The following is a 72,089-nucleotide window of genomic DNA, read 5'->3' as shown; positions in this document are numbered from 1 at the left end:
CCTTCTCAGCAGCTTTCAATCTATTGAATGTGACAAGCATTTACTCAAATAACTGAGAAGAGAATGGTTTCACATATGGCATGATAAAAGATCTGAGCTCTGGAAATACTGAGCTACTGGAGATTATTAGAGAAAAATCATCAACAAAGAAAGGGTTCAGTTCTATAAATAAATATGAGGAAAGGGGTTTCTAGATGGAAGGAAAAGTTTGAGAACAAGAAATGTTCAAGAGATGGCAGGGGTCCCAGGGTGACCAGCATATAACTCACATGACACATGATAAGCTTTGAAAGAAAGGGCATGCAATAGGTCAAACTGAGCAGGGTTTTTAATGTCACAGCTTAGAGTTTGGAGTTATCCATGCATTCAGCAGGTAGAAGTAGCAGATTATTTGAAAAATGTAGTCAAGAGGCACTGAGGTTCTAAATTGATGTTCCCATACCACTTCTTGACTCCCTACCTCTTGAAAGAAAGAACTACTTCTTAGTCAGCTCCTTTTATTTTTAATTTCCCTCAGTGTTTATCTATAGTGAATGCATAGACTATTCACTTCGTATATATTGACTGACAGAATAGCCACCCGAATAAATGTGAATAGAAACATGACAATAAACAACAGAAGTACACTGATAACTGCCCCAAATGTAGAGGATTCATGTACAAAATTGGAGGAGAGGAAGTAATAGCAAATGACTGATAGCATGTGCTTATTTAGAGTTAGGACAATACATCACTTGTTCAGCAATGACAGTATGATTAATAGGCCGAGCCCCCAGAAAGTTGCAGAAGGTGGTTCTCCTATTTTTATTTACACTTCCCCCATGGTAGCAAGGACAGGCCTCCAGGCTGGTTTCTGGGGGAGCTGAGCTCTAATCCTGACTCCACTGGTTTTCAGCTGATTGGTCTTAGACAAGCCCTTCCCATTTCTTCATCCAAACACATCAATGTTGACATTTACCTCAACCCAGATTTTAAGATGGCTGTAAAAGCACTTTGAAAAGACTAAACCCCTAAATAATATATAAAGTTCCATTTTAATGGAAAATATGGTCTTCTAGGAGAAAGGGAAAGGAAATAGGAGCAGGAGACTTGTTAAAAGAGGAATGAAATCTAAAGCTTTATTCTCACCAGCCATAGAAGCATACCCAGATACCTGGCCCATCCATGGAACAGGCTTCAAATTCTAGTTGATTCCAATAGGTAGTAGATCCACATCAGCAGTAGAACCAATTCTTTTTTTTAAATTATTGATGTGAGAAAGAAAGAGAAACACATCAATTTGTTTTTCCACTTATGCATTCTTGGGTTGATTCCTGTGTTTATCCTGATTGGGGATCGAACCTACAACCTTGGCATATCTAGATGATGCTCTAACCAACTAATCTACCCGTCCAGGGCTATAAAATCAATTTCTTACCTAAGGCAGGCTTTGCCTTGGGCTTTGCAATTGTGGTTGGCTTCTCTGATTTAGCACCCAGAGGTATTGGCTTGAGCCACATGGAAGAGACTTAATTCAAGAATTAGGTAAACAAAAGAAATGCCTCTCTCTAAATCAAGCCAAAGAGTCATGAAAAGTAAAACAATTAAGCAGAAATAAAGGCACCAATAAAGTATTCAAGCAGAACGAGTTTATACAAAACCATAACAAGGGCTCATCATTACAAATCAAAAGGCCAAGAGGCACAGATGGGGCTCTCTATGGCTACCTTTATAAAGCAACAGTGCAGAGAGGAAAACTGACAATTATTCAGAAACAACAGTATGCCACATCTCAGTCCTGCATTGATAGGCAACATCTCATTTAATCCACAGCAACCTCTCTGGGTATTGAGTTTCACTTTACATTACACGAAGAGATTCGAAGTTTATGCAACTTGCCCAAGTTCATATAATTATGAAGTTACAACCAGAATTCCACCACATGCTGCCTGCCTGGAGACTCAAGTGTTTCCCAGGAGGTGACAATTAAATTCTAAACTAACCTGCACTCATTGGCTGGGTCTTATGGAATGGGAACTTATTTGCTCATTGAAGGGTGAAAACAAACTTTCAATGAGCATCAGCTGTGCTGACAACACTGTGCTAGGTGAATGCTAACGTGGCAGGGAAGAGAGGCACAGAGCTAATCTCCTACACCTCTATTCTTAGGAAAAATGCAAAGGCTTAACGTCTTCTCTCCAGTACAGCAATTTTTAAAATTATGCCTAGACATACTTGGTCTAAGAAATAAAACTACAACCCATTTCCCAGGATGCAAGCTACTAGTCCTGCAAAGATGAACAGGACAGGCTTCTGCTCAGGAGAGATCAAGATACAGATCTGCAAGAAGAACTATATCAAGAACTATATCAAGAACTATATCAAGGCCAACTAGATAACTTCACCTTTGACAACAAATCACCGAAAATTCTTAAAATGTGACCCATAAAATGTAACATCTTAATATTGAAAAATATACCTTTTTAAATGGGTAACTTATAGAGCAGAACTTAAAGATAGAAATGGAGAGGTGGGATAAAGAAGATGGGGAATAAACAAAAGGCAAGGAAGAGCAACAACAGGAAAAAAAACTTATTTTATTTATTAATCATCTGCTCATCAAAAAAAAAATATATATATAACTTACTTTAAGCATCTCTTATAAATAATATTAATACCTAGAATAGAATATACTCTAAAAAGCAACAGATTATCACCAGGCAGAAATTCTATTCCTTGATTAGTAATCACCAAATAAAATAGGTCCTGAACATTTTTTTTTCCCACCATGAGTTACAGAGACCTCGCTCAGCCTTTACAAATTAAAAAGTCAGACTCTTAGTGCCAGAGTTCCCTGCTCCAAGGCCCGGACACTCTTTGGGCAGCCTGCCTATGTTCATGTACTAACTCATTCATAGTCTTTTCCTTTAACCATTGAACTGCCCCAGTCCTTCTCTTTCAGTCCATTGAGAGTACTGTTTGGAACATGGCATGCTGAAGTTTAGAAAATAAAGAGCATTTTTTTAAATAGCACACGAATTATGGATGCTGTTTTTACTGTCTCACATGGACACCATTACTTTCCAAGGGCTGTGTACCTCTCACTTATTAAAGACTCTTTGATTTAGAATACAATAATAAAAAAATATATTTTCTACCTATAGCGTCAATTATGCAAATTGGTTTTTCTCTGGGGAAAAGGTAAGGAGACATCATCAGTATTCCTTGAATTTCTAACTTAATTCACACAGTTACCAGGATAGTGTAACTTGTTATTTGGTACCTGAGGTTGATGAATTCTCCGTAGGCTGTCAGTAATTATTCTCAAGTATCTATTATGAGGACACAGAAAATTGCTATGAAGTGCTGACTCAGTCCTGTGTGTGAACACCCTGCTCCCTCCAGCTCTAAGATTTCACTGTGATATATCTTAGCTGATTCACACAGGAAAGTTCTATTAAATTTGAAATTATCTAATCACACGACTAATGTTATATTGAGATATAAATAAAGGGAAATATAGACATGATTTATTTGTGCATGTCACCCTGAGGAAAGAAAATGCAAAATGAAACCTCAAGATGATATAAATAACCACCACAACAAAAATATTTCAGGCCATCTCTGTGGCTTCCTTGGTTTCATTAGGCCATGATTTCAGGTTTCAGTGGAACGTGAGAGACCCAAGCATAGGACAGTCCTCCCTGGGACCCTGTTGAATCCTGGTCCCTGTGGACACAAGCAAACACAACCTAAGATCTTCTTGACAAAGCAAAAAGGGAGGTGATTGTATTTAATATCTGAGAAGCCCAGGTCTCAGGAACGATAGGAACGTAAGTGATGTTGTTGGATGGCTCTTACACCTTTAAGACCCCTTTCCCCCTGTGTATTGGTCTTGTTCTCACTTATTATGGTGATATTTGTCCTTGAGGCATGAGGAGGAGAGGCCTGGATGACCTCCTGAGGGTGGTCAGCTGAGTTTAGGATCCCACCTCAGGAGTGGGAAGTAGAGAATAAGCCACGCTGTGATTGACAGCCCTGTTAAGATTATACCAAGTGGGAAAGGGGAAACTCCTCAAAGGAAAACAATTTTATTACCAGGAGCTGAGCAGGAAGGAACGTTGGGTGGGCAAGATCAGGAAATGTCAACATGGATTCTAACGCCATAAGCCTGTAGCCTCTCCTCTGGTCAGAGGTATGGAATTCCTATGGGAGTTTGGAGAGGCAAAGGCGGGATCTTAAGCAGACACTGAACTATTGATCAGGTGAGGGCTTACACAATGGTCTTCAATGCAGAGGCGTTGCTCTTTATGTTGCCTCTTCCTCTTCAGTTCCAAAAGGGAAAAGGAAAGAATGGAGGCCTTGGGGTAGTGGAGGGCCTGAGGCTGGAATGCTGGAAACCTGGAGGACCAGCACAGACTCCTTTCAGGAATCATTTCTCCTGTTCTCTAGGTACAAATTAAACAAGCCGCTACCAACACTAACAAACCCAATTTTATTTTAGTTCTTTTAGCCTTTTAATAAAATTTTAAAATCTACTGGGAGCCTATATAGCTGGTGCCGTTGTAATGAACCCGGTTATTAATAACTGGAAAGGAGCAAAGGGAAGGCCAAATATTATGGGCATGCCATTTGTACAGCTTTGCCAGAAAGCTGCAGTTTAGGTGCATGCCCTGTAATGTCTGGGTGAAATGTTAAACTAGATCCAGCTCCACCATGGAATGGAAACTTGGGGTTCTGGCTTTGTGTGTAGCCAGATTCCAAAGTTTTCCCACTACCCACCCCCAGACTGGGAGATGAGGGTGTTATCTTTCTTAATTATTACATTTCAAAGAGATGGATCACAGGTCCTTGAGGGGGAAAAAAAAAAAAAAAGAAGGTGCTGAGTTGTAGAAGATTTACATCTCAGAGGGGCAGAGAAAAAACTTGCAATTACAAATTTCTAAAGTAAATGGTCTAAGAAAAAGAGATAAGGGGCACAAAATTGGGGTGGGGGAGGGGGGGACTTGCTAAAGTTTAGTCAAGCAGAGAGGAACATTAAGGCCATCTTAGTTCCAGAGTGAGAGCTTCTCAATGATGTGCATTGGTTACATGTGTGTCCAGATACTGACCATCTCACTCCCCTAGCACGAGACCATGAACAGCCTTTCCATCCATTTCAGTACACCATAACACGAAAGTTTTTAGGTTTGCTTCTATAGAAGACATTCTAAAGACTATGTGAAGGATAGTTTATAAGGAAACAGAAATGAAGGCAAAGAGAGCAATTGGGGGGCAGGGGGATAGAGAGACTGAAATGGAATTTTCCAAAAACGGTGTTGGAGAAGACAAGAGATTAGAAGCATTTCCAACGTGTCTGAAATAGTCTCAAAAACTGAGATGATTCACCTGGCCTGTGGTGCTGAGTGGTAGAATGGCGACCTATGAGCCAGGAGGTCAGGGTTCGATTCCTGATCTGGGCACATGCCCAGGTTTGGGCTCAGTCCCTAGTAGGGAGCATGCAGGAGGCAGCGTGCAGGATCTGTTCCTAGCCAAATACGGCGCTAGATACTAAGACATACAGCAGTGACTAAACTCCTTGGTCTCATCTAGTTCACCCCCACACAGGTGTCCTCTAGCCTCAGTGAGCATTAGATTCACTAATGTCACCTTCAAACATGACAGAGAGTAGATTTTTTTCAAGACACTCCCCCTACCAATTAAACCAGAATCTCTGAAGTAGGGCCTGGTCATCCTCAGAGAGATTTGCTTTGTAAAACTTCCACTGGCCACACTGCAGCCTCCAAGGTTGGTTTAATTGCTTTGGGGTAGGAGTGGACATAGATAACTTTAAAGTTCCCAAGTGATTCCAAAGTACAGGCAGGATTTTGAACACTGGCCTAGAACTTCTAAGTAGGCAGACTTGATGCGTGAGACTCATGGGTCCCCTTAAAACACTCACACATAAAAGCAGTTGGGAAGGAGCCTTACCCACCCACACCCCCAGCCTGCTCCTGAGGGCCAGAGTGTTTAAGCTTTGGACAGACCTGCAGATCCTCACTCTCACAGCCAGGTTCAAGTCTCACAGCTTCTCACCCTGAGATGCAATTGTCTCAATTATTCCCTTGCTCTATCAGGCGTCTTCAAACTACGGCCCGCGGGCCACATGCGGCCCGCAGAGGAGTCTGATCTGGCCCGCCAGGTTTTTTGGGCAGTGAGCGCAGCCGAGGTGTTACAGTAGGAATTAGTAGTTCATATAGTCCGGCCCTCCAGCTCTCTGAGGGACCGTGATCTGGCCCCCACTTTAAAAAGTTTGAGGACCCCTGCATGGTCACATCTCAGTTAAGACTTTCCCCTCAAAATACAATTTTTAATATGTAGCCTTCTTCAGGGTCTATGCAGAACAGTGATTCTCGGTGTAGCCCTGATCCAGCATCATCCAGGTCACCTGAGAAATTGTTAGAAAGGTACATTTCTAGCCCCATTCTAGGCCTAGAAATCAGGAATGATGAGGATGGTTCCTAGCTGTCTGTGTTTTAACAATCCCTCCAAATGATTTTGAAGCACACTCAAGTTTTGAGGATCAGTGGCATAGAGAAATGAAGAGTACAGTAAATTTTGAACATATCACTAAATCAATTAACAGTTGTTTTTTTTAAAAAAAAAAATTTAACCAAAAGCTTTAGCTGGTTAGGCTCAGTGGATAGAGCATCAGCCTGCCGACTGAAGGGTCCCAGGTCCAATTTTGCTCAAACAATGGACTAAAATTTGGGGAGATAACTTTTTTCACAATTTTAGCTCTTGCTCTCTTAGGACACTCAAATTCTAATTTGAAATATAACAGAGCCAGGATGATGTGGTTCAGTGGCTAAGTGTTGACCCATTAACCAGGAGGTCATGGTTCAATTCCAGGTCAGGGCATATGCCTGGATTTCAAACTCCATCCCCAGTAATGGGCATTCTGGAGGCAGCCCTTTGATGATTCTCTTTCATCAATGATGTTACTATCTCTCTTCCTCTCTCTCCCCCTCCCTTGTGCTCTCTCTGAAATCAATAAAAACATATCTTTAAAAAAAAAAGAAAGATATTGTAATAGAGCTCCTTCAGCCTTAAGGGAGAAGGAAATCCTGCCATTTGTGACAACATGGATAAACCTGGAAAACATTATGCTCAATGTAATAAGCCAGACACAGAAAGACAATCACTGCATGATCTCACTTACCTGTGGAATCTAAAAATGCAGAAGGGTTATTACCAGGGATTGAAGAAAAGGGAACTGAGATGTTGGTCAAAGGGTACACACTTGCAAAGATGTGTAAGTTCTGGAGATCTAATGTATATCATGGTGCCTATAGTTAACAGTACTAAATATCATAAAAGGCCTGTGGTCATGACGCCTTAACAGCTGTTACATAACAAATGAGCAGCAGCTCTCCTGGTGGGCAGGGCCGGGTGCAGGTGGCGCCGTTGAGCATGGGGGGCATCATGCGGTCCAGTCATGGCCCTGCGGTCCAGACATGGCCCAGGGGTACGGGAAGAGTTTGGTGGGGGGGCCGGGGTACGCGTTACACCGGAGTTTGGTGGGGATATGCACTGCACCGTGCTTAGCTGCGCCTAATTCTACATTCTCATGAGTGTGAGAGGTACTCAGCGTTACAAAAATTATAGAAAGGGTACACATATGTCAAAAGTTTGGGAAACACTGAATCCTACATGCACATGATTTAATCATGTGCAGGGCCTCTAGTTGTATTATAATATGCATAGTATTACAGATATAATAAACATAATAATATTCTTAAAATTTACTTAGATTTCAAGTGTTCTCACCACACACACAAAAATGCTAACTATATGAGATGATGAATATGTTATTAGATTGATTTTGATATTTTGCAATGTATACATATATCAAAATATCATGCTGTCCACCTTAAATATATACAATTTTTGTCGATTCCAGGTCAGTAGAGCTGGGTAAAAGAATATATACATACGGAGTTCTTTCAGCCAAAAATTTCAGCTCTTGGGTATATATCTCCTGAATTAGAATAGTCTTTTAAAGTGTATTTTGTAAAACATATGACAAGGATATTTCTGTCATTTCTAGGTCACTGGCATAGAACCTAATTTGAAAGCAGAAGATAGAATAGTCTATTGCTTGCTTGAAAGTTAAAACTCCTGTGAGGAGGTTTAGGGCTGGCGTTTCGAATGGGAGATGAGCTATACCCTCACATGGAACGCGTGGAAGAGGCTGGCCGGTTTGGAGCTGGTAAATGGCCGGATGCCACACTAGCCACTGTAGATTGGGTCTTCTCTACCTGTGGTGTTTGGATATGCTGCTTGCAAAAGCTGTGTTTCCTTTTGTTTTCATTGTCTACCTAGACATACAACTGAAGGCCTAAGAGGCACCTAAGGACATAGGGTCTCCATAACCATTGTCAAAGACAAACGAAGCTGCCCACTAGCTAAGGTGGTAAGGAAAGTTTTAATCAGTGATATACTGTTGCAATAGGAAACATAGTCCAGTGACAACTCAGCTTCAGTCTCTGCAGTGGTGAGTGGGCATTTTAAAGGGAGAAAGTGGGGACAGGAAGGGAGAACATTAGGGGCTTGACAAGAGTCAGGGAAGTAAAAAGTTACAAAAAGTGGGAAAGAGGGATTGGTCCATGTGAAAACCATCTGGGTTAGACTCCTACCCTCCCACCGAGGCTGGGAGACAGAGGTCTATCTCCAGGTGTTGGCTGGAAATAAACAGTCAAAATGAGGTTATCTGTTTGAATACTTATGGGCACACCATTGCTATGGCATACTGTATGTGTGTGCGTGCATGCATGTGTGTGTGTGTGTGTGTGTGTTTAAAGAGCAGTGCTAAAATCTCTCAAGCCCACTGAAGAAATGGTATCAGGGGAAAACGAGCAGAGAATTAACAAGCCTCTCAAAGACATTTTTATCTCAGAGAAAGTGGGGCACCACCCATGGATGCCTCTACCCAGGAGAGAACCTGTTTAGAAAATGCTGATGTACCATGAACCTTAGAAGGAAGGTTCACAGAGACATTTTCTTTTTTAACTTCAGGGAGTGAAACAAAGCGCTAAATATTTCAAACTGCTGCTCTAAATTTGTCAAAGAGACAAAAGAAACAGCAGAAGAGTTACAGGCATGGTCATCTAAACAACAGACAGCGGAAAGCCTGTCTCATGGGGGCCAGGGGATCTTGAAAAATAATCAGGGCACAACAAATATTTTAAGTGGCAAAAGCAAACAGAAAAATACGGGTGGAAAATATATTCCTTGGCTATACCCAAGCTAGAAAAAATAACAAGGTAAATAAGAAACTGTAAAAGACCAGAATATAATTAAAAGGGCAGTGAGAAATAACTGCCATATCACAGAGAAGGTATAGAGCAAAAATGCCCCCAGGGTGCAGAATAAAAGAAATGAAAGAAAAGGGAGAATATATTTCCCAGAGTTTGACCCTCATGCTATTGAGTCTATTAAATTCCTATTGAAATCAATGTTACCCATGTAGGAAAACTTTTAGCCAGCTCAAGAAGATATAACATGAATATATGATAAAATGTATTCTTTATCTAAGAAATTAAATTGAATCAAGATTCCCTCCGGTCTTTTTCCTCCACATGTTCTGTCCAGTGTTATATCTGATCGCCTTCTGTGCTCACAGAAACACACACAGGTAGAAACATGAAGCAGGATCATTGTTCAAGGAGCCACCTACACGGCTCAAGGATGCTGCAAGTTAAAGCCAGTGGTTCCCAGGAGTGAAAACTTCACACAGGTCCTGTGGTGAGCAGGAGCAAAAGGCAACCTCACAATTGCTGCCCAAAGAGTTTTTCTGTCTCAGAGGAGGGGAGTTCCCAGTGGGAGGGAGGTGGAAACTGATCAAAGGAAGAGCTCTGCAAAGCAAAAAGTGAAGATGGAGGTGACCACAGAGTGCTGAGTAGACCCGCGGTTCTCAGTAGTGGTGATCTTGTCCTCCAGGGAACATTTGGCAGTGTCTGGAGACTCTTGTCACACTGGGGGCAGGTGCTCCTGACACCACGAGGGTAGAGGCCCCCAATGCTGCTAAGCATCAGACCATGCACAGGACTGCCTCCTACCCTAAGATTTCTCCAGCCCCAAATGTCTGATGCTGAGATCAAGAAACCATGGTGCCGAAACCTGTTTGGCTCAGTGGTAGAGCGTCGGTCTGCAGACTGGGGGGTCCCAGGTTCAATTCCGGTCAAGGGCATGTGCATTGGTTGCGGGCACATCCCGGTAGGGGGTGTGCAGGAGGCAGCTGATCGATGTTTCTCTCTCATCGACGTTTCTAGCTCTCTATCCCTCTCTCCTCCTCTCTGTAAAAAATCAATAAAATATATGAAAATTTTTTTAAAAAATAAAATAAAATAAATTAAAAAAAAAAAGAAACCATGGTGTAGATTGATAAATAAAATCACTGTTGAAGAGTGAAATGAACTCAGCTTGTGGTAGAAGGGTCGATATTAAGTACTGGGGATGACATGACAGAGAAATGACAAACCAAGTCATGAGCATAGTATGGGAATATTAGTATGGCAGGTATGTTCTGAGAGAAAACAGACAAAGGAATGGGAATAGCTAGAGTAATCCATCATACTCTGTCTTCTATATAATCCTTTCTGGTCCCAAGATTGCATTGGACATTTGAGATTTCTTTGAACGTAAGGTATGCAAGCAGTTTAGAGTGAGGGGTTTGTGTAAATCATATAAGATAGGCTACCAGGGAGAAAAGAGGCTATTTGAATTAAAAATCACCTTAATCAGTCAATACCTGGCAATAAAGATAAAAGGTGCACAGTCCCCCTGTCAATCAGGAACAAAGTTTGGAATTCTTAGATTGAGGGTTTATTGTATGGTTGGAAAAACAGTTGCCTCTATAGAAGAGGGCCAAAATATAAGAATTAACCCAAATGTATAAGTTCACCTAGATGGAGAACTAGAAATTGCAGCATCAGTACCCTATGAGTATCATGTCAAGAGCTTTTTTTCTAGATTCTTCATTTACACATGGCATTTTTGGGGCCTGCCCCATAGTTCTCTGGCAGTTATGTATAGGACAACTGCCCACATCAGATGAAGTGTTTCTTGGAGCTTGGAATTCATTATCTCATGTTGACATGTCCTTATACAGCTAAACCCAACAGCAAATTTAATAAACCCCACAGATTGGGGTATTTAGTTCAAATCTAGTATGTTCCACTAGTGGATTGTGTTTTATTATGCTTTAGGCAGTCTCTCTGGAACTATCTAACTATGCCTTTGTTTTTTTTATATAACAAATTGTGTTCACTGATCCATAGATGTTGTGATACCGTCATAAATCCCTACAGTAATAGGTACACTTTAAGAGATTTTATTTTTGGTTGCTCCTTATATTCTCATATTTTTTATGTGAAGAAAAGCCTTTACACAAATTCCAAAGGGCTAAAGGATTACAATGGCAAAAATGTCAACAATTTTGCACAATGAACTGAAAAATGTTTCTGAAAACTGCTCTCTTTATCAAAAGAGCATCCACATCTAGCTATTCTGAATCTCTGCCAATCTTCTTGCAATGCTATCTTTAAGAGAATTAAAAAGGGGTTTGTTCCTTTATCATGGCTGGAACAACAATAAAATACAGTTGGAAATGACACCTCTATAAATCAATTAAAAATGAAGGGGGTAATTAATAAGGCCAGAGCACATGTAAAGTGCCATCATCTTTCAAAATCTGTTTGCCTGGGTTTCTATTTAGCTTGAACCACCAGAAAATGTCATAATGATCCAGAGATAGCCCCCAAAAAATTACACTAAAATAAAAAATGTACCGCTTCAAAAGTTTATATTAATAATATATTTATTATTGCCATACTGTCTTTTTCAATAACTTTAAAATTGCTATTTTAGAAAGTTTCTTAACTTTCACCAAATGTTCATGAATGCCACTTTTTATAATCATTGACCACACTTTTTAAAAAAAATAAGTTTAAGAAACACACATAGCATGTCTTGAGAACCTTGTTTTTACTTCAGATGACCAGACAAAACCTATTAAATTTTTAAAGCTTCCTGCAAAATAAATTGATTTGAAACAAGAGGAAATTATATCCAAGTTAGGGTATCCTACAGCATAAATTAAATATCAAATATTTAGCATTCTATTTCAAATTTGCATATGATCCAAATAATTAGCATTAAGACAAATAATAATCATCTTAAAGCACTTCAAATCTACCATGCACTTTTCTATAAAACTATTACCATATTATTTAAAAATTAATATTCACACAAATATCTATATATATAAAAAGCCAGCAACCAGAACACTATAACAACTGGAACAACTGGTCGCTATGACACCCACTGCAGCCAGTGAACCAGCCTGATCAGGGGTTAGGGCCAACCTCCCTCGGCCCATCCCCCATCTGATGTGGTTGGCCAGCCAACCTCCTGCAGCCCGTCCCCCCAGCTGGCCCCGCCTCTGATGGGCCCCTACCACCTCAATCAGCCCACAGCCCCTCCCCCAGCCAGCTCCGACCCCAATTGGACCCCCACTTCAATCAAGGGCAGGGCCAGCTGGCCCACTGCCCACAGCCCCTACCCACGACTGGCTCCACTCCCAATCAGGCCCCACCACTCTGATCGGCCCAAGACCCCTCCCCCCAGCCAGCTCCACCCCAATTAACTTCCCCCCCACACCAATCAGGAAAGGGGCTGGCCAGCCAACCTTCCCTGACTGCTAATCCCCAATTGGCCCCACCACTTCCCAATGAGGGGCAAGGCCCACTAATCAATTGCCTGTAGCCCCTTCCCCTAGCTGTCCCACCCCTGATCAGGCCCCAATCAGGTGTGGGCTTGCTGGCCAACCTCCTGCTATCATCTCCTCCCAATAGGCCCAGCCCCTATCCGCCCTGATTGGAGTCGGACCAGCTGGACCCCACCTGTGCACGAATTTGTGCACTGGGCCTCCAGTGTTCATATAAAAACCTCTTAAAGGGAATGTACAGAAGAATTATACTAATCAAGTGTGTGGTAAGAAGAAACTAAATACTTTATACTGACATAATTCTAACAAAAATTCTTTGGAAAGATCTGTAGGCCAATGGATAAAAAGTTAAAATTATGGAAACTAAGAAGAAAATAAACAAATGGGACTACTTCAAAATATGCTTTTGCACAGCAAAAGAAGCCATTAACAAAACAACAAGAAAGCCCACTGCGTGGGAAAACATATTTGCCAATGATATTTCATAAAAGGGATTAATCTCCAAAATTTACAGAGAACTCATTTAACTTAACAAAAGATAAAAAAAAAAAAAAAAAAACAATCAAAAAATGGGCAAAGGACACTTTTGAAAAGAGGACATACAGAAGGCCAAAAGACATATGAAAACATGCTCAAAGTCACTAATCATCCGAGAGATGCAAATCAAAACAACAATGAGGTACAATCTCACACCTATCAAAATGGCTATTATCAACAAATGACAAGTTCTGGCAAGGATGTGGAGAAAAGGGAACCCTCGTGCACCAGCAGGTGGGAATGCAGATTGGTACAGCCACTGTGTAAGACAGTATGGAGTTTCCTCAAAAAGTTAAAAATGGAACTCCCATTTGATCTAGGAATATATTCTAAGAAACCAGAAACACCAGTCAAAAAGGATATAAGCACCCCTATGTTCATAGCAGCACAATTTACAATAGCTAAGATTTGGAAACAGCCAAGTGCCCATCAGCAGATGAATGGATTAAAAACCTGTGGTACATCTACACAATGGAATACTATGCCACTATAAAAAAAGAAGGAACTTTTACCATTTGCAACAGCATGGATGGAACTGGAGAGTATTATGCTAAGTGAACTAAGCCAGTCAGAGAAAGATAAACATTACATGATCTCACTCATATGTGGGATATAATGATCAACATAATTTGATGAACAAGAATAAATTTAGAGACAAATGGCAGGGAAGGGGGGAGGGTTAGAGAGCAACCAAAGAACTTGTATGCATGCATATTAGCATTACCAATGGACACAGACTTTGGGGTGGTGGGGGCTTGCCCAGGGTGGGAATGGGTGAGCAGTTGGTATCAATCTGGGAAAAAGGAGACATATGTATATAAAACTTCAGACAATAAATAAATAATAATAATAAAGTCAAAATTATAAAATGTTAATTTCTGTTTAGTGCTGACCTGGAGTTCTTGATTTTCCAAAGAGCAAGAGGAGAAAAATATAGGAGGGAGAAAAACAATAATATTCTGAAGCACTCACTATTTCCCAGACACTATGATTAATTTCATACAAGTTTCCCCCCAGTGTCATATTTTTTTGACTATCCTTGAATCGCCTAAGGACCTATAAGCAATGACCCTATTTCATTTTATTCATTGCAACATTTTAAAATTAATTTGACCACAGGACATTTTCTTTTCCTACAGATAACTATTTAAGGATCATTATACCTAAGCTACATCAGTCTTTCTGGAATAAGTAGGTTGCACATATTCTTGGAAAATGCAAATGATGCAATTTGTTAAATACACTCAAAACAAGCTCATATGAAGGGATTTTGATCTATGTGTAATGCTACATTTCATCTCTTGGCTTTTTAATATTCCAAGATTCTCAACATGACCCCCCAAAACCCATAACAAACTGTTATGGCTTAATTAGTGACTCTCCTCAGAAATATTTTCACATTATAACAGGGGATGATAAGAATTCCCTCCTTTTACCCAAAGGTAAGATCCAATGGAGGAAGTAGAGGTCAGCATTGGAGTTAGCTAAGCTTTACTAAGGTATCTCATATCTCAGTACATTCAAGATGATCTGCTCAGCATATCTTGGGACTTGAGCACTCAGTTGACACAACTGCATCTGAGTTCCCTTTTTTAAAAAAATCTGAGCAACAAAATGTCACCCTTCACAAATGTACAGAAATACTTAACAGATGAGTGAACTGTTTGTAATGCAATTTGAACTGTCCACACAAAAGCTGTGTAAGAGAAGGAGGCCTAAAAATGTAAGACACTCCCATCTGGTAAAGTCATTGATAAAAGTATAGGTTTACATTTCTAAAATAAAAATAACAGAAACAGAAATCTGCATCTTAGTAAATTCAAAACACTTCCTATGAAAATGACTATTTTGTTAAATCAGGAAGAAACTAAAAGTCTTTGACTATGAGTTTGCTGAGTATGATGCTATTACCATAATATCCCTATTTAAACATTAAATAAAAGCATGATTTTGGTTTTTCAAAGTGAATATCAGAAAACACAAAGGCAATTTAAATTGAGAAAATCTCCTATTTTCTTGTTATTGCATTGTCATCAAAAGGTCAGCAGAATAAGCAAATTTATGTTACAGAATTTCAACTATAATATTACCACAGATTCCATTATTTGTAGGGTGTTTTCTCTGCATTATTTGGTGCAAAATACCGTGTTAAAATGTGCATCTGAAAAATTCAAATCAAAAGTTTTAGAAACTGCAGGCATTTGCAACTCTCCAAGTATTTACTTTTTTGCAGAATTAAAAACATGCTGTTGGTCTAAAATAACATTTACTCTAATATTTGTATCCATAAATAATTCTTAAACAGAAATGTGGCCTAGTCTGTTAAAGACACTGTAGGAACACACACACATAAAGTGTATATAATATGGCTGCTGCCCTTACTGAACTTACAATTCCATTATTAATTAAAATAACAAGAATGATAATGACTGAACATAAACATACAGTGTAGATCCTTGATATGCATGAGAAAGGCACCAGAGAGCTTCATGGATCCGAAATATCAGGTTCTCACTATAGCCTTCTTGTGTTACTGAAATAAGTAATGACCAACAAAGTGAATTTCAGAAGTGAAGCAAGAGAAAACATGATGAAGAATAACTTTATGAATGCCCAAGCCTTAAAATCAATTGTAAAGTTATGTGATACTGATAATAATGCTAATACAATTCAAAAAGTAAGAATATGAAAAATCATGTATTCACAGCAAATATTATTGCATATCTACTGTGTACCTGGCAACTGTTCTCAGCATTGGACTACAGGAGTGAATAAAAAATACACACAAATACCCTCATGAAGCTAACAAACATTCTAGTGGAAGAAGACAAAAAGTAAACGGATAAATATTTAATTTATGAAGTTGTGCTATGAGTGCAAGAGGCATAGGCAATGCTGGAAATGGGAATTGATTGCGATTTATTTGGAATAGTCAGGAAATATTTCTAATACTTCGACATTTGAGTAGAGAACTAAAAACATAAAAGAGAAGAACTCACCCAGCAAAGAGGAAAGCACATGCAGAGGCCCTGAGGTGACAATGATGTTAGCAAATTAGAGGAGCAACAAGAAGGGCAGTGGGGCAGGAAAGAAGTGGGAAGGAAAGAAGTGGGAAATAAGATAGAGAGAGATGTGCATGTGGGACAAGAGCAGCAAAATCCAACTGTGCTGGCCTGAATCAAATATGAGCTGGAGTATTATTAGAAATGTCATGACAGAGGATAGCATTGCATAGATCTTTAAAAAAAAATGAGTTTTATCTCATCTGAAGGAAAATAAATAAACATGCTAGCAAATGTACAGAAATACTTAACAAATATATGGGATATGATAATCAAACATAGTTTTATTCATTCCAACATTTTAAAATTAATTTGACCACAGGACACTTTTAGGCATTTCTAATACTTCTGAGAACAAAGCTTCTACTCAGACTTCTATTCAAATGAATCTTTTATTTCTGGCCATTTTTTTTCTCATCTGAGCATCTTCTTGGATACCACTGAATTCATCTGGACAGTTCACTGGCTTTCTTCATTTTATTCTGAAAATAAAGAGAGAGAGAGAGAAAGTATAACCAAGCTAGTCACATATGGCTCCTTGTGAAAGGAAAACTTCTGAAAAACTATTTAAATGTCTGATTAAATTAAAAAAAAAAAAATCCGTTGTGGCCTCAGTCTGCTACCAGCTTATAATAGCAGAAACTTGAAGAATGCAAAACGGCGAAAGTTCAGACGCCTGTCTGATAAAGGTGTTCAAGCATGGTTTGGGGGAAAAGGTGAGAACTAATCAAGCAAGATGATCTCATCCAAAATATACATTAATTTATGAGGTGTTAACAGCATGGGAATTAACCTATGAAATTATTTTATTAAACAAAAAGAATTAAAATGTGCTACTCTCATTATAACAGAAATTTATGAACTACATCATACCAAAATACAACTAAATAATGACTGAAGTTGGTTTTATAAGGACATGTCTACTAAGTTGTTCAGTCCTTTTCAAGTTCAAGACACTAAGTCAGAAACTAAATTTTTAAAATTACTTATGTAGCCTTCATTGACATATATGGGCAGTTGATGGCTGTTTCTATTCTTCGATTTCCTCAGCTAGTCATTGAGGAAAATTCCCTTACAGTTTTTCCCAAGGGGAATCTTTTGGAATTGTTCATGTCTGCCAATTGCTAAATATTATGGTTAGCTCTACTGTGTCTATAGACCTAAAAACAATTCTTTGCAAATTCAAAGGTACATATCACACACACACACACACACACACACACACACACACACACACTCAATGCATCCTTGTTATATATCCTGAATATCATTTCCTGAGGTCTGGAATTGATCATGGTGTTTTCTGTCCAACTTATGTAAGTGGAAAAAAATCCAAATTGGCAAATTAATTAGAGATGGAAGTTTAAAAATGCTGCTACTTTCCTAAAGCCTTTCTCAGTCAGTTACATAAAAGTGATTTTTCTTTTCTTTGAAGTCCTTTAGCAGTTATGGCCTGCATTACTCATTTGTCGATTTATTTTACACTGCTTTTTGATAGCTCTTCTAGTTTTTGCACTTAAGTGTTATTTTAATAATTTATTGTTACATTTCTCCATGTTTAAGATTTATTTAACTGAATTTTTAAGCATTATGAGATTAAAGACTAAATATTTAATAGCCATTCAATCTCTTTCCCACAATATAGGTTCTTAGGTATCAGTGCCTATATTTGGAATATTGCAGACCCTCCTGAAAACATGATCAGATTTCTTGATTTGGGGTACACTGTTGGATAAAAGTTCACAATTAACTAATAAAAGATACCGATTCCAAGACAACTTAGTCTTCCAAAAAAAATAATCACTCAGGCCTGAATAAATCAATTTATAAAAATAATCACAATTTTCATACAATTGAAGTTACAAAAGCTGTGGATTAAAGAGAATTCTAGGACGATAGCAGGAAGCATCAAGAAGCAGTCTTCATACCTATACAACAATTGCACTGGCGGAATCAATCTAATGTAACTATTAAATTTTGGAGTCTATTGAAGGCTTAAAATTCCCAAGGTAAGGTTTTGATGGAAAATTGTTAATGTTGGTCAGTTTCAGCACTTACCACAGTAGTAGCTACCCATCCCCCAGTCTCTGACAACTGTGAATGTATCCCCAGAGCAGCTTACACACAGTTTGTGGGAGCCAGTAGGCTCAAGAAAGACCCTGCTTTCTAAATATCAAGAATCTGTGCTCTGATGCTGCTCCTGTCATAGAGGACAGATAAAGAGGAGAGCAGATAAATCATGAAGAAACAGAAAATCTGACCCTGCGGACTGAAGGGTCCAGGTTTGATTCCGGTCAAGGGCATGTACCTTGGTTGCGGGCACATCCCCAGTGGTGGGTGTGCAGGAGGCAGCTGATTGATGATTCTCTCTCATTGATATTTCTAACTCTCTATCCCTCTCCCTTTCTCTCTGTAAAAAAAAATCAATAAAATATATTTTAAAAAAACGGAACAGATTAGAAATAGAAGAAAACTACCTCAAAGTAATATGTCATATATGAAAAACCTATAGTGAATGTCATATTCAATGGTGAAATATTAAAAGCTTTCCTCTAAGATCAGGAGCAAAGCAATGATGTTCACTTTCACTACTTATATACAACATAGTATTGGAAGTTCTAGCCAGAACAATTAGATGAGAGATAGACATAGAAGCATTCAAATCGGACAGGAAAAAGTAAAATTATCTCTCTATGCAGATGATATAAGTTTACATGCAGAAAAACCTAAAGATTCCACACACAAAATTAATAGCACTAATTCAGCAAAGTAGCAGAACAAAAAGTCAATGTGCAACAGTCACTTGCATTTCTATACACCAACAATAAAAAATACGAAAAACATTATAAAAGCAGTTTCATTTATAGTGGCATCAGAAAGAATAAAATACTTAGGAATAAACTTAAGGAGGTGGAAGACATACAATGAAAACTACAAAACATTGCTTATATATTAACAAAGACATAAATAACTGGAAGCACATCTCATGTTCATGAATTGGAAGACTCAATATTATTAAGATATCAGTATACCCTAAGATTCAATGCAATCCCTATCAAAATCACAGTGAAATTTTTTGCAGAAATAGAAACACCCATTCTAAAATTCATGTGGAATTTCAAGGAACCCTGAATAGTAGGTAGATAGATAGATAGATAGATAGATAGATAGATAGATAGATTGAACAAAGCTGAAGAATTTATACTTTCTGATTTCAAAATGTATGACAAAGCTATAGTGTGGTGCTGGAATAATGACAGACATATAGACTGGTAAGCTAGAATAGGTATTCCAGGAATAAACCCATGCATTAGTGGTCAAATTATTTTTCAAAAGGATACCAAAACCATTCAATGGGGGAAAGATGGTATTTTCAATAAGTGGTATTGGAAAACTACATATCCACATACATTAGAAGGAAGCTGGACTCTTATCTAATACCAAATACAAAATAAATAACCCAAAATGGATTGAGACTTAAATGTAAGAGCCAAAACTGTAAAAGTGTTAAAATAAGTATGGGACAAAATTTCACAACATTGGATTTGGCAATGACTTCTTAAAAATAATACCAAAGACATAGGCAAGAATAAGAAAAGACAAATTGGACTCTATACAAATTTTAAAACATTGTTCATAAAACAGCGCTATAAGAGTAAAAAGGAAACAAACTGAGTGGGAGAAAATACTTGCAAGTCATATATCTAATAAGGAATTAATATCCAGGTATATAAGAATTCCTAAATCTCAATAGTGGAAAACAAAAACTCAGTTAAATACTGGACAAAAGACTCGAACAGATATTCCTCTAAAGAAGATATACCATTGGCCAATGAGCACATGAAAAGATGCTCAACATCACTAAACATTCAGAAAATGCAAATCAAACCTAGAGTGAGATACCATTTCATAGCTACTAATCAGGATACCATCAGGATAGCTACCAATAAAAACATCAAACAAGAAAATAACGAGTGTTTGGTGAGAATATGGAGAAATTCGAACCCTTATACATGGTTGATTAACATGTAGCATGGAAATTCTTTAAAAAATTAAAAAAATAATTACCATATGATCTAGCAATTACACTTCTGAATGTATGCCCAAAAGAATTTAAAGTAGGCTCTTGAAGAGATATTTGTTCATAGCACCTTTAGTCATAATAGCTAAAATGTGAAAGCAAACCAAGTGTTCAATAGATGAAAGGATAAGCAATGTGGTGCATGCAAACAATGGAATATTATCTATATATGTAAAAGCCTAAGTGACCATATAATCAAACAACCAGAATGACCAGAACGACTGGTCACTGACATCCCTTGACCACCAGAGAACAGATTCTCAGCGTAGGAGCTACCCCCTGGTGGTCAGTGCACTTCCACAGCCAACCTCCCACAAGACCCTCCCCCCAGCAGGAAGGCCCCAGGCTGGGACGGAGAACCAGGGGTGGATGGTGGTGGATGTGGGCCCTTTCCCAGAGGAGCAGAGAGCCAACTCTCTCCTCAGGGCTGGTGGCCAACCTCCTGCAGTCCTTTCCCCATCCCTTCCTCCAGCTGGCAGGCCCTGGTGGCAGTGCGGTGGCCAGGAAAGAAGGAGAAGGGGAGGTGAGGAGCCACGCAGTGGCAGGGCACCAATAGCAGCACTGGCATCCTGCATTCATTCCCTCCACAACTGGCCTGGTGACGGTGGCCTCCTCTCCCATCACCACTGGGGCCTTCCAGCCCTGAACGGCCTGGCCCTGATCACCACCCAGGCCTATAGAGCCCACCTGTGCACACATTTCATGCCCCAGGCCTCTAGTTAGTCTTATAAAAAGAAAGAAAATTCTGACATGAGCTACAACATGGATGAACCTTGAGGACATTGTGCTAACTGAAATAAGCCAGTAACAAAAATACAAACACTATATAATTCCACTGTGTGAGGGACCCAGAGTAGTCAAAATCACAGTAACATAAAGTAGATTGGTAGCTGCCAAGGTCTTGGGTGGGGGAAATGGAGCGCTATTGTTTAATGGACATAGAGTTTCAGTTTTACAAGATAAAAAGAGTTATGGAGATGGATAGTAATGATGGTTGTATAATATTATGAATGCATTTTATGCCACTGAACTGTTTGGTTAAAAAAAGGTTAAATTGGTTTTTTTATAAACTGGATTGAAAGCAGACTTATGTAGAGGGCAAAGCATGTACTTTGATCTCAGAGAAACTTGAGTTCAATTCTCTGGTCCTCAGCTTATTGCTTCTGTGACTTTGTATAAGTTACAAAAGCTCTCTGAGGTTCCATTTCCTCATCCAAAATAAGGAAATGGTAATAGCTTCTTCAAAAATTATTGTGATTATTGAAAGAATATATTAAAACCCTGGATAAGACAGAAGCTCAAGAAGCTATTCATATATATTAGGGCCCTCACTGGACACTAGCTAGTAATGTCTGTCATTAGCCAGATGGACTTAGGACAGAAAAAAATCTTGTAAGTAAGAATATTTTCTGTTTAATTTTTATTTTTAAGGAAACTTGGAGCTTTTAGCCCAATTTTAATAAGTACAAGCTCCACTGCAAGCATTCTGTCTAAATTTATTTTACTCGTCCACCTTTGTTTTACTCTTATTGAGTATAATCTTTTTACTTATGGTTTGTTATTTTATATTGTATATGTTTTGCAGCTGCAAAATTTTTAAGAAGTTATCTAAATACTTGAAAAGGGTAAATCAGCTAAATGTTGAACATTGACAAATTTCCTGAAGGATTATCCAGTTCAGTTATTATTTCTTTAAGTCAATAAGCAAAAGAAGAAACAAAGTTAAAGGCAAAAACATCAATTGACCATGTTTTTCAATTTTCATTTGATTGTCATTAAAAAGAAAACCTGTAGTTCTGGCAGTGGCTTATGAAAGAAAATATTTTCATGCGTTAAATTAAACAGGATCTTGCTGTGGTGTAGGGAGTAATAGCTGCAAAGAATTAAGAAATGGTTATAATTGTTTTCACTAGTCCTCTCTGTGCCACTTATCCTCCATGAATGTCACGATTTTCTCATTTCACTGAGTTTAACAGGAAACCAAAAAAAAAATTGCTGAAAAAGCTGAGATTTTCATCTTAGCCCTATCACTTTATGATTTCTCTCCGTTTGGACCACACAATTTTGTACACATAGGAATACCCACCCCCCAAGTCATAAAGGTTGGAATTTTGACCTACGCCTCTTACTTTGCAGAAGATATCACACTGCACTGGATCTACAAATGAGTGTTTTTAAAGCCCTCACCACCCCTAACTCATTAACTTTTAAAATTGTAACTGAGTCATTTCTTCGAGACCTTTTCAGCAAAGTGCTAACCCTAACAAATTTGCTTTAAAAAATCTGGATATGATTTCTGCAACATTTTGAAGGCAGAATGCCAAATGCTTAGCACTATTAAAGACAGGGTAAACGACCAAGCAGACACACAGCAATTGTTATCAGCTATAAAAGTTGTCAACTGGAAGTTTCACAGTTAACTCTTGCATTTCTTCAGCTATGATCTTAATCTGGATCAGCTTTTATAATAAATCTGATTATCCTTTGATTTTTAAAAAGGAATCGCAATGCTATTTGAATGGAGGAAAGATCAGCACTAACCTTGACATGGTAAAAGAAATCCATGACATTTCAGTCAAGGCATCCCTGCCTCTATGTATGCTCCTCAGGGCTGCTGTTTCCCCACTTAAGTAGTGGGTACATTTTTTGAACATTTATCGAGCCATATAATCATGCTTTCTATGCTTTTCATATGTAAATTCTAAATAAAAAAAAAGCATGTTAAAATTGTTTTTAATAGATGAGATTGATCTGAGGCTCAGCAGTAACTTTATTTCTCCAGCACATTTAGCTTTACAAAGTTCTAACATCATCTAGGTTTTTTCCATCCACATAATTGAAGAGATGTTAAAAATAGGCTAGAGATATAAATGTTTCATGTACAAATCAACCTGAGAGATATATTGAATCCTGTATGTATTGAAATTCGTATCAAATTTATTGCAGGCAATAATGATCTTTTCCCCGTTCACTTAGGCATCTTGCTCCTCTCTCTCTCTCTCTCTCTCTCTCTCTCTCTCTCTCTCTCTCTCTCTCTCTCTCTCTCTCTCTCTCTAAACAATTTGCTACTTAGTATATACTCTTCCAGAGAGTGGAAAGAGAAGAAAAAATGGGATCAAAGTAACCTAATGTTTTGCTGCCATTATGGATACCCTAAAATATCCTATATAATAAAAGGCCAGAGGTGTCATGACCAAAACAACCAGAGACCAGACCATCATGGCCCCTTCTCAGGCTGGCCCTGCTTCCATGCAAGCAACTAGGGGCAATCAGGCAGGCAGGCAGAGTGGTTAGCAGTGGTCAGGTAGGCAGACCAGTGGTTAGCGGTGATCAGGTAGGCAGGCAGAGTGGTTAAGGGAGATCAGATAGGCAGACGGCCCCTTGCTGGGTTGGACCCTCCCCCAAGCAAGTGGGTAGGAACAATCAGGCAGACAGGCAGAATGGTTAGAGGTGATCAGGTAGGCAGGCCAACAGTTAGGGGCAATCAGGTAGGCAGACAGGACTAGCCCCATCCCCCAGCAAAAAAAGAGGGAGGCCCAGGCCAGCCAAGTCATAGCACCCAGCCTGTCTCCTGCAGAGGGAGGCCACCAGTGATTGGGAGGGAAGAGGGAGGAGGAAGGGCAGCACTGCACAGATGGCAAGCAGTGGCAGCAGCAGGGTTATGGCCAGCTGCCCTCAGCCAGAGAAAGGAAAGCCCCAATAGGCCCTGATCTCAGGCCAGGCCTAGGGACCCTACCTGAGGGGTCCCATGTTATGAGAGGGTGCAGGCCAGGCTAAGGGTCCTCCCAAGTGCACAAATTTTCATGCACCAGGCCTCTCTCTAGTCTCATTATAATGGAGGTAAAATGATATTTTCCAAAGGGAAATTTGGTGATTATCAATGGGATTTTATTGGTCCTAGCGATCACTCATTTGGATGAAACTTGAGAAATATTCACCAGTAAAATAATGATATCTACATAGATTTATTAATTATTCTTTCATATTTGGACTATCAGTGACTTTATTCTTTTTTTCCTAACCAGAAGGCTGTAGCAAAGTACTCTCCCTGCTCACCCTCCCCCACCTTACTTGTCCTTCTCTTTTTGCTCTAGAAGATTTATAGCAGAGCTACCCAGTTCTTACCATGATATTTCACTGACTCATTTTTAGCCTTATTTCCCAAATTATACCTCCTGGGACACTTGTTATATGGTCCTACGTGTGTCTCTTGATCATTACGGTTTAAGAAGTCTACTAGGTATCAATTTGAATGACATTATGTAAATATATATACTTTTCTCATCAAGTAAGTCAGTTTGTGTGAAAAGTACTAGTATAGTCTGTTTACAGGAAGTATAGATAAAAATACAACCCGTTGAAAATATGTGTGGGTGCATGTGTTTGTATGAGAAAGAGAGAAAGGCAGAGACAGAAATATAGAGAAAGGACAGAGAGGAAGCAAGCACCAAAATCCTGCTTCTTGGACACTGAGCATTCCACATATTTATTACAACCTTCCGAATTTTCACTCAGATGCTATTGACTTTACAGACCATTTTCAGCAATATCCAATGAAAACAAATTAATACACGTACAGCCTTTTATAGCTATAAAGCAATTTTACATCTATCACCACATTTGATCATTTCAACCACCATTCCATAATGTAGGGCTCTCATTAACCTATCAATTCCATGGAAAGAAGCTTTTTGGTAAGTGCTTACAAAAAAAGTTAACCTGTAGTTAGTCCAAAGTCCAAAACAATGGAAATGTCAAAACTTTTGAAACTGTCCTGAAAACTAAACAAAAATGAGTAAGTTGCAGAAGAGCCTGTATAAATAATTTCATTTTATATTTTACCTGGAATTTTAAACTTAGCAAGTAAAATAGATTAAAAGATTCAAATCAAATTGTTAGTTGGGGTTTTCAGAATGTCTTAGGCATGTTTTTCTCTTCTTTAAGATGTACAATTAAGAACCCATGTTAATGGACAGATAACAAAGTTGACTGAATTCTTTAGACACACCATATTCACAGACTATTCTTCAAAGCAGTAGCAACAAATTCAACTCAATTTTAAACAGACAGTTTTTTAAAAATTGGTGAAAGTTCTATTTTAAAACATGACCCAACTTCTTTTTTCTATCTTCTATAATATTAATTATTACAGAAGTGACATATACTGCATGAAATTTAAATTGTGATGAATTCCTTATGAGATTAGCAGTTTTTGAGTATTAATGAACTCAAAGACCATAACTTTGTCAACACAAAGTGTCTTTCACATATGTGATTAATAACAAAAGAGGGTATTTGGAACTCAAATTTTTTTTACTAACTTCCCAGTGTTAGATTGTGATATCCATATCACAAACATGATAAATATTCTTAATCAGTAGTATAAAAGTTCTCATTAGGTACTCATTAAACTCCTTCCTGAACCTTAGGATAACCTTGAGAAGCACAGTAGACACTAATGAATATGTGCTTTCATTTTATAATTCTTATTAATGTTAGTGGAATTTATATGCATACAGTAAGCAAAGGTAGTATACATAAACTATAATAAAATATAATAGTAATTGGAATTTCATACCTTAATACTAAAACAAAAGATATATTTATTGATTTGTTAAAATAAAACTATCTGTGTAAATGACACATATGAAATAAAAATTAGTTGCAAGAAAAAATATTCAGGCATCTAAAAATACATAAATGTTTGGCAATAGTTAAGATAAAAAATAAATACCTGGATTTTTTTTACAAGACTAATTTTTTAAACAATCATTTCGGATTATGTAAGATGTTACAATCAAGTTCCTTAATGTAGTTAGCAATACAGTTGATGAAGTAATAAATCAATAATCTCCCCTCTGCCTTTTCTGTTTTTATTTATTGTTGTTTTTCTTATTTAAAATATCCCCAGGCTCAAAAATTCCTGGCTAAGGGGGAAGACATTATGTAGGTCAAACTAAATTATATTAGAGGAATTAAAAGCCTGCCTATTTGCTTCCTCTTGATTTTGAACTAGTTAAATTATTTTAATAAAATGACTAATCAGACTTTTGTTCAAGTTCATCTATAATTGAGATTTCCTAAATCTTCAGATGGACCTATTCAAAAATACCATTGTCTTTCAGAAATGGTTTCCCTTGCTACCTAAATTGTCCCAACACACTTAAATTCCATCTCTCCTTGAATCCTTTTTTGGAGATGAGGAGAGCAAGGTCACCATCTTAGAACAGTAGAATTTTATATCTAGAAGAGACTGAAAAGACTATGTACCTACCAAGTAGTAATTCTTCTTGCACATCACTAGTATTGAGAAACTCAGTAACATAAAAGGCAGCCCATTTTCAATTGTTAAAATATTCTTTCTTATAATTAGCTGAAATCTACTCTGTGGGTAATTTCTGCCAGAAAAGCCTAGCTCTGAAAGCTTAATGGAATAATTTTAATTCCCCTTCCACATAACAACCCTTAAATACATGAAGGCTCATTTCTGTGCTGATGTCTCTTTTCCCCACAGAACATCCACAGCACCTTCACCCATTGATTATATAAGATAAGGTTCATTACCCACTGACCTCTCTTCATAGATGTCAGAGAGAGGCTCTCCTGCTTTAGTCAGAACCTAGAATTAATCACAATTCACCTGGTGCTGAATGCAGGGAGCTTATTATCTTCGGTGAACTGGATACCATTCTTCTATTAATGCATCCTAGGATTGCATTAGATCTTTGTCAGCCTTGCCCCCTTGGGTAACCCTCCATATCCATGGATACATTACCAGGAGGGGATTGAGAGGAACTTTTAACAGACTATCTAATCTGACCCCCTGATCCCTTGATCAAATAGTAGTGCTTTAATAGCAAGCTATCTGAAAACCTATACAGCTGGGTCATTATAAACATAGTAGTGTTCGCGCTTCTAAGAAGTGGTGGAGAAGAGATTGTTCAAATATCCCTTCATTCATTTCTGTCTTCACAACATCAGTATTTATTATTGAGCCACAACCATGGGTCTGGTTGGGACAGAGAGATGAAGAACAGACCAATGAATCTCATCTCTAAGGTTTCTCAGATAAGCAAGTGAACAGTAGCATTCTGTGTATAATATGATGACAATAGCGATGTGAAAGCACAGAAGAGGGGCACCCAACTTGGCCTAGGTCAGATGAGTGTCATGGGGTCATCACTGAGAACACCATATTGAGTGGTATCTTAAAATAAAATGGCTCCCTGTCAGTGCCTTGGTACTGAAGAGTCAGCGAATAACAATGGAAAAAAAAAAAAAAAAAAAAAAAAACAAGAAAAGGGAGTAGAGAAGTAGGTAGTGGAAAAAGAATGGGAAGAGAGTGACTAGATATAGAAGAACCAGCTTGTGCTGCTCTTGCAAAAGTCCAGGCAACAAAAAGAAAGAGGAAAGAAAAGAGGGGACAGATTCAAGAGACACTGAGGACCAAATAGATGTCAGAGGTAAGAAATTGAGACCATAGTCCATTTTTCTCTTGCGTGGGCAACTATGAAGATTGCATTTACTGACCTTCAGACCACAGGTTTTAAAAGTGGGGAAGATGACAATCCAGTTTGATTTTGATTTGGGCTAAGTTGATGATGGGATGCTCACAAGAGATTTCTGTGAGGTGCTGGACACCGGACTCAGTCTCCAGTTGGGATGACAGGTCTAAACACAGATATCTGGGTCATCAGAGGGCATAATGGATAGCAGAAGCCCTTAATGTGGATGATATTGTCCAGGAAAAGTGCATAATGTGGAAAGCAAAATGACAAACAAATCCTCAAAAACATAGGTGTCTAAAGGGCTGCCTAAGAAAGGGAAATTCAGAGCTTACTTCTGTAAGATGCAGGGGCTCCATACATTTATTGAGTAACCAAGGCCAGCTGAGCAAACCTTGAAAACAAAGGCAGAACAAAACTATTAATGGATCCAGGCTTCTTGCATTTAGCTATTGTTCTGAAAAGTTCCACCATCTCACAGACTTTAATTGCAAAATGAGAACTTTATTCCAAAGAGTCTGCTTTTCTAAGAAATTAGCACGAAGGGTATTAATTAATAATCATGTTTCCTTTGGCATCTTTCTCATATTCAGGGTTTCCATTTAGCTAACTTCTGGTGCTAAAGATTTCTGCCTAGAACCCTCTGGAAAACTAAGGTAACAAGGACATTGGGTCCAAATACAGGCATTAAAATGGAATTTGAACTTTCTCAGTGAAGTAGGAAGCTGTACACTGTTAGTATTTAGCAGCTCTGGACTGCAGTGTCCAGACTTTACCAGTAGGTGCTGATGTCTAACAAGACACCTTCGTTTAAGACCTCACTTATGCAAAATCCCACTGACATAACTCATTCTGAATAGCTCGATGACCCACCACTTTAAACAACCAACCTGCTTCCCACACCCATTTACATTTTTAAATAAACTTTCCCTAAAACATGTCCGCAAATGTTTTTTAATTTGTTTCTAATCATACTATAGTGAAAAAAAACAGAAAACCCTCATATTCCCACCACCAAATTTATACCAGCCTTGTCATATCTATGTCTATTCTCTGCCTTTCCTCTTTATACCCTGGGTTAAGTGCCTCAGATTGTACCAAAATCTAGTCCTCCTTTGGTGCTCTGAATCCCATCCTCACTCACCTTCACAAAGACTTCACCTGACTATTATCAGAAAGGATCTCATCTCCCCTCTCTCCTCCATACTTACATTCGCCCCCCTACTAGAACTTTCCCTTTAAAATAAAAGTATACCATAAATTTCCCACCTTACAATACCTTGACCAGCGAAGGCCTATGCTCCTCTTTACAGCATGACCTCAAATAGCTGCTATTCCTGGTACCTCTACTTTTCACCTCTCATTCACCACAACTAATGTTGCAATACAATTTCCAATTTTACAGTAGAATTACAATCAGATTTCTTATATTACAATGAGTGGCCCAGTGCACGGATTCATGCACATTGAAAGAAAATGAATTAATTAATTAAATTGCCAGTGCACATCATATGTACTGGACAGTCACTTAGCCTTTTATAGATAGATGATAGATAGATAGATGATAGATAGATAGATAGATAGATAGATAGATAGATAGATAGATAGATAGATAATAGATAGAGTTCTATCAGATTTCTCTTCTCACTATTAACCAACCAAATCAAGGATACAGATGAACCCCATGTTAAAATATCCAGTGATCTCTCTTCAGCTATCATGATTCTGCAAATATGATTGAGTTGGCCAGCCCTCCCTTCTTGGAGCACTCTCTTCTGTTGATTTCTATGACAACACTCTGTAGTTCCCACTCATCTCATCAACTGCCCCTTCTCATCTTCTCTTTATTCATTTCTCCCCCTCCTCCCAGGATCTCCACTTTGATGAGTATTATGAATCTCACACTCAACATAAAAAGCATATTTGTGACTTGCACCTTAAATCTTCTCTCAGTATTCCCCATTTCAGTAAATGGCATCACCAACCATTCACACTGTTGCTCAAGCCAAAAGCCTGTGAATCACCCTTGCTGCCTCCCGCACTTCCCGTCACTCCCCACATGCAACCCACCAGCAAGTCCCATCAGCCTCTGAAATATACATAAAGTCCCCCTTTTCTCTCTACCTCTATTGCATCTTACCTGGCCCCAAGATCACCCCAACCTGCTTGGACTTTCCTAACCACCTGACAAGCCCTCTGCTTGTACTTTTACTTCCCTACAATCCTGATATACCATTTTTAATGTTTTTCAATTTATATCCATTCCCTGAGTAAAACTCTCCAAAGGCTTCCCACTTCGCACAGAATAAAATCCAAACTCCATATCAAGGCCTTGTATCTGGGTGCAGCCTCCTCTTCTACTTCAGCTTTTCCAGAATTTGCTCTACTCACCCTGCATCACTTCAGCCACATTAGTCCTTCTGCTCCTCAGAAGAAGCTCATTCCAACCTCAGGGCCTTTGCATTTACAGATCATCTGGGACACTTCTCCCTCTAGGCTCCTATTCTGCTGAAAGGTATCCACTATTAACAGCCTTCCCTAACCTAGTCTCCTCTCTCCCAGCTACAAGTTGGGTCTCTATCACACTAACCTGTTTCCTTCTCCTTTTTCACTATCTGAGATGAACTTTCTTTTTATTTCCTTTTTACATTGTTATCTGTCTCTCTCCACTGAAATATAAATTCAGTGAAGCCAGGTCTCCTCTCTGTTTGACTCACTCTGGATCTCCCCAGTGCCTGGCATATATAAAATGCTTAATAAATAATAAATCAATGATAAACAGGGGATAAATGCTGTCTGACTTTGATTCTGAGAGTCCTGATAAATCAAAATCACAACTATGGTGATAGCAGTTTTCTCCCTTAAATGTTGAAAACCTTGCAATCTGGCTGGAGTTGCTTAAAAAACCTCTGACTTAGAAGTGTAAGGGTGGACATGAAGCTCAAACAGATTTAGTTTAACAAGAAATCCATACATGGCTGTGTAAAAAATAAAAAAAATTTACATGTGACTTCTCTGAATGACATTAATTTTTTTTTTTTTAGAATTTTAAGCATTCCTGATTATTGTGGTATTCTAAAAATATTTTTATTGGTTTCAGAGAGGAGAGAGGGGGAGAGAAATAGAAGCATCAATGTTGAGAGAGAATCATTGATCGGCTACCTCCTGCATACTCTGCACTGGGGACGGAGCCCACAAGCTTGGCATGTGCCCCAAATGGGAAACAAACCATGACCTCCTGGTTCATGGGTCAACCACTGAGCCATACAGTAAGGCATGATTATTGTTCTATAGTGAAGGGTGCAAAGGAGTTTTTAAAATACTCTAATTTCATTTTTAAACTAGGAAAACAGACTTTGTGGAAACCACACAAAGGAAAACATTCCAGAGAGAGATGGAGACCCTGAAAACTTTTAAACTTGCAATTGCCCACAAGAGAGTAGCGAGCACCTAGCTGGCTGTTAATTGCTGTTTCCTACTGTGACCCCATTCTATCAATATCTCCAGGCCCACAAACTGAGACAATAAAAGACATGTGAATGTAGCCTCTATTGGTAGTTGTCTTCACAGAGAGGTCATCACCATTAGTCTGGCATCCTGACCATTACGGTTCCCAAGCTCAAGAGCTGCCCAGGTTTGTTTGTGAGTCTCTTCCTGGTGATTGGAACTCTTAGGATACAAAGGTCCTACACAGGTCTTAGGGGAGCCCGTTGCAGAGAGCCAGGTGGGGAGCTGACGGGGCTTGTGGGAATGCTTTGAGTTTTATAGAGGAAAGGAACTGTGAGAATTACTAAGGCCCCCAACAAGGAAAAAAAAGGAGCATGGAGATCCAATTTGGGTCTAACAAGCAGTAGAAACTGGATTTGCAATAAAATAAAAAGTCTGTGATTTCTCCAAATTGCTCCATTTGGTGTTATTGGCTGAGTGGAGCCAGAGTGGAGCATGCCCTTTAACATGCTGTTGCCTGCTCCTTGGCCTTGAACTTCAGGGAGTTACTTGACTTTCTCATCTGTAAATAGATGTTCATGGTCACTATTTATTCAAAGGGCTGCTAGAAGAATTAAATAATATTAATAAGCCACAGTAAGAACTTAATAGAAGATAGTTGATATTATCATCACACAAAAGAGCTAAATCCATAGCTTTTATGTCTCCTTGCAATATTTCTTCTGCCTCCACCTTTGTGGTTGGGCCATTATCTCTCACCAAATCTTATTTGGGCAGCTATTTTGTCCCATCAGACTTAATACTGTTTATCTACATAAGGTCTGTGCTTCTTAAAATTGAATATAAATATATGGTCTATAATTTACTCCCTCTCACTTTATACCCTCACAGCCTAGCTTTGGGTCTAAGCTGACTTCTAGTTGACTCCTGATTCAATAAATATTTGTTGAATGTTGTTGATATCTGGTCATCATAGCTACCACCCTAGTGATAAATACAGACATGAGTGAAATTTGAAGCTCAAGTTTATGTTTGGGGCTGTAGTGTATAAACTTTTAAAAATTCTCCAGAGATTTGTTTTCTTGCTTCTGAAAGGCTCAGCAGAAAGACTTTAGAGAAAACGTGACTGAGGGAGGCCATTTACCAACCTCTGTGTCTATGGCCTTAATTAATTCATCTATAAAAAGAAAATGATAATGAACCCACAGGAATGTTATGAAGACTTAGCATTATATTAAAATAATTTTCAAGTTTATGTTTACCTAAGAGTAACCATTTTTAAAGCCAATATGACAGGAAATCCCAAGATACAATGAATCCAGTGGAACTTAAGGGAGTAGGAGACCGTCTGCTTGGTGCTTGGAGTGTCCCCAGAACACCTCATCAAAAGCTAGAGCTCTGTAGAGCACAGTGTCAAATCCACTGTCACAGACTCATGGAGAGTATGATAGACTTGCAGCAGAGAGCATTCTGTCTTTCTTTACTTTTCCTTGTTCCATTGAGCTGAAGTTGCTTGATAAATAAGTTACAGATCCATTGGCAGGCGAGTAGAGGGGTGCTTGACTTCCCTCCAATATGAGATTTCAGTTTTCATTTAGAGACATGCAAAATAAACTAGCATATGTGCTGGCAGTTCTCTAGGTTTTAAATTGTTGAAATTGCATTAAAGCAGAGATTCAAATCATTGAGCACAAACTTCAGACATGAAAGAAAGAGCACTTCTCCAGTCCTGTTTTAAATCTTCTAACATTATGAAGATAAAACTGAGCCCTATCCAGGGATAAAGCAATCAGCATCTTATATAATAAAATGGTAATTTGCAAATTGACCAAACAGCAGAATGACTGGCCACTATGAGGCACACTGACCACCAAGGAGCAGGCGCTCAATACAAGAGCCAGGCTCGCAACTGGCGAGTACAGCAGTGCAGGCAGCAGTGCTAAGGATGTCCATGAGCAGGCCTAAGCCATCAGTCGGATATCCCCCAAGGGTTCCTGGATCCCCTTCTCCACTCCTACCCTTCAGTGCACAAATCTCGTGCACAGGGCCTCTAGTTATTTGATAACATCATGGACATGCAATTGGACTATCCACAGTAAAAGCAAGTAGTAGTAAAAAATATGTTCACAGCTATAATTTGAGGATGAAACAGCTACAAGTTAAGAATGAAATACATAGGTGATAGTCAATTTTCTATTGTTTTTTCATTTCCCCTCAATTGTTAGAGAGAAGGAGAGGGATTAGTTCATGGTGGTTTCCAGGAGTGAACCCTCCTCATGATTGGCATGTTTTCTTCTCTTCCTCCCTAGACACAGTCCCCTCAGCCCTGCCAGGCTCATGGCTCCAGCAGGCCTGCCTGTCACCATCAGTCGGGAATCTCAGTCAGAACATTGGCATCTCCTCCTCTCCTTGTGGGGCCCCATCCACTGACATCCCAGCCCTCACATAAAACAGTTCAGTTGCACATGCACCCAGGGCACCATCTATTAATTTTTGCATTTCTTCATCTTTCAGTTCAGTTGGTGGCCCTTCGTTTATACTTAATGGTGCTTTTCACACTGCCAACATGCATTGCTTTATCTGTTTTTTATACAAAAGGTCAGCCTGTGGACACAGCTTGGTAGGTGAGCTGTACAGCCCAACAAGAATATCAGGATGCCTTTCCCCACCGCCTCAACCCATCAGAACTGCAACTAGCATAGAATTGTCCCCCTTCCCATAGGCAGCGCAGCACTGGAGGACATTTCCTAGGAAAGGAACCAAAACATTCAGTCTGCACAAGAGCTCAAAAAATAACCTGGACCTTGGTTATCATTTTGTATCCAAGCCTGCCCTGTCCCTGTGAGAAGATACCCAAGACTTACAAGCAACAAATTTACATTATCTTTTGAGTTTCCAAGTCTGAGTGGGGAAAAAGTGTCAGCAACACAGGCTTAGCTAAAGCCTAACAATGCTAATCATCCACAAGTTTAATTCTGAGGGAAAAATAACAAGTGGTCATAAATTATTTCCTAAGGTTGCTTTGGACAAAGTACAATAGAATATCATTACTTTAGTCCCTGCCAGCCAAGTACAAACCAGAACAAACCAACCTTTCTCTCAGTAAGGCAGGTCTTAAAGGAATTTGATTGCTGCTTACTGCTCCCCTGTCTGCTTTGATCAGGAAAGCTAAGGAGCTGGCAGGGCCAGCCTCATTCCCAGCAGTCTCCTTAGCCTGTCTGCTGCAGAGAGAAATGCCCCCACGGGGTTAACTTACTGTATAAGAGACAGAGTGAAAATTGTCCAGACAACCAAGAAGGACTCATGGCCTCAATCAGCCTCACAATGTGAGAAGGCCTATTTCACACCAAGGCAGTGCCTAGTGGGCCCTCTTCCAATGCGTTCCCTGTGCCCTAGAAACAATGAACTAACATTGCCTGAGCTTCTTGTTATTCTTACCAAGAACAAAAAAACAGTGTAGGTGTAGTCAGGAAAAAAAGGAAAAGAAACTGAAGGGAGGAATCAGGAAGACATGCCCTGGGTGACAAAGGCAACAGTAGCAAAATGCACCTAGGAATCTGAAGAAAGTAGCTGCTAAGGAGATGGCACTCCCTGAGGTTCAAGGCCAAAGATTATCTTCTGTATACAGTGCTACTGGCCTGGTGCACATAACCATAGGAGTAGCCTCAGGCAGCCTGGGGACTTTATCTCCCCTCTCTGTTAGTGTGTGTAGGACAGGTGATCTAAGGAGAGCAACCAGGTTCTCTCCCAGAGAGTAGGAATTTGGAAACAAGAAAAAAAATGTACATTATATTTGGAGGCCAAGATCTATGGCATGTGGGCTAGTTAACAGCCACTCTGCTCAGGACTTCAAGAGAAGGGCCCTTTAGGTAGGAGCGGGAGCATTTTCCAGTCACCAACTGTAAAAGCAAAGAAAGCAGCTTTGTAGATAAGTTAGCTTGAAGCAAATAGATATACAGGGTCTCAGGTTTCAAATCATTGTCTTGGGAATATCCCCTCCGCCTGAAGGTCAAATATTCCTCCTATTTCACAATCAAGCAGAAATCTGCAGGAAGTCCTCTTTCATTCATTCAACAATATTTGTTGAATCAAGCACTATTCCAGGCACTAGATAAAACTAAACAACAAAATCTGACTTTTGTAGAATTTACATTCTAATGAGAACTGATTAAGAATAAATTGGAGCCCTAGTTGGGTGGCTGTATTGGTTGGAGCCTCATCCCATACAGCAAAAGGTGGCCAGGTTCAATTCCTGGTCAGGGAACATACCTAGGTCATGGGTTTGATCCTCAGTCAAAGCACAAATGGGGGGGGGGGGGGGCAACTGATCAATGTTTCTCTCTCTCTCTTTTCCTCTCTCTCTAAAACAGGGGTTTTCAGCCTGTGGGGCGGGACCCCTTTGGGAGTCAAACGACTCTTTCACAGGAGTCACCTAAGACATCCTGCATATCAGATATTTACATTATAATTCATAACAGTAACAAAATTACAGTTATGAAGTAGCAATGAAAATAATTTTATGGTTGGGGGTCACCATCACATGAGGAACTGTATTAAAGGGTCTAGAAAGGTTGAGAACCACTGCTTAAAACCAATAAAAACATATCCTCGGGTGAGGATTAAAAATTAAATTAAATTAAATTAAAAAATAAATCAGAGAATATAAAAAGTAAATAATATAGCTGGTACCAGTTATGATAAATATAATGTAGGTTCAGAATCAGATGTGTTAGGGCAAGCCTTACAATTTTAAACATTGAAATTTTAAGTTTCAAAGTAGACTTTTCTCAAAGGAGAACAGATTTTAAGGAAGTGCAAGCACTCCAGGGAAATGAAACATCTAGTGTGGAAGCCCTGAGAGAACAAGGAGACCAGTATAGCCGGGCAGATTGAGAGTAGGGAGAGGGATAGGTCAGAAAGGAAGGGGCATTGATTGTATAAGACTTTGTCGGCCATTGTAAGGATATTATCTTTTGCTCTGAAAGAAATCAGGAACTATCAGAGATTCTCTAGGTGAGCAATGTTGTCTGACGTATTCCTTTTTCCACCCCCCCATATGTTTAAGAGAGAGAAAAAGAGAGAAAGAGAGAGAGAGAGAGAGAGAGAGAGAGAGAGAGAGAGAGAGAGAGATCCATGATGAGAGAGAATTGTCTTTGTCCTGCCCACCCCCTACTGAGGATTGAGCCCACACCCAGGGCATGTGCCCTGACCGGAAATCAAGCCATGACATCCTCATTCATGGGTGGATGCTCAACCACCCAGCCACATTGGCAGACTTACATTTCAACAGGTCATTCTCACTGCTCTGTGGAGAACAGTGAAGGGGACCAAAGGTATTAAAAGAAGCAAGAAAATTCTTAGGAAGTAAACCAGGAGAGATGATAGTGGCTTGGATCAGGTAGTAACATGGATGGCAGTGAGAGTTGTTCAGCATTTAAAATATATTTTGAAGGTAGAGACAAAATTATTTCTTGATATTAATTTAGGATTATTTTTACATCATCCTCAATACTCTAATCACTCATTTATTCACTTTACCTTATTGAACCTGACTTTGTATTCAGCCCTGTGTTATGCTTTTTAAGCAATAAAAGATTATTTAAAACAAGAATTCCAAACCCTATGGAATTTACAATCTAGTTCGGAGGGAAGGAAGACAACTGGAGCTTCCTCAAAAAACTGAAAATGGAACTCCCATTTGACCAAGTAATCCCTCTCCTAGGAATATATCCCAAGAAGCTAGAAACACCAATCAGAAAGATACACCCTTATGTTCATAGCAGCTCAATTTACAATAGCTAGGATTTGGAAACAGCCTAGGTGTCCATCAGCAGATGATAGGATCAAAAAACTATGGTATATCTACACAATAGAATATTATGCTGCCATAAAAAAGAAGGAATTCTCATCATTTGCAGCAACCTGGATGGAACTGGAGAACATCATGCTGAGTGAAATAAGCCAGTCAATGAAAGAGAAACACCGCATGACCTCACTCATTTATGGATAATAAAGAACATTATTAACTGATACAAAAGATATAGAGATAGTAAAGCAACAAGCAGATTACAGTGGGGAGGTTAGGGAGATCTGAGGAAGATAAGAGATCAACTGAAGGACTTGTATACATGCATATAATAAACCAATGGACACAAAACTCTGGGGAGGAAGGGCATGTATGGGAGAGGGGGCAATGGTATATGTACAGACAATAATTTAATTAAAAATAATAACAATAATTATAATGGTGGGGAGTGATCACTGTCATAATGAAATGAAGATTAGCATTGTAAGAGTTCCTGCTTTTGAAGGTGCCAGACTTGCCTAAAGGCTGTAGGAGACTCTCAGGTTCACCATGAGCAGCGAGAACCACCTCACAGTATGGTATAATCATCCAGCATTTAAACACAGCTCATTTAAAGAAGCTTATATGCTTCTGTTTTATTTTGTAGTTGAGGAGATTATGGTTTTGTCCTGGAGACTGTTCTGGGAAGCCCAGTGGCCTCTTCAGGAATGTAGGACCTTTTCTGCAAGTTTCTGGGGCTGCTGCTGACAGGTAGTCTCAGGTGTCAGCCCTCTTTGGGAATTGCTTTGGCTCAAGAAAGTAGTTTTGCCAAAAAATGCCTCCTTCTCAGGGTGACCCAGGCTCATTCTTCCAACTCAGGACAACTCTGAAGGGTCTTCTCAGTTTCAGAGCTTCTCATTGCCTGAGGCCTCACTGAGACTACATCACAGTCTGATTTCTCTCTGTGTCCAACCCTAATTCCCTCCCTGCCTTCTATAGATGATAGTCCCAGGAGCACATCCATATGAACTTCCTGCACCCTAACCTCCTTCTTAGAGTCCACTTCTTCAGGAACACAACATGCAGTATGTTTATGTAACTACATTCAGTGAGCCAGATAGATGGATTTCTATACTTGCCCATCGGCATCTAGTTCAAGGTTAAAGTTTGCCTTTGAATGAGCTTCTATGATTTATTTGTCAATAGGAAAAAAACTTATAGCTCCTTTTTGTCTGAAACTGCCAAGAAACAATTGAATTATTCAACCACATGACAGAAATTTAGTCATCAGAAGAACAGAGGGCAACAAATGGAGTTAGGTAGGAGTCATAAACTTGAATGACAATGATTGTCCCCTTTATACACAAAATAAGTAAATGAGGTAAGAAAAGGGTGCATGGCCCTAACCGGTTTGGCTCAGTGGATAGAGTGCCAGCCTGCGGACTCAAGGGTCCAGGGTTCAACTCTGGTCAAGGGCACATCCCCAGTAGGAATTGTGCAGGAGGCAGCTGATCAATGTTTCTTTCCATTGATGTTTCTCTCTATTCCTCTCCCTTCCTCTCTGTTAATAAAAAAATCAATAATATATATATATATATATATATATATATATATATATATATATATTTTATTTTTATTTTATATTTTATTAAAGAAGAAAGAAAAAGGCACATGCTGGGCGCTGGGGTGAATTGGAGAATGAATGATTCATCAAACAGGGCAGCTATCTTTAGGTGCAATCTGTTGTTGGCATTGCATATAAAAACCCAGTGTTCCCAACTCTTTTGATGTTTCATGAGAAGAAAATTCTGAATGTGTGTGAAATCTTCCACTTTTTAAACATTGGCAGCTAATTTTTAAAAAAGTAATGCACTCATCTGGCCAAACTAAACACATTTGTGCCATATTTGGCTTGCCTTCACCAGTTTATAATCTCTGGCATAGAGCATTCTTCTTATGATCCTTCACATTGTCAGTAGTGGGCCTGTCTTCCCACATAATGTTGATGTGAGGGCTCCACCACGTGACCCACCCTGGGACTGCTTCCATTGTTAGGAATACAACAGATTGAGCTGAAGTTTCAGTGGAAGTATAATAGGCTGACATGATTGCTGCATTTCATAACCAATTATCTGGGGGTTAGCAGGGGGACTGGAGTAGAACCCCAAACTCCTTAGTCAGCAATGCTCAAACCCATTGATTGACATTGTCCATCACTAGCTGTGTCACCGTGTGATTTGATTTAGTGACTCCCTTGTGTGCCCTTGAAGTAACAGTATTGCTAAGAAATAAGAATATAAGCTTGAGAAATATCAATACATATTCCAGGTATTTGGAATGCTCTAAGTTTATGTTAAAAAGTAAAGTAAAAAAAGAATACAATTGTCTAAAATACATGTGTCAAACACAAGGCCCGCGGGCCAAATCCGTCCCGCCAGGCCTTGCAATGTGGCCCGCACCGCGCTGTCATCACTGCACTCCGCTGCGTTTCCATCACAATGACAGTTTATGACTGTTCAGTAAACCATTCGGCCCGCGATTTAGGCTGGATTTTAGATTTTGGCCCCTTCTCTGATTGAGTTCGACACCCCTAGTCTAAAATGTATTTTCATTCAGAAAAGGGACTAGAGCTTCTTTTCTTTCTTCATTAAGGGGATATGTCATGAACTCCTTAATGAGATTGCCCAGGTTCAAATCCAGCCAGTGTCACCCATCTCCACTGAATGACCTTCTGGTAAGTTATTGAGCTTGTGCATCAGTTTCTTCATCTCTAATAGGCAGGTTATAGCATCTGCCCTAAAGAGTTGTTGTGAGTTTTAGGTAAGAATTTGATGACCCAAAGGAAATGTTTTATGTGTTATCTGTTATTATTAATAGGTTTACAAGAAAGTGACTGATTAAGAATAATGTAAAAAAGGTAACTAAAAACATGGCCATAAATATTAACTTAAAAGTCTCCTTTTGATAGGGTAAAAACTTACTTCTTACAAGTTCGTGTTACATACAAGAGTTTGTTAAGAATTGAATGATGATATAGCTACCAAAGTCATTATTTTGAAGCAGGTACTTTCTTTATAGATATTCAGAACAAAATAATAAATGGAAGATGATGGAAATAGTTTTAGATACTTAGTGTATTTTTCCAAGCATAAAAAGGTTGATGGAACCATGACTCTCTGTACAGGGGTGACATAAAATATCAATTCAGGAAAAGGATGATAAAAACCTATTTTAAAGCATTCTGTCAGATACCTCCCAGAACTGCTAAATTGCCTTTCTATTCTCAATAACAGAAGTCAAAGGCCTCCAAGCCAGTATAAAAAATGTGGAACAATCCATCCCAGAAGCAGCACCTGATAGGAGAAAACAGGATTTCCAAATCAATTTGTCATGATCCAATATGGATTAAGCAGTTTATGTGTTTTGACATTTCTCATTTGCTAAGTGCCAGCATGCCAAAGTAATATCCCTATGATACATATACAGACCAGAATATTTATCATTATTTATTTAGGGGATTTATAGCCCCCTTTCCTCTGGAGAAGTCATTTGAAAGCAGAAATATTTTGAAATTGGGACTGCAGGTGGTTTCACCTGATAATAGTTTAATCTCATCATTTTGCTCCTACAGTGGAACACCATGCTCTACCACCTCAGACCCGGGAGGAAAGACCTTCCAGATTTATGTAGTGAACACGGGGTAGACTTGAACAACTACCCCCGGTAAAAAGTATAGTTCTCAAGTTAGATTATGGTGATGATTGCAGAACTCTATAAGTATACTTAAAACCAATGAAAAGTGCATTTTAAGCTTTATGATATGTAATTATATATCAATAAAACTGATTTTTTGAAAAGAGAAGTGATAGAAAATGATTTGTATTCTATAACTTCCTATTTAAGGGTATATATTTTAATCCCTTCCCAATTGTCTTACTATTGAATTGGGCATAGATAGAAACTTAGAGACCCTTAATAGGGGCTCTTAAATAGAGATTATTAAAAGTGCAAGAGATTGGATGCGGTAGAGAAATGATTTCATTTGGAATCAAACTAATTTGAGTTTGATTACTAATACTTTACTGACTACTTGACCTTAAGCAAATTACATAATCTTTCTGAGCTTCAGTTTCCTCATTTGAAGAACAGTGATATAATACTTTTTTCATTAGGTACAGTGAATTTAAAATCAGATAATTTAAGTAAATTGACGAGCACAGTGCTTGGCCGACACTACCTCAATAAATGTTTGCCCTCTCTTCCCAGAACTCCCAAGCTCCCTGGGTTCACACTTGGTGAGTTTTATGAGTTGAGAGGAGCAAGGGAAGAGTGAAGGTACATACAAAAATAAGTGAAGGGACATCTTTCCAATATGGTGCGATTCATATAACTTAAAGTGACTCCCAGAGACTCCATTTTCCAAAAGTCCTCTTCAGCCCATTTTGGAGAAATATACAATGCATAAAAGAACATGAGAAAGAGGAAAGAGAGGAATTAGAGCAAAATTAGTAGATCAGTGTAGGGACTTTACCTTGACATGATGATAATCGATCTCTTAACGGGAGAGTTATGAGTATCATTAGAGAACACAGTTCCAGCATCTCAAACCCAGCTGTCCTTCGATGGCACCCCTTGGTGTAAGTGTCAGTTTATACAAGTTATCGCCATTTTTGCTTGTGTGTATGTATTACATTCCTCTTTGAATCTTATGAATGTTAATTACCTCTTGAGTGTATTGGCGGAGGTACACTATAGACTTGCTGTGAATAGTTGACACTGAAAGCAATGGACTAAAACACCAAGCTACAGAGCTTCTGCCTTAAAATTAAAGGGGGGGTTGGGTGGGAATGAACAGATTTTTAAAAATCTGTGTTTCCAAGCATCAAAATGTAAAGTAAGTGAATTAAATACCTACTTATGCAGAACCTGATTTCTGCTTGGTAACCAGAGAGAGAAGCATAACCATGGACTCTTCCAAACCTAGAGCAGTACCTTTGCCCACAAACTGGAGACCCATGGGCAAGCATTCCATCAGGGCCTGTGCTCAGCACTGACTAGGGTGAGCACCTCCCATACACACCACATTTAGACCACACAGCGACACTCAGGGTAGATGGCTAATCAGGAAACCAAGCCTTGGAGATTATTGATCCACAATGCCACTAAAAATCATGAGCCTAGAAGCCAAAATGTTTCCAGTTCTCAAATTTACCATCTTAATTTTAATAAATAAATAAATAAATAAACACCTCTTCTTATCACCCTGTATCCTGCAGGATGGCTAGAAGTCAGGGCTCACCTATGCCCACAGAATGCCATGCTTGGAAGATTTGGGCTTGAAAAATAAGTGATGGACAAAAGGTCTGTAATGAAAAGTACCTACAAGAATTTTAAGGAAAATTACTGGCCAAATAATTTTTACAATCTCAGTTGCCTGGATTTACAGATGAAAGGAAATTTGAGAGGTAGCTATAAAATAGGGGACAATGAAAAAGATTTAAGATAAAGGATTATAGCCATGAACTAAATAAGGATACCACAAAACTGTGAAACAGACATAAGGGGAAAAGAAGACAAGCACTGCCCTAACTGGTTTGGCTCAGTGGATAGAGCATTGGCCTGTGGACTGAAGGTTCCCAGGTTCAATTCCGGTCAAGGGCATGTACCTTGGTCGTGGGCACATCCCAAATAGGGGTGTGTAGGAGGAAACTGATCAATGTTTCTCTCTCATCACTATTTCTAACTCTCTATCTCTTTCTGTAAAAAGTAAATAAAATATACTTTTTAAAGTAGAAGAAGAAGAAGACAAACACTAAGTTGGGGTGAGATTCAGCTAGACCATGTCTTCAGTTCAGGCTTTGGATGATCACTAACATCCTCTGGCTCCCACAGCTAGGAGAAATGGATCCTGTCAGCAGAAGGGAATATGTGCTCTGATGCCATTCTACCCAGAAAACCTGATCTTGCTCCAACCACTGCATTCCTAAAAGGACCCTCCATGGTTTTGACTTTGTACACAGTGAAGTTCTGATTCAGTGTTCCTATCTACAAAAGGATTGGGACAGTATGTGTTCTAGCATTTTTTCTTCTACAATGGGAAGTTGACTCTCCATAAATACTCCTAAGATGGGGACTTCCTCTTGCACAGACAGGAAATCAGATACTGGACAGCTAAATGAATAATAAGTGTTCACTGCTGAATTGTTTCACTTCATGCCACTCAGTATGGCCTCCAAGTATTGGGAATGCCAATAGTCCCATAAGGCCCCCCTCACCACATCCCCAAACTCCAGAAAGTTGCAGAAGTCCAGGGAATTCTGTGGAAAGCATAAATTGTTTCCCAAACTTATCTTGCCCCTAAGATCGTCTATGTTGGATCTAATGAAATTTCAAATTCCCAGACCTCCCAGATTCCTCCCCAGAGTGGTTGGAAATGTCCCAAACCATAGAGTTCTTTTGGAATGCACTCCAAAGGAAATTACAGAACTAAATATACCCCAAGGTTATGACACCATTCAAATCTGTGCCTCTAAATATTTCTATTAGGCCATGCCACTGTCCTGTGCCCCTGTCATGGACATTTGCCCCACAGGAATCTTCAACACTTGCAATTCTGGGGTGCCCAGTATACTGTGAAGTCCCTGCCATTTGCACCTCCCTAGCTTCTTTTCACATAATCTTTTAAATTTAGGTGTAGCTAAGTTTATTCAACACAGTTTTTAAATCTACATTGTGCTGTAGTTTACAAAAAGAATCCTCATTAATACTGCCTGGTTTCCAGTCTGGCTCTACCACTTACTATATATATGATCTTGGACAAATTGAACCTTAGTGAACCTTAGTTTTCTCATCTGTAAATTGGGAATGCCAATAGTCTCTGCCTCATAGGGTTTCTGAGAGAATTAACAATAATACATAATGATGCATGAAAAGTACTTAAAATGGTTTTTGACATATTCAATGCAGTCACAATCATATTCTCTACCTTTTTTATCACAAAATTAAGGCTTAATAAAATTAAGTTACTTGTTCAAAATTCTACAGCTATTACATAAGGAAGTAATTTTTCCAAATTCATTCCAAAGAGTTGGCTAAGTATTATACTTGGATGAGCTATGGAAAAATAAGTAAAAGCAAACGGCAGATGATCTAAGAGACAGGAAATCAAGAGATCTAAGTCCAGGTTTATACATTTCTAAAATGGATAGATTGAGATTGAGTTCCAGGTTAAGATAGCATTTCTATAGCAATTCCTGATAATCTCCAAATTTCCCCTTTTGGAGTAGATATAAGGACCTGGAAAATTTTTAAATGTACAATACTGCAGGAAATTAAGTATAATAGCAAATCATTGGTATAGTTTTGAAGGAATTTCTAGTATAGAAAATGGATGGAAGTAGACTAATCAATAAAACTGCTGGACTGGATATGGGTTGTTTTCTAAAATAGAACAATATATACTGCTTAGATGTTGGAAAATGCCAAACTTTATAGCCACTGTCCATCATCCCACTGTCTTTCAAGAGCTTGAAGTTAGAGAGTCAGAAAAAAAAGAAAAGAAAAGAAAAGAAAGAAAAGAAAAGAAAAGAAAAGAAAAGAAAAGAAAAGAAAAGAAAAGAAAAGAAAAGAAAAGAAAAGAAAAGTGCATCCATCCCCACCCATCTTGCTTCACCCCACCATGCAGGCAATCTCTTATAGGTTGTAAAAGTTACATCCTCCAAGTGGCCACCACACCACTATATCCCTCAAATATGCATTGGTATACTCCTTTAACAGGCATTCTAAAAAACCTAGAACTTCAAAAACATAATGACCAATCAGAGTATATCATTTTGGGAAATAAACAAAATGAGATCTGGCAAACGCTACTTACTCAAAACTTGATGTAGCAAGGGAGGCAGTCGCCATCACTTGCATTTCACAAAGACTTAAAGGCAGGCAGAGGAGTGGGAGAGTTTCATAGCAGAAAAAGGGAAGTCTCCAGGTAGGCCTGATTGGAGTCTGGGTGTTCTATATGAGCGTGTTGGGCTTTCTCTGATTGGTGCTAAGGTGGAAGCAGGGGTGAAAATTAGGAAAGCTGTCAATTATTAAGTCATGATCATTTGGGACTGATTGTGGTTATTGTTTGGCTTCCTGGACTGATTGCTAGAGGTAAGAATGAGTCTTCCTTTAGGTCTGACATATAAAAAAGGCTGGCTTCCTGGACTGGTTACTTTACATGAGTGGTTAATTTTTTGGGCTAGTTGCTGCAAATCCCATTTATATATGGTCTTTCCATTATCTGTTTATATATTCAGACTTGAATTTATAACATTTTAGGATGTGCATGTAAAAGCAGAGACAGGGGAACTCTGTTTTCAGAATATGTCCCACATTCTAATTGTTTACATTAATGCTTCTGAAAAGAACCATGAACTGCCACAGGTGACTTGAGGTGGAGTTTCTCAATCTCAGGGTCAAAGCTCTTGAGTTGCAGGGTAAAAGAAGAGCTGATCTAAGTCTAGGAGAACTTTACTGACTACATTCTACTTTTAAATTCACAACTTTGATATTGGTCTGAGATAAGTTTTCAACAAGCACCTAAATGGATACTGAGAGCAGCCAAAGAAAGACTATTTTCCATCTGTTGGCAAACACTAAAACTAGAACAATGCCTCTTCAATCAAAGATAAAGAAGCAATAAATCCTCATTTTCCTTGTGAATGATTTTTCTATGGTTTAAAGAAGAAAATATCAACTATCTTAAAGACTTCAAGAAATTACCTCTGAAAACTATTTGTTTTAGGTTAAAGAATAATTTTTAGGAAAAGAGATTTCACCTTTCTTAAAGATATGCAAGAAATCAGAGTCTTCATTAAAAAATTACATAGAATATGTTGCTCTAAAAAGAAATCCAGATAAGGCATAAAGATAATACAAAAAACTGAAATGCAATCTGAGATAAGGAATACCTGAGGTCTCAAAAACTGCAAGAGTAAAATTAAAGTAAAATAAACAGCTTTAAAATAAAGTATTCACACATAATTAGCTCCTACTCTACCACATTATGCAAAAGAAAAAAAAAAAAAAAGATTGAGCATTATTTAGGAACCAAGAGGTTTCCCATTCAAGGCACATGCCAGGATTGTGGGCTAGATCTCCAGTAGGGATTGTACAGGAGGCAGCCAATTGATGAGTCTCTCTCATCATTGATGCTTCTATCTCTTTCCCTCTCCTATCTTCTCTGAAATCAATAAAACCATATTTTTAAAAAGAAAACAATTAAGAGTAGATTATCAAATGGAGGAAAAAGTAACAGAGAACAAAAGAAATTACTATATATATAATGATATATATGTATATATTATACATAATGATATATATAATCATATATTCCTATCTAATAAAAAGGGAATATGCTAATTACCCTCATGCCATCACAAAGATGGTAGTGCCCACAGCCAATAAGGAGGGAATATGCTAATTGACTGCCACACCCTCAAAGATGGTGGGGTGCCCAGTTCCCTTAGCCCCCCAGCCACCTAGGGCTGATCTGAGGTGCAGGCAAGCCTTGGTTGGTGGCTGCCCAGCTGCCCAGGGCTGCCTGAGGCTCAGGTAACTAGGGCTGGCCGAGGCTTGCGCTGCCAGCAGTGGCAGCAGCAGAGGTGTGATGGGGCATTGCCTTTATCTGATTGCCAGTTTGCCTCCTGCCCCTGAGGGCTTCCATATTGTGAGAGGGGAGAGGCCAAGCTGAGAAACACATCCCCCACTCCAGTGCATGAATTTTTATGCACTGTGCTTCTAGTTATATATATTAATACTAGAAATTTAAAAGAAATATCTTGAACTGAAAAAAGTAACTCCATCTTTTTTTATTAGTAATTCCATCTTTAGATAAAAAAAAAGGTTTTCTTTATTCCAGTAAGAGAATGTAAAATTTGAGAAATATGTTAGATAAAAAAAAAAAAAAAGAAATCCTGGTTTTCAACAATTGAAGAGACATGATATCTCTCTTCTATCAGGTTAGATTCCAAAAGAAAATGAAATGCTATTTATAGAGTTAGATAAGAAATTAGAGAATTCTCTCTATCAAAATAACTGTTTATTCTCAAATAAGATGGAAAGATTTTTTTTTTCAGGCATAAGGAAACAGAAAAATAGTTTTCATGTAGATTGCCTGAAAAACATATTTCAAAATATATTTCAGGAGACCAAGAATTTTTATCACAATTAAATGCCAAAAATATGTAGAACAGCATAAAGAAAAACCCAAGACAGCTCAGCCAGCATGAGTCAGTGGTTGACAGTCAACCTATAAAGTCATGGTTCAGTTTCCGGTCAGGGTACATACCTAGATTGCAGGCTCAATCTCCAGTGTGGGGGGTGCAGAAGGCAGCCAATCAATGATTTTTTCTCATCATTGATGTTTCTATCTCTCTCTTCCTCTCTGAAATCAATTTTTAAAAAAATATTTTTAAAAAGAAAAACCCAAGGCTGATCATTGAATAAAATTAAGCAAGTACACAATTATATATCTAAGCATTTGTCTGTGATTGAGATGAATTAATATAAAGTTTTAAATTATCTTTTATGAAATGGGCAGTAAGCAAAAATTGTGTTGTTACTAATATAATATATGCCAATAAAATTTAGATTTATTAGCAAAAGAATAAAAATGTAGAAGTTTGCTAAAGTGTGCTGCATTTAGCCTTACATAGGGCAAAGTAAGAAGGTATTATATTGCAATTCATCAATTAGAAAAAAATTTAGATTAGATTGTGTGTTTTTTTGAAACTTAAAAGTTAATTATCACTGGAATTATAAACAGGATGCACACCTGTTTTCCAAATCATTACAGAACAAAAAAAGAAGATTCAAAGATCTGCAAAGAATAAGAATAGCTAATATTTATTTAACTCTCACTCTATGCCAGGTGCTGTATGCTTACTTTTTTTTTTTTTTTCATTTATTCCTGACAACTATTTAGTTCATTTATTTTTCCCACTTCTTAGGAAATGAAATTAGGTGCCAATCAGGTCGTCAGGGAAGTGGTTAGGGGGCAATTAAGCTGACAAGCAGTAGCAGTTAGGAGTAATAAGGCAGGCAGGCAGGCGAACGGTTAAGAGCCAGTTCTCCTGGATTGAAAGGGACTCCAGGTTAGAGAGGGTGCAGGCTGGGTTGAGGGACACCTCCTCATGCCCAAATTTTATACACAACACCTCTAGTATTTAGAATAAGTTAACCAGAATATACTAAATTTGTGGATATAAAAGAAACAATTAGTAAATCAGTGTAAAGAAATTTTAAATTAAGATATCTACACTAATAAAAGAGTAACATGCTAATTGACCGTACCTTTGCAATGCCCACCAGCCAATCAGGAGTGAGTATGCAAATTAACCCAACAAAGATGGCAGGTTAATTTTCATACACAGGCACCAAGTGGCTGGGGACGGGGCAGGACACTTGTGTTGCCACCATGGTGACAACACAGGCTTTCTGCACCACACCTGGCCACTCCTGCCTCTAGGCATCATGGGAAGGCAAAAAGGTGGCTTTGGGCCAGAGTGAAAAGGTGGCTCCAGCCAGAGCAAAGGCAATGCCAGCAGCCAGAGGAAGGAAGGCCCATTCTTGCACAAATTTTCATGCATCTGGCCTCTAGCATTAATATAAAGGTTGATTCCTAGTGAATAAGATAAGTAACAGAAATATCAAATCAAGAAAAAAAATCAAAGTAGTAAAAAGTTAAAATTACAAATATAGAATACTTTGTATCCTTTCATGTATACTTCGAAGAAAAGGTAGATACCGGAGAGCAATATAAAACAGTATAAAACAGCCAAAGTCAATTAAAAGAGCAGAAAGCATGAATCCTACCTAATAAAAGGGTAATATGCAAATTAATTGTTACTATGTCACAAAGATGGCAGTGCCCAAAGCCACAAAATGGCTGTGTCCAGTCCTCTCAGCCCTGCTGGAGTCCCCCATTCCCAGGGGGCGGGGTGACCACTGAGAGCGGGCAGTGTGAATAGCCTGGCAGTATGCTTGCTTTGTCGATGCAGCGATGAGGCAAGCATTTCACCCCAGCTACAGAAGGCCTCTGGGCAATGGTCACAGAGCAGCTAGAGATAAGAAGGAATGCTTGCATTGTCACCCTGGCGATGAGGTAAGCATTCTGCGCCCAGCCACGGATGGGCCCCTGGGTAGTGGAGAGCCTCTGGGCAATGGGCGTGGAGCAGCCAGGCCCCACAGAGAGCTACTGGTACACAGATTTGTGCGCAGGGTTACTAGCTTATCTATAAACAAAGAATGAATGGGGGAAAGACCACTTCCAAAAATGTCCCTAGATACATGGGTGAATTATTCTAACTGTTAATATACCAAATCATGTCAGATACTTACATGTCTTTCAACTGCTAGGAAAAAGATAAGCTGAGCAATTTATCTTATAAATCCACCAAAATCCTCATAATTAAAATTTGATAATGAACAAAACAGAAGTATAAATCAATTTCATGTATTTCTGTATCCTATATAATAAAAGCATAATATGCAAATCGACTGAACAGCCAAACAGTGGAATGACCATCTGGGACCATGCAATGACACCCACTGGTGCCAGGCCAGCCAAGGTGGATGTGATGCAATTGGTCGGGGCTCAGCCATCGCCCCATGATCACCCCACAGAGGAAGGCCCAGGTCACTGGTCAGGGGCGTGATCAATAAAGGGGCTCCATGATCGCCCCAAAGAGAGAGGCCCAGGCCACCTACTGACATGCTGTAGCAGGTAGATGGGGCCTCCCTCTGGGAGGGAAGACTGGCTCCTGAGTGCCGGCAGCCAGAGGGAAAGAAGCCTACTCTTTTTTTTATTTTTACTAAGTTATTATATGTGTACATATTTTACCATTGCCCTCCCCACCCCACTCCCATACATGCCCTCACCCCCCCCCCCCAATGTTTTACATCTGTTGGTTATTCTTAAATGTATGCATTCAAGGACTTTGGTTGATCTCTTATCTCCACCACCTCTAGCTAACCTTCCCACTGTAATTTGACAGTCTGTTTGATGCTTTACTGTCTCTGTACCTATCTTTTTGTTCATCAGTTTATAATGTTCTTTATTATCCACAAATGAGTGAGATCATGTGGTATTTTTCTTTCATTGACTGGCTTATTTCACTTAGTATAATGCTCTCCAATTCCATCCAGGTTGCTGCAAATGGTAAGAATTCTTTCTTTTTGATGGCAGCATAGTATTCCATTGTATAGATGTACCACAGTTTTTTTTAATCCACTCATCTGACAGCTGGAAGTCAGCCTCGGGCTCCATGGCTGCTTCCCCTCCATAGATACTCCACAAGGAAGAAAGGATATAAAAGTGTCCACCAGGTGGCTCCCAACAACCAGCGAGAATGTCAGCAGACAGATCTGCCTGTCTGGAGGGAAAATCACATTCCACGCCCACCTCAGGACCCCACCTGCACATGAATTCATGCACCAGGCCTCTAGCCTATTATAACAGAACTAGAGGCCTGGTGCACAAAATTCATGCATGGGGGAGGGAGGTAAGAAAGGGGGGAATGTCCCTCAGCACAACCTGCATCCTCTCCAATCTGGGAAATTCCTCTCACAATCCAGGACTGCCAGCTTCCAACCGCTCTCCTACCTGCCTGCTTGATTTCTCCTAACCACTTCTGCCTGCCAGCCTGATCATGCCCTAACCACTCCCCTACCAGCCTGACCAATGCTTAACTGCTCATCTGTAAGCCTGACTGCCATAACTGCCCTCCCCTGCCAGGCTGGTCACTCCTTCCTGCCCTTCCCTGCTGACCTGGTTGCCCCTAACTATCCTCCCCTGCAGGCCTGGTCTCCCCCAACTGCCCTCAACTGCCCTCCCCTGCTGGCTATCTTGTGGCAGCCATCTTGTGTCCACATGGGGGCGGCCATCCTTTACCACATGGGGGCAGCCATCTTATGTGTTGGAGTAACAGTCAATTTACATATTAGGTTTTAATTATATAGGATATGATTATTGGTTTTTGCCTTTTTTGGAAAAGAAATAAATCAGTTTGTTGTCATAATATATAGTTTTCAATTATACAGAGAAATAAAATTTAAAAAGAAAAAGTATGCAGTGGATCTGAATGGCAATCAAGCTCAATTGTGGCCCCAAAACAGGTTTTCAAATATATATAACTTAAATATTTAACTCTTTAAATTTCTGTGCCTTGGTAGACATCGGTAAGAAAATCTTTTTGCTCACCTCAGTAAAATAAAATTAAAGGTGAAATTGATGGATTTACACTTCATTAAACCCATTAGCATTAACACTTTCTTATTTGAGAGTATAAAACTAAGATTTCTTCATTTTCATGAGTTCACTATTCTTTGAGAATCTAAAGGGAATAATTCTCAAAATTTGCTTATCTGGTCCCAGTAAAGGCGAGATTACTTTGGGGAGGATGTTTCTTAGAATAGAAACTCCATTATTTCCCCCTATTGTCAAGATCATCTTTTACTACAGAGACAAATTCCCAATCTAATTAATTACTCTGACTCCCAGAACCTAAAAATTAGAAGAATTTTTAGTTTTCCATGTATGTGTAAAACATAAGCTGGACATATGATATGATATGGTTTCAATGATATGGTTTCTGCTATCTTCTATCTATTATAATACAAGTGTAATATGCTAATTAGACTGGATAGCCTAATGACCTTCGGAACATAATTCCAAACATCCTTTTGGACAAAGCCACTGCAGCAGGGGCCGAGGCAGAGGTGGTTAGGGGCGATCAGGCAGGCAGGTAAGTGGTTAGGAGTGATCAGGCAGGCAGAGTGGTTAGGGGAGATCAGACAGGCAGGCAGAGTGGTTAGGGATGATCAGGTAGGCAGGTGAGCAGTTAGGGGTGATCAGGCAGGCAGGCAGAATGGTTAAGGGCAATCAGGCAGGCAGAGTAGTGAGGGACAATCAGGCATGCAGGCAGGTGGACCAGCGGTCCTGGATTGCAAGAGGGATATCTGATTGCCAGTTTAGGCCTGATCCTGCACTGCCAGTTTAGGCCCTGTCCCTGTAGGATTAGACCTAAACCAGCAGTTAGACATATATAGTGGCTCTCAGCTTGCAAGGGGGTACAGGCTGGACTGAGGGACCCCCTCCTCCCTACCTCCACCCTGTGCATGAATTTCATGCACTGTGCCTTTAGTTCTCTATAATGAACTATTTACATCAGACACAGGTTTGAATCAAACAAAATATTGTGAACCATTCATTGTCAAAATAATCTGATTAATCACTTTAAATTTTAAAATTCATTCATAGTAAAATGCTTTTCTTATTTGTTTCTTTCACCATGTGCCATCTTCCAATTTATCTTATCCCATATAAATCAAGAAATCTGTAATACATACTAATTTGTACTATTTTGTTCATGTATTTATGTCAACTTGTCAATGCTTCCCCTTGCACAACCCTCACTGGGGATGGAGCCCACAGCCAGGACATGAGCCCTGACCTGGAATTGAACCATGACCTCCTGGTTCATAGGTTGACACTCAACCACTAAGCCACGTTGGTTGGGCATGATTTCTTATATAACCCATTCTTTTTATACCTTAACACACTTTTTTGCTCATGTTGAACACTCCCTGCTGATTTCAATATTTTTTTTTATAAATTCTGAGACAAACATTTTCTGTAATACTTTAATTTATCCAGTATTTCTTATACAAACTGAGAGAATGACATGTAACAAATTCCACTGTGGCCAGTGGAGATTAATAGGCAAATAGCTTGAATCACTACCTGAATGGTACTAAAGACCACTTCTCTCTCCTGGTGTGTGGTGCATCTATCCCCATATCAAGCCACTTAATATTTGTGCAATGATAGTGAATGACTAGTTCTGATCCAACAATGAACTATGATTTCACTATTTTTCTTCCATCATTTTTAGATAATTTCAATATTTTTAACTGAGTTTGTTATTGATCCATGTGTATACTTTTAGTTTCAATACACATTTTTTAAAAATGTATCAAACCCACGGTGCAATAGCTGATATCACAAACCAAAATATCAGTGGTTTACTTCCATCTAGAAACTCAAATTCTTTGAAAAATTATTTCTGTTCATCTTCAAGTTTAGTCCATTTGATTAATTACTTTATTCTTGAGACCTGCTCTGCTCAGAACCCATGTGACACGTTTGGGTCTTGAGGAAATACTACCTGAGGTTCTTCATAAAGAAATTTATTTTCTTGACGCAGCAAGTTCTCTGATTTATTCTTCCTCTTGGTTTTGCTAACTTTGATCATAATTCATCAAAATGAAAACTGAAAATATTAAGACAACTAAAAAAGCCAAAATATAATGAAAACAAACTGGAGTGTGGATAAAAGATAGGTACTCTGAAAAAGTACCAACAGCATCAATCGGGCTTTCTTAGGCCCTGATATTTTCAGAACATACATTTCCAGACTTAGCCAGAAACTCTGTTCACCTTGTCCCACCTCCAATTAGTATCAACACATCCAACTGTAAATCAGAATGGGCGATAAATCCAGTTCAGCTTAATGAGACAGAAAACACAAAATAACAATGCTGAAGCTGGAAATAATTTCCCTTCCATCGTTTTTAGATAATTTCAATATCCTTTATTTTTAAGTTTGATATTGGCCCATGTGTGTACTTTTAGTTTCAATACACATTTTTTTAAAATGTATCAAACATAATGCTCCACAATCACTAGGACCTCATCCATCCCTACCCTATGGCAACAACCTTATTAGTCAAGAAGGCTGCCCCTGCTCTGGCCAGAAGGAATGAGCTAGAGGGAAGAGAAATGGGCAGAAGTGCATACTCCCTCCCGTAAGGGTCCTTCCTGAAAGATTCCTATACCTATTCTGCTCACATCACTTCAGCAAGAATTTAATTATATGGCTACACCAGCTGTGAAAAAGATTGGGGAATTTCATTTTTATCCTGGGAAATTATCTGCCCAGCTAGCATTTGGAAGTTCTATGATTAAAGAAGAAAGAAGAATGGATATTGAGGAAAAACTATTATTATGTGCCAATGAACTAATTATTTTTATTAAGTAATGATTTGAATCATTTAATGACACATGAAATCTGACCACCTCTCCTTATGCTCAGTCCAGCTCCACCTCAATAGGGTGTGATTGATTACTATGCCCTTAAAAGCAGTTACAACAAAACCACAATTGTAAAGGAGATACCATTGAGCACACTATCTACTTTTATTATACAAGGTGTCCCCAAAACTGTACACACACTTTAACAGCCCATAGCTCAATTTTGAAAATGAAATGTATTTTAACAAACACTGCCTTTATAATTATTCAAAGTATGTGTATACATTTTTTGGACACCCTATATATCCTAAGTATATGCTACGTAGTCAGAGAAATAGGACTAAAAGACCTATGTGTAACATTTCACACAGCAAAATAAAATGTATATTAAAGTTCATGAAAACTGATTACTTAAATGTAACGTTTTGATAAACACATAAAAATGTTTATCTCCTCTCTGAATATACTTTAGCTTCACCTGGGAATTTGATGATTTGCTTCATTTTCTTCTAATAATTCCAATGTCCAGCACACACCTGAGACCAATTAATCCAGAACCTGGGGGGATAGAACAGGGAAGTAGAACCCAGGTTTCTGTATATTTTAAAAGCATCCCCTACATTATAGGGTTCCATCCACAGCAACTGCTCATGAAGTCTTAGACTATAAGCATTATGCAGTGCAGCACAGATGCTTTTATTTTTTAATATATATATATTTTTAATTTTTTTAATATATTTTATTGATTTTTTATTTTTATTTTTTTTTTATTTTTTTTTTTTTTACAGAGAGGAAGAGAGAGAGAGAGAGAGAGAGAGAGAGTCAGAAACATTGATGAGAGAGAAACATCAATCAGTTGCCTCCGGCACACCCCTTTCTGGGGATGTGCCCACAACCAAGGTACATGCCCCTGACTGGAATTGAACCTGGGACCTTTCAGTCTGCAGGCTGACACTCTATTCACTGAGCCAAACCGGTTTCGGCAGCACAGATGCTTTTAATTGCACTCAAGAGTGAAGTGCAATTAAGAAAATCTGTGATGTGATTGATCTTCCTGTATATGGAAGACTGCTGCACTAAATAAGGTATGTCACTAAGGTGAATTAAATAAATTTCTGGCTGAAACCGGTTTGGCTCAGTGGATAGAGCATCAGCTTGCGGACTGGGAGGTCCCAGGTTCGATTTCGGTCAAGGGCATGTACCTTCGTTGTGGGCACATCCCCAGTAGGGGGTGTGCAGGAGGCAGGTGATCATTGTTTCTCTCTTATCGATGTTTCTAACTATCCGTCTCTCTTCCTCTCGGTAAAAAAAAATCAATAAAATACATTTTTAATAAAATAAAATAAATTTCTGACTTTTCTTTGAAATCCAACACCTTTTTTTCTTCCAGATTAATTATATAAGCCAATTGCAATGATATAACGTGTGGTAACAACACACTTTTTAGTGCAGAAGGAGGAAAAACTAAGGTGCTCAACATCATAGAAAATATAAGAAGGCTTGGTGGAGATCCTTTAATGCCTTTACAAAAACTGAATCAGTTCTACCCGTGGGTACCAGGTAGCTGGGTGTCCCAGAGGGACCCACTGCTCCTCCAGCTGGTCAGGTTTTTTGGTGGTTCCAGCCTTCCTAAGTGAAGGAGAAAAGCAAAGTAAGATAAAATCTTACCCCTAAAAATTAATCTAGGACAAAACCCTATGACTTTGTCCTAGGGAAAAAACTTGGATTCTAAGCCTAGATATGACTTCTAATAAGTCACTTTCCCTGAAGCAAAGTGTCCTTGTCTGTGAAATACAGGCATTTGAACAGAGTTGTGCAGATCCCCTACTAGCTCCAGAATGCTAAGTTTTACCCGGCATTCATCCTACTGGGAAAGAAAATTAGGAATTCAGATTTCCTGTCCAAATAATTGCATCAATCCTCCCCTGACCAGAAAAGCAGCAATATCAGGGGAAAATCCTCAATCAGAGCCTCTCCCTGGTCCCCCTGACAATTCAAATACATTAAGTTCAGGGAATGTGGTTAGAGTGCATTCAGGGTTTATGTACATAATACAGAAAACAGCTGCATTATGAGGCACAAATTCCTCTTTTTGTCCTATCCAGGGAAGATCACTGTTTAAAGCTTTTGAGACTTTCTAAGAAGTATCTATGGGTCACCGGATGTGTGACTTTCCAGTGGTCTAAAGAAAAAAACTGAATTCAGAATGGGTAGTAAAGTGCTTTGAATCTAAGGGAATAAAGCTCATAAAAATCCAGTTATTGAGGATCATAAGGGCACACAGACTAGAAAACTAGGAGACTCAAGGTTATGAGACAAGACCCAAGCGTGTGTCAGTTTCCAAAATGAAGGTCTATGGATGCAACTCACAATATACTTGAGGTAATTTGTGTGTGTGTGTGTGTGTGCATGTGTGTGTGTGTGTGTGTGTGTGTGTGTGTGTGTGTGTTTACCAAGATACATGCAACCTGCCAAGGACTCTAAGTGAGAAATGACATAAGATTAATTGGAAAAACATTCATAGTCTAGAGAAGCATGTATCAGAAACTAGAAAGACTGGTCATTGGTCTCAGAATAGAATTAAGATGGATACCTCTGCCAGATTATACACTAAATATTCCCCCCTATTGTTTCCCAAAGAATTTCGATTTTGTTCAGGGGAGCAGCAGATCCTACTGGAAACACTCAGCCTCACAGCCTCCCTTGCATGAGCAGGAGGTGCAGAGGTGGGGAACAGGGTCATGAGATAGTTCTGGCTCACTGACTTAGGCAAAAATCTCTGGAGATGCCATCCTCTCCCAAATAAGAACAGACAAAAGCCTCTGAAGGAGATGGGCTGCTGGCTCCTCCTCTTCCTCCAACCTGGAGCCGGAATACCAGCTGGCCCTGGAGCCTCTGTCCTATAACCATGAGATGATGAATGGGAAGACAAAAGCCCTAAGGTAAGGATGGGAGGGCAAATGACAGGAGGGGGCTGAGACATGGGACGTCACAGAACCACCAGGCCATCCTGGATTTTGTGCTGTAAGAGGAAATAAAGCACTATTTGATTAAGCCAAATTAGAGGCATACTATCACATTTAATAAACTGAACAACTCATTCATTACAGCTTAATAGTCCTTCATGACTCTGCAATGCCGAGGAATTGGAAAGCGCAACAAAACCTGGACAACAGAGTATATCCTGTAATTCCAACATCTGCTCTGGGAACCAAATACCTCTTGTTGATAATGTAATCCCCCTTGTGACTGAAAAAAAAAAAAAAATGTCTTCAAGGAACCAGGTGAATCCAGAACTTTAAGCCACATGTGACAAAGTGCTTAGCCTATCCTTACTGAGCAGGGGGTGTTTTCTGCCATTTCTATAAACAATGGAGGAAAGATCGAGAGGGACTAAAATTAGAACCATGCCAGAGCCCTGACATTTGAGAAGATACTAAAACTACAAAGTGGCACTTACAAATGACAAGAAACTCACAGGAGACAAGCACATCTGCCTTGTGTAGCTGATTGAAATTTGAAAGGAAGCATTAAGACTCAGCAGTTGCAGATAATGCCTGAAGAATTTCATTTAGCTGAAGAGAGACAAATAGGAAAATTCTCTTATTCCGGTTCATGAAGAGGTAGTGAGGCACAGACACCTGACTGCTGGAATAGATACACTCTCTAGGGGCTGCGTTGTGTTTACTGCTTGACGCGGGGAGCACTTGACTTGTGCATGGACTGGCTGGAGCAGAGCAATAGTGTGACTAAGCCTGGGGATGTCCAGCAGTGAATGCTTTGCAGCATTGGCGGGCTGCTATGTGGACATCAGTGAAAGTTCACAAAAGAAAAGGTCCCCTGCATCTAGGAGTTACTTTGGTTGAGAAACTCCAAACTTCAGAGGCGCTTCAGTGCAGAACCACTGCCAGCAAGGCCTTCACACACACTTGCACGAAGAAGTGTGCCTTCTCCTTGCCATCCAGGGCGATGACCCTTTGACCCCTCGTAGATTTATGGTGTCGTGAAAATTGGTCAAGAGCCTTCACCCAGTCGGACCCCAGGACTGACTGCCTCACCACTGTTAGCTCAAGACAGATCAGCAAAGTAACCAGGGTGTCAAAAGCAGGATCCAAGCAGCAAGTCAGACACAATAGCCCCTCCAACAGACAGTCAACTACTGATGCACCCAATGGATAGATATCCCACTATGAGTAAACGGGGTTTGAAGGTGTGTGTTTTTCCAGCTTGCTTAAAACTTGATTGAAAGTCACTGATCAGAAATTATGTCAGAAAGCCTCTGGTAATGGAAGCAAAGGTGATATCCTTCACTTCCTTCTGCAGATAACAATATAAAGGCTCTCAAAAAATATTCCACAACAATCCTGGAGTCCCTAAGAACTTTCATACAGCTAAACCATTTGCAAAATAAGACTCAGTTATCACTTGCCTTTTCTTTTTCACTGTTAGCTATTTTCCTTGAAATGACTGGCCCATTTGGAGATATATGGGCCAAACACCCAAGTTTCAGAAATCACAGTTTCTGTCCAAAATTCTTTCAAGTAAAAATATTGTTATATAATATTTAAAAATCAACTTAACCAACAGCACAAAGTCATTCCTTGAAGATGACACCGTATTTTGGTATGTAGCAGAAGTCAATATACACATCTGCCATTTCATTACTAATATTTTTAAAACATGTACTAAAGAGTTGAGGTTTAATAAAAATTAATTATTTATATTACTTCATCATGAACCTATTTAAGTAAAACTGGTTTTTGTTGCTTTGCTTTTACTGTGTGTGGTAAAGAATGTCATGTCAGCCCAGTTTGCTGTCACTGCCATTATTAATGCTCAGGCATCTGCAGTTTTACTCATTGTTGCTTTAGCACCATTAGTGCAAAAGTCAACACAAGGGAAAGGCAGAGGTACTGGCAGTGACAAAATCTATCTTTCAAAAGACAAGGGAAAACTTAGAAAACTTGTATTGGCAATGTGAGCTTCCCAAAACTTAGTATTTTCTGATGAAACTGGTAATAATATTAACAAATATTATTTTTGATGTCATACTTAAAATTTGACAATTGGAAGATCTGCATAACTCTGAGAATTCATATTTTTCAAATTATCTATGAATAAGTAAATTCTCTTTACTCATGGCTGAGTAAAAGATCTATTCAAAATGCGAGGCCACAGGATTCTACAGTAATAGACTACAAAAAACTCATTGATGTATTTTCATATTCCACATTGCAATTAACCTTTTAAAATTTAACATTTCCCCCATTTGTCAAATTTTTGTGTAATATCAAAGAAATATATCCACAATTATCTGTATAGGCTGTTGAAATACTCCCCCATTTTCCACCTGCATATCTGTGTAAAGCTGGATGGTCTTCATATACTTTAACCCAAACAACATATTGCAACAGATTGAATGCAGAATCAAATACAAGACTCAGCTGTCTTCTCTCAAACCAGACTTTACACCAGAAAGAGATTTGCAAAAATGTGAGACAATGCCACTTTACTCATTAAAATTTTGTTTTAGAAAATATGTTTATTTTTAATTAAAATGTTACTCACATTAGTATTTAATGTGTTTATTATGGACATTTAAAATAAATTAATAAATGTGTTTAATTTTCTCAGTTTCTCAGTTTTAATTTCTAATGCAGCAAATATCAATAGATATAACCCACATAAACTATAGGTCTTTGGGGTCCTTAAGAAATATTAATAGTGTGGAAAGGACACAAGATGAAAAAGTTTGAGAATTGTTGCCTTAAGTCAAAAAATTATAAGTACTCAAAAATATTAGACAAAAAAAGTGTAATTACTCAAAAAGTCATATTTAGTAAGATAGGTCTTTTTGTAACCTTCCATACATTATTCAAGAGATGTACAATGCTAAGCAAAAAATATGACCTCCAAAGATGTCTAAGTTATTACATCCTAGAACCTGGAAATATGTTACCGTGTGGCAGAGGAAGATTAAGGTTGTAGATTGAATTAATGTTACTAATCAGCTGATATTAAAATTAAAAGGTTATCCTAGATCATCCAGATGAAAAAGCAAGGCAGGAGGGTCAGTGTCAGAGATGCAATGTGAGGAAAACTCTGCCATCCATTGTTGGTTTTGAAGACTGCAAGGAATACAGCAGCCTCTCTCTAGAAGCTGAGAACAGATCCTCCCCTGGAGCCTCAGTAAGAAACTGAGTCCTGCCAACACCATGTCTTTCACCTGTGAGACCCATGCGAGATTTCTGACTTCCAGAAGTGTAAGATAATAAAGTTGTGTTTTGTTAAGCCACTGATAACTTTGAACTTCACCTGAGCTCTGCAATCCTGAGAAACAGCCCATCATAAGGAATCACTCTACCTTTCTGTGCTCTGGGAAATGGCTCATGACAAAGAACCCGTCTTCCCTGTATGACTTAGATAAGACTCAAGGATGCCCCCTTGTTTACCTAAACAAGACTAGCCACAGACCCTTCAAGTCCCCATTCTTTGCCTCATAAATGATTAGTTGAATTATTTGATCCACGTTACAGATTGAAACAAAATCCATGTTAATCAAACATCGGTTACGTTTTTCTACTTCCTCTAGGATCCTGAACTTTGACCTAACCTCAAGTAGATACAGCATACAGCCCCTTCTTAATGTCCTCTCCTAAGAATAGGCTGACCTCAGGGTGAAGCATTCTGTGATTGACCATGCTACCCTTCTCACTCATCCAATTCTCTCCAGCTTTGTTCACTCCTCATAAAAGAGAAGCCTTTTTATGGTTGACTTTGGAGATGCTTGCAGATCTCAGTTACCCCTATTGCAGTAACCCCTCCACTCCTCTTTCAATAATGCTTTTGAATAAAGTGTCTCCTTATCTTAGTCTAGATTTGTTTTTTATGTGACCCCACTTTGTTACAGCAGCAGTAGGAAACTACTACATTTGCCTAACTCAGCTAATAGCAGCTTATTATCCAAAGACATTTTGGGAGAATAAACAAAGCAGGAGCAGAAGATAATAACATTGTTTCCCATCCTATATAATAAAAGGCTAATATGCAAATTGTCCCCTTGTCTGGGATTTTGACCAGGAGTTTGACCAGGGAGCACCCCACCCGTGCATGAATTCGTGCACCAGACCTCTAGTTCAACTATAATTACCAAAACATTGTTGGTATGGCAGTGCTCATAGCAAAGATGGTGACAATTGGAGAATGAAGGTCACCAAGATGAGAATCTTTGTTCAATCAAGTCAGTGATCCCTCCACTCAAAGTTCTAGGTAACATAGCAGCAAAATCCAAAGAACCATCTTAATTCCTCTGTGGCTAAGAGCCCAGACCTTCATTACAGGATCCCCTGGATAGCCCACCCAACAGGAGTTAACTTGGCCTCTAATACATGTCTGTGTGTGGGAACTCTTGTTTTATTTCAAAATCTAAAAGTAAAACTTACTGAACAAGTACAAATCACATCATTCCTCAAGGTAAAATTGGAAAAAGAATGTCCCCTCAATCATAACTTTGTGAAGCCCTTCAGGAGTACCCTTAACCTCATGCCATGTAGTATTTTCAACGATGTTCTTTTGAGAGAAATGACTTTATTTTCCTGTTTGCATTATTTTGAGCATCAAGGGGTACAAAGCAAGTATAATGCTGATTGCTAACATTTTTAAGTTGCAAAATGAAACATTTTCGTTCCTAAGAAAGAAATATTTATCACCTAAAAGTCACCCTGATGAACCCAATGTATCAGTAATTTTGAGTGTTATTTTGATGTCTTAAGTTCTCTCTATATATTTTTTTCACTTGAACATTTAGAAATGAAGCCGCAAAAGGACCCTCTAAGTTTCCTTAGCTGCTGGCAGAAAGGAGCTCGTGAGTAAGGCACACACATGCACACACTTCCATCATGCCACATCACTCCAACACAGACGGCATTTTAACCTTCTCTATCTAAACCCACAGGTTGCAAACCTTATCTACCCAGAACACTCCTGTGTGAGGCGTCATTGCTATGCTAAAACAACCAATACATCCACTTTAGTTGTTCCCATCTTTTCCACACAGTAGGTAGATTCTGAAATTTCCTATGAAATGCTGAGCAGGCAATGTAGGATAGCTCATAAAATAAAAAAACATTTTAAATGGGGTGACCTGCCCACAGCTGCACTCCCAGCCATATTTTATTACGATTCCACTGATTCCATTCCTCCCTTGGAGCCCAGAAACCTGGTTTGCATTTCCCCTGCAACTTCAAATCTTCAGGAGGCCTTTCCCAGCTGAGTGGCCCGAGGCAAGGGCTATGGCCCTTCTCCAAGCACAGCACACTTGCTGTTTCTAACCAGCCACCTGACAAAACTGTGAATTGTCCCCATGTGAGGACTGGAGGTTGTGGAGGGGAGTTAGAAAAAGAGAGGGAAGAAAGGCAGATTATGCCGAAAACAAACTGGACTCGTGTATAGACAATCTCCCACCCGTGGACCACCTTTGATTCCCGGACATGCAAAAGGTCCCTAACCTGAGGTCCCCAGGTGGGTTTTGGGGGAGAGATCGCTTCCTGTTATTAGATGCGAAATCGTGGGAGGTGGAAACAGCTTTCATCAGCTTCACAATAAAAATTTAAAACCCATCTTGGTAAGGTTTCAAATTCAATTGTGAAATATCCTCTTTAAAGTCTCCAGCACAGCTCACACTATTAAAAATAATCTGGGGAGGGAGGTGTGTGGAGATGGAAGAAGGCATAGAGGGGATAAATAGTGACAGCAAAAATAAAGTAAAATTAAAAATAAAGAAATACTTTTAAAATCCCTCATATCTGTATTTTAACTTGAGTTGTAACCCAGGGGGAAAAAAATTAAAGGGGATATAAAGGATAAACAAAGAAACAGAGAGGAAGAAAATAAAAATTAGAGTTCAGGACAAATTAACAAGCTAGATAAATTATCCTAAAGGTCAAAAAGAAATTGCTACTGTCTGAGAATTTGAGGGCTCGAAGAATCACTTATTCCAATACTATGTTTTAACACATAAAAGCAATTAATGATTTATCAAAGACCAGACAGCTAAACTTTTGCCTGATCACTCCCTCTTGTATCTTAAAACCAGAAGCAGGAAACTGTGCAGGGTGTGTGGGCAATGAGGAACATTACACAAAGGCATTGGCAGCATCACTGGCTCACTGACAGGCTTCTGGAGAAGATGTACCACCCTTGGCTTGCCCTTAAAGATGTTATGGTGCACAAAAGTATGCAGTGGCAATGGGACTAGCATTGAACAAAATTCAAGTGAAGATTTGTAAAGTTGTATTTGGTGATTTCCTTTTGTCTTTACCACTTTTCCTTCTACCTATCACTATGCCCCAAGAATTAAGAGAACTGGATTCAAAAAACATTTTTGTGTTTGCTCAATGCTGATCCAGTTGTTCCATGCACTTCTTCAGAGATTATTATTGTTTAAAAAGATGTTCTTTGAGAGCATTAAACTACCTGATTAAAATGTTGCTGGGGTGTCGTGGCCATGGTTCATGGATCCTCAAGTCCTTCACTGTGATCCAACACACTCACAGTCTCCAGCATCAGTCTTTGGCTGCCTTTTTGTCACAGTCAGGATCAATGTTGATGAGTCAAGAATCTAGACACCCTGGGTGGCAGCCTCACTCCTCCCTGTCTTTGGGCCTGCTGCTCCCTCTCTCTCTGAAATGCCCTTCCTCCTTGGTCTATCTGGGGAGGCCCTGCTTGTATTTCCTCTTTCTCCCTCCCTCACCTCATCACTGGTAGAAATGGCCCTTTTTCTCTATGACCTCACCAGACCCTAAGGTCGTTGAAGGTAAAAGTGACATCTTATTTATCTCTGAAGGCCCAGTAACTAGCAGAGAGCCTGACATGTAGAAGGAAGTCTTTGCCAAAACCTGTTTGGCTCAATGGTAGAGCGGACTGAAAGGTCCCAGGTTCGATTCCAGTCAGGGGCATGTACATTGGTTGCAGGCACATCCCCGGTGGGGGGTGTGCAGGAGGCAGCTGGTTGGTGTTTCTCTCTCATCGACGTTTCTAACTCTCTATCTCTCTCCCTTTCTCTCTGTGAAAAGTCAATAAAATATATTTTTTTTAGAAGGAAGTCTTTGATTGTGTATGGTCGAAGATTTAATGGACTTAGAATTTATTCATCTGACAAGCATTTATTGTTCATCTACTGTTTACCAGGTCTGTGCTATCAGGAAGAGATATAAAAAATGAATGTCACAGTTCCTGATTACAAAATTTTGTCTAATAAAAATGAATGCAAATCTGTCACTTCTATGAGAAAAAAATATTATGGTTAATTCCCTCTGATAATAGTCCAGAGTCATGGTTTCATGGAAAAATAATCTATCATTATATTCTACCAGTGTAAGAATATTCTACTATTCTTACAGGAACTCCTTTAACTGAGTATCACATCCATGCCTAAAGAAGTTTTAATAGTGCTATATTTTAAAAGTTAAATTCAAGTTAACAGAGGCCTGAAGATGTTAAGAAGAAAATTAAATATAAGAGCAATAAAACTAAAATGGAAAAAATTAAATATAAGATCAGTAGAACAATAAATCAAATTTTATAGTAGAAAATTTTGTTCTGTTTCTTTGTCTCAAAAAAAAAAAAAAAAAAAAAAAAAAAAAGACTAAGGAGAAGTTACCTTTATTCTCTAGAAAAGCTTCCACTGGCCCATGAGGCTAGGCACATATTCAGTCTCTACCTCAAAACTTCATTTATAGTGTTCTCCAATTTTTAAAAATGAATTTCTGTAATATGTTTTATAATGTGGATGGGTTTCTTTGGGGTCTGCCTCTGCACTATAGCTGCATAAAAAAAGACATTAATAACTTCTCCGTTAATGGGTTTTTCAGAGTCTCCAAAGACTCACCTTGTACATTATAACTTCCTCCCACTTAGTCCCCTGACGAGGTCTTGATTGCCCTTGTAAGACATCTTCAGGACATGCTGCTTAAGTTAAAGATGATCCTTAGGAGAAATAATTTCTCATACTATGTGTAACACGTGCCCATGAACCAACAGAGCTGAAGTGCAGTCATTGTGTCATTTCACCTTTGTCCCATGAAACTCCCAGATCTGAGAGAGCTGACCCTGGCTCCTAAGTAAAGAATTTCATTGGCAGAGGCAGCTGAGGCTCTATCCCAAACCTGAGAGGTGGCTTTGAACTGGTTATTTCCCTTTTTGTCCTTTGCCAACCAACGGTCACCAAAGGTGGTGCATGGACCACTGGTGGTCTGTGAGATCCAAAAGGTTGGCGACCGCTGCAGTAGTCAACTCACCTAATCATCAGTTTCATAAGGTGGGATGTAGTGTTCCCTAAAATTTTTTTAATTTTTGAAATCTATAGAAGAATGAACAAAGACTCTGTAGAATCACAGTTTTTAAGTGTCATACACACATTCTTAGGAAATACATACATAAATACATATACAAATACATATATAATATATATATAAGTATACATATACATATATAGCAGTAGGCAAAGTAGTTTTAAGTTGTTCATATGGAAAAAATAATAATAAATAGCACAGTAATAAACTCTGTTTTGCATACTCACAACTGTAAATCTACTTTTATACACCCCTGTGTACAGATACAAACATAGATATATAGTTACTAGAGGTCTGGTGCACAAAATTCATGCCCTCAGGGGGTGTCCCTCAGCCCAGACTGCACCCTCTCTCAGTTCAGGAGCCCTCAGTGGATGTCCGTCTGATGGCTTAGGCCCTGCCCCCCATAGGAGAGCTCCCCACAGAATCCCTCAGTGGATGTCTGACTGATGACTTAGGCCCATAGGGAGCGAGCCTAAGCCATCAGTAGGACATCCTTAGCGCTGCTGTGGAGGCAGGAGAGGCTCCCACCACCACTGCTGTGCTATCCAGCCATGAGCCTAGCTTCTGGCTGAGCAGCACTCCCACTGTGGGAGCACACTGACCAACAGGGACAGCTCTTGCATTGAGCATCTGCCTTCTGGTGGTCAGTGCATATCATAGCAACTGATTATTCTGCTGTTTGGTTGATTTGCATATTAGCCTTTGATTATATAGGATAATGTCTTATTATGGACAAGGCCTTTAAGTCAAAAAATTTTAGGTAGTTAAAGGGAGGGGCAGAATTTTCACTTGAGCCTGAAGCTAAAATTGCCCTTAGCTCAAAAATCTGCATATCACTGAGACACATGTTGGTGAGGCTCATTCTGAACCCCCACACTGTTCTATTATGTGTATAAGTATTGAGAACCATCATATCTCTTTAGTGAAAGAAACCTTTTGCTATGTTACAATGACTAACTTTATCTCATAAGTTTTGTTTTGGCTTCAAGCCTGTATCCAGGATTCATACAGCAACTTCAGCTCTTCTGTTCAATATTTTATCTGGCATATCTTTTATTTCATTTTCTCTAAATATTTCTAAATTTTTATGGATTAGATAGGAATAGCCCATGGACACAGACAATAGTCTGGCAAAAGCCTGGAAGGGGTAGGTGCAGGGTGGAGGAGATCAATGGGGGGGGGGGGGGGGCCTAAAACATAGGGACATCTGTAATACTTTTAACAATAAAAATACATTTTAAATAAAGGAAAATATCTTAGTTGAAAAGAGTTTTATGTGAAATAATATAAGTAATTGCTCTACACTGTACTTTATATTCTCAACTCATCTCAAAGAGATATTTATTGACCCTATGTTCACTGACTGCAGAACTGACTTCCACCGTGTCGACCCAGCACTAACTTGCCACAGGGCTACAATCAGACCCTGCTTTTCTCTCCTGGCCTCTGTCCAGGTCTGATCACAGTTCCCTTGGCAGTCAGTGCTGGGTTGCTGAGGTGCCCACAGTGAGACAGTCAGTGTAGGGTTGCCATGGCTTCTGGTGTTAGGTTGAGCCTTCAGTCATTTTATTGTAGATGTTATGGACCCTGGCTCTTTATATCCATACTAGAAGCCCAGTGCACAAAATTTATGCATAGGGGGGAGTTGCCTCAGCCCAGCCTTCACCCTCTCCAATTGGGGGATGTCCCCTCAGCTCAGGCTGTACCCTCTCCCCTTATAGGATGTCCAACTGCCAGTTTAGACCCAATCCCTGGCTTCTAACTGCTCACTTGCCTGCCTGATAGCCCCTAACTGCTTCTACCTGCCTGCCTGATCACCCCTAACTGCCCTCCCTAACTGGCATGGTTGCCCCTAACTGCCTCTGCCTGATAGCCCCTAATTGCCCTCCCCTGCTAGCCTGATCTCGCCCCCAATGGCCCTCCCCTGTAGGCCTGATCTTGCCCCCAACTGTCCTACTCTGCTGGCCAATTTTGATCTGATTGGTTGGTTTCTATGTCTGTCAGCATCAACAGCTCCACCTCCTTGGCATCTATTGGCTCCTCATAGCACCTAGATTTGGTTCTGATTGGTCAGTTTCTATGCCAGTCATCATCAAAAGCTCTGCCTCCTAGGCAGCCATTGGCCCCTCACAGCACCCACATTTGGTTCTGATTGGTTGGTTCCTATGTCAGTCAATGTCAAAATACTCACTTCCTATGCAGCCATTGGTTCCCCATAGCATTCAGATTTGGTTCTGATTGGTTGGTTTCCATGCCAGTCAGCAATGAAAGCTCTGGCTCCTAGGCAGCCATTGGCTCCCCACAACACCCACATTTGTTTCTGATTGGTTGGTGTCTATGCAGTCAGTGTCAGGAGCTCCACCTCCTAGGCATCCATTGGTTCTTCATAGCACCCATATTTGATTCTGATTGGTTGTTTCCTATGCCAATCAATGTCAAAAACTCCACCTCCTAGGCAGCCATTGGTTTCCCACAGCATCCAGATTTGATTTCAATTGGTCGGTTTCTATGCCAGTCAGCATCAAAAGCTCCACCTTTTAGGCAGCCATTTGTTCTTCATAGCACCCACATTTGGTTCTGATTGGTTGGTTCCTATGCCAGCCAGCGACTCTGGGCCTATCAATGGGGTCTGATCAGAAAGGCAGGGCTGATCAGCAACCCTGGTAGAGGCCTGGAGAGAAATGGAGGCAGGCTGCTGGCCAGACTGGGAGAGAAAGAGAGAGGCAAGTGCTGATCAAAAGCTGCCACAGAGGTAACAGATCAGTCCCTGCTTCTCTCTTCAGGCCTCTCTTTGGCCCTGATTTGCAGGCCCCTCAGCCCTCAGTAATTACTGGTCATTATAACCCAGAGTTTTTATATATTAAGATAGATATATAAATTAAAGGTAGAGACTTGAAATGGATCTCAAATTTTGCTCCATGAGATCAGAAACTCTTCAAGGGCAGGAACCATGTAAGTTCATAGGGTCACTGATTCTGGTCTTCAATTTTTAGCTTTTCTGGTTCCAATAAAAATCAAGCCTGCATCTGTCTAACTGCCTGTCACTGGGACTAGTGAGTACTGCCTGCCTGCTTTAGTTTGGCAAGTGAAGTCTAAATTCAGAGGTGACAAGAGAAGATTCCCTAAAGCAGTTCTTTACCATTTATGAGTAACAGACAGCTTTAAGAATAAAATAAAAAAAAATACATAAGTAAACACATACAAAAGTCCACATGTGATTTGTAGAAGATCACAGGCCTTGGTTAACTTAGGAGTCTCTACTTTTAAAAATATTTTCAAAAGCCACTGCCTCATTTCCTTCCCTTTAATCTCCAGGTTGGCATTCCTTCCCTTTCATCTCCAGGATGTTTCATTTTGATTTATTCTGACTTTGGTGCTGACCAGAGAACACTTGTTAGGAAAATCATCACTGAAATTAACAATAACTGCAGTAATAGGTTTGTGTCTCAACATTATGCTCTTAAAAAAATAACAGTCTGATTTAAACAGTAGCACTGGTTTTACACAGATGATACAGCATTTGTGACACTAAAATCAGCTTCAAAATAAATGGCTGTCTCACACTACTCACCGCTCTGTCACAGGATTGTCAGAGGCTGCCTGTGCGTCCTCCACATCTGAGGAAGCTTGGCCAACTGACACTCAGAGGAGATGACATGCATCAACAACATCCGTCTCAGAAGGCCTCCAAGTGTTACACCAAACATGCAAACACAAAGCATGATAGAAGAGATATCCTGGGGCGGCATCTGCAAATAAATAGCAGAAAATGAAAAGTTGCTTCCAAAATCTGGATTCATAGTTATGATTCAGTAGCATGATGGCTTAAAGCACAGCCTGGGGATTCCAATAGGTCTCTCTCTGCCACTTACTTGCCCTTTATAACTAGTTACTGAACCATCCTGATAATCATCCTCTGCTTCTTTAAAATGGAGGCAGGAATCTCCATTTTTCCTAGGGGGAGAGAGAAAGAGAAAGAGGTGGAAAGAGAGAGGGCAAGCTCTCTGGTGTCGCTTCTTATAAGGACACTAATCCCATCAGGTCAGGACCCCCACCCCATGGCTTCATTTAACCTTAATTACCTTGTTTATACGCCCTATATCCAAATACAGCACATTGCAGAGTTAGAGCTTTAGGGGACACAATTCATTCCATAGGAAATGGTAATAGATGTATGTATTCTGAACAATTTGAGATAATGTGATTAAAACTATGGCCTTATTCCTGATTTACAAATTTTATACTTTTTGAACTAAGAAAAATAAAAATTCTGAGTTGAGAAAAAAAAATCACATATAAAATTTATTTTTCCTCCACATGGTTCAAGGGGAGCCAGGCTAAGCATGGCAATTCTTCACCTTCTAACCACTGTGTAAAAATGTACACTGAGTGGCCCAATTATTATGACCTCTGAACGCATAATACTCTGGCCACTCAGTGTGTGTGTGTGTGTGTGTGTGTGTGTGTGTTCATGCATGGGGCCTCTAAAAAAAATTATATATATTTTAGAGGCCCCATGCATGAATTCGTGCATGGGTGGGGTCTGGCCAGCCTAGCCCGGAGGAGGGGACATGGGCAGTTAGCCGTCCTGCCTGCTGGCCAAATTCCTGGTCGAGGGAACAATTTGCATATTAGCCTTTTATTATATAGGACATAACTCAGTGGCCAGATTATTATGTATTCAGAGATCATAATCATCTGGCCACTCAGTGTACAAGTTAAGGTTTGGGTTATGCAGCTCAAAATACAGCACCATGAACACTCCAGCACCTGTAGCAGAGACTGGGACAGAAGGAGCAGGTTCTCCCACATTTTCTGCTTGTGCTGCACGGGGCCTTGTCACTAAAGGAGTCTGGGAGCCAAGGAGAATATTTTAAGGTTCAGGTCACACAGAGAGTGGGGAAGAAGGAAGGACATGTGTTGTGAATTGGAAGAAATTTGCCTAGTTCTCTATTAAATCTACATATTTTTTAATCACCAAGGACCTCTGAAGAAACTGAACTATGAGAAAAAAAAGCTCTCAGGCATTCCCATGCCTCTCTCCCTCTGTTATTATTCCTTCAGCCTGAAGGCTATGCCCCACTTCCCTGTGGGGCAAACTTGAAGCCCCAGGGAATGTAGCCATTACTTCCTCTCTGTAATTTCTCCTAAATCTCAGCACTTTCTCTCTCTCTCCCACCTGTATGTCCCAATACATTTCTTTCCACATCCTTATTGCTGTGTGACCTTTAGCAAGCTCCTTACCATTCCATACCTCAGTTTCCTCACCTATAAAATGGGTTTAATGATATGTATCTCATAGATTAGTGATAATTACTGAAATCACTGTCTTCTGTGCTTCAGTTTGAGTAATTCATACTGCTGTTCTTCAACCTTTATTTCTGCAGTCTAATGAGCTGGTAAACCCATCTGGCTAATTTTTTTTTTTTTTTTTTTTGTGATACTGTGCTTTTTAGCTTTATAATTACATTTGGTTCTTCTTATATCTTTAATTTCCATTTTCATTATATTCATGTTTTCTTTTAAATCTTTGAGCATATTTATATTAGCAGTTTAAAATCCTTGTCTGTTAATTCCATTATTGCTGTCATTTCTGGGCCTAGTTCCATTGATTTAATTTTACCCTAATTATGTTCACACCTTTTTATGCCTAATATTTCTTCATTAAAGGATGGATTTGTGAATATTCTGTTATTGGGTTTTGATTTTGTTTTTAATTTTCCTTGAAGAGTGTTGTGTTTGTTCTGGCAGGTATTGAAGTCAGATATAAGCTTGACCCTTCAAACACCAATTTTAGGCTGGTCTAGAGTAGCCTTTATTTGGGGGCTACCTTAGCTTTACTATCAAGGCACGAGCTTTTGGAATTTCTGTAAGACAAGACGACTGGAGTCTCAACTGAATGCCCAAGGTATTCAGCAAAGTCTGTCTGACTTGCCAAAAATGAGATGGCTCCCAGTGCTGTATCAGCTCTGGGAGCAGTTATCCTTTGCCCAGCCTTGTGGAGTCCTATCCTGAGAATTAATAGTCAGTGAAAGGCAAGGGCATATCCTGCAGATTTCTGCAGCTAACTCCCTCCTCTCCAGCTCTCTGCCTTGCAAAGTTCAGCTTCTTCTTCCTTTGTCTTCTCAGCTCTGTGCAACCCATGTTCTGTGCTGTGTTCCCTCTCTCTACTCCAAAAAGTCCTTTCAGGCAGGAATCTGAGGAACTATAGGACTTACGTTGGTAGTTTTTCTCCTTCAAACATCAGAGGGACATGCTGCCAATTGTCAAATATCTGAAAATAGTATTTCCTACATATCAACCATATTTAGTTGATGGCAAAATAAAGTGATTCCCATATTAGTTATCTTTCATGGTTGGAAGTCCCTGTACACTTCGACACACATCTATTATATATCTTGTCATTAAATTATAGCCATTTTAAAATTTAATCTTCATGTTACAAATATAGAAAGAAACATTTTGTAAAGTGTATGATCATCTAACCACTATGCTG

General features: G+C 39.3%; 1 long non-coding RNA gene across 1 annotated transcript; it reads right to left on the bottom strand.

The window, feature by feature from the left end:
• Nucleotides 1-16,615: 16,615 nt before the first annotated feature.
• Nucleotides 16,616-69,338, bottom strand: LOC123653268. The gene is made up of 3 exons (XR_006742975.1): nt 69,165-69,338; nt 22,970-23,129; nt 16,616-16,829 (listed from the first exon to the last, which is right to left on the bottom strand). It is a non-coding gene; the product is annotated as an uncharacterized LOC123653268 (long non-coding RNA).
• Between the last annotated feature and the right edge of the window lie 2,751 nt (nt 69,339-72,089).

The sequence above is a fragment of the Pipistrellus kuhlii genome, unplaced genomic scaffold, assembly GCF_014108245.1.
Source record: "Pipistrellus kuhlii isolate mPipKuh1 unplaced genomic scaffold, mPipKuh1.p scaffold_m20_p_3, whole genome shotgun sequence".
NCBI lineage: Eukaryota > Metazoa > Chordata > Mammalia > Chiroptera > Vespertilionidae > Pipistrellus > Pipistrellus kuhlii.
Note: the sequence above shows the minus strand (reverse complement) of the source record. Positions and strands in the feature narration are given on the sequence as shown.